Below are 60,948 nucleotides of genomic sequence, written 5' to 3' on the forward strand. Positions count from 1 at the left end.
AGGCAGTTCAGCATCAGTTACCACCTAGAAAGCACCTTATATCTTCCCTCCACCAGGGCTGTGTTCATAATAGGGTTTTACAATTTTTTATGTCATATTGTATTTGCGCAGCGATTTTTCAAACGCAATTTTTTTGAAAAGGATACACAATTTTAATGCCAAAAAACACAATGCATAACCCGATTTTTTTGGAAAATGCAAAAGATGACATTACGTCAAGTAAATAGGCACCAAACAGGTCATTCTAAAATTGCACATGCCCGTGCAACGACGACAAACAACGTAAATTTTACTATCCATAGGCAATGTTTTAAAAGCCATTACAGGTTACCGCTTTTGATTTACAGAGTATTTCTGGTGCTAGAATTGCTGCTCATGATCTGACATTCGCAATGATACCGCACATGTGTGAGACGATCGCAGTTTGAGTGTGTGCGGGACCAAAGCTTGCGTTCCCCTTGTGCGCAAGCATGGGAGGACGAGGGCACTTTTAATTTCTTTTATTTATTTTTACACTGTTTTTTTTCCGAAAAACTGCCGCTGATGGTTTCCGAGTAAACAGGAAGTGATGTCATATCATTGCTTCCGGTTTACAATAACGAACAGCTGATCAAAGCTGAACCCGACTTTGTTTGGCTGTCTGGCTAAGCCGTGGACAAGCCGGCTGGTCGCTTGGGTTTTCCGGTGGGATGGGAGAGCCGCAGATGGCGACGGGGCGACGGGGGGTGGGGGGAGGGGCACATCCCCTCCCACTGTTTGTAGTAGCAGCCAAGTGGCTGGTGAGCCTGCTAGATCACTTCAGGATGGCCGCTTTTGCAGGTATAGCTGTAAAACATTAAAAAATAGGTGCCTATACTGTTTAAAATCCAGTAACACTGTCTCACCTGGCTCTGCACACGCTCAGTTGCTCTCCATTTTTAGGCACCGCTGAGTTTGTAGAGGCCAATCTGCTGACAGCCTTAAAGCAGAATTAAACCCTCCTATACTTTACAGCGAAGAAAGCTGCTTCTGTTTGATCTGAAACTGCTATGATGCTGCAGATGTGATCAGTTATGACATCAGCCATTTGATGGTTTTGACAGTTTGGTTGAGGACACAAGCAAATGTGACAGTTAGCAATCCCGGCATTCCAGGAACGTAGTTGTTTTTTGAAGCCGGTAAATCAATGGGCTTAGTTCTGCTTTATGATTTACTGCTGGGGCACTGGGCTTCAGCAAAATGGCAGCCCCTGGCAAAAACAAAAGACAATTTACATTCATTTTGGTAGAATAATTATTTATATGGAATGTATGTTCCTTGCTAAAGAAAATTATTTTTTATTAAGTTGTTATGGGTAAAGTTCCACTTTAAGCTTTAAAGAGGGCTATAGGCAAAATAAGAAATAAACATATTATAAAGTCTATCAATAGCAATATCAGTTTTGTTTTTCTAAGTCCCCTGTAACTGTCTTTTATACTAGTTCATACAGCCATTGTTTTTCAAGACAAGCTGTCCAGCAAAGCTTTAATTTACAGAGGATGGAAAAAACCTTACAACATTGGCAGGAGTGCTTACAATGACTAGCTTTTCATACGGCTTAAATATTTGTACCAAAATAAAACAAACTGTTGCCGTAACTGCTTAAAAAATGTTAGCTGAGGTTCAGCTTTATTTAGTTTATCTCTTACTTAACCCTTTCACGCCGACTGCTTCCCGGCCCTTAAAAGTTGTAAAAGCTGGGAGACAGAGGTAGGCATTCGAGTCATGTGACCGATGTGATTGGCTGTCACAGCAGTCACATGATCGCAAAGCGCCAAATTACAAGTTTGCATTGGGAGCTTACCGATCCCCGCTGGCTACCATGCTGGGAGTGCCCAAGTACGGTAAGTGGCTTACACAAGGTGGCATTTATGCGGCAGCTCTGCATTAAGGCCCACCCGCCAAGAGGCCGCAAATATGCGCGTGGCTGACGTCAAGGTTAAAGTTTGTTACCCCAATATTTCATATTCCAAACATGTGTCTGTTGTACCATTTACTTATGTTAAAATGTATTTATTTTTCCATTGCTTCCTTTGTGCGGACACTCCCCTCTGTACAGCCATTCACTGGAAAGATTAGTGTATTGCTGTTTCTCTGCCTGACATGCCCCCATGCAGTCTCCACCAGTGTCTTAGGACTAAAATGGCATTTTAGTTATAGTCCGATTTTAGTCTTCTGCAAGTGTTTTAGTTTTAATCATAGTCTTTGACTAAAATACCATTTTAGTTTAGTCCAATTTTTAATAATTCGATTTTAGTAATTTTAGTGGACTAAGATTACACAACCCCCCCCCCCCCACACCCTCTGCATAATACACAGTCCCCCACAATACACAGCCCCCCACCCTCTGCAGAATACACAGTCCTCCACAAAACACAGCTCCCCCACCCTCTGCACAATACACAGTCCCCCACCCTCTGCAAAATACTCAGTCCCCCACAATACACAGCCCCCCACCCTCTGCACAATACACGTCTCCCCACAATACAAAGCCCCCCACCCTCTGCACAATACACAGTCCCCCAACCCCTGCACAATACACAGCCCCCCACCCTCTACACATTACACAGTCTCCCACAATACACAGCCCCCCCCCACCCTCTGCACAATATGCACCCGCCACAATACACAGCCCCCACCCTCTGCACAATACACAGCCCCCCACAATACACAGCCCCCCCACCCTCTGCACAATACACAGTCCCCCACAATACACAGCCCCACCACCCTCTGCACAATACACAGTCCCCCACAATACACAGCCCCACCACCCTCTGCACAATACACAGTCCCCCACAATACACAGCCCCACACCCTCTGCAGAATACACAGTCCCCCACAATACACAGCCCCCCCACCCTCTGCACAATACACAGTCCCCCACAATACACAGCCCCCCACCCTCTGCACAATACACAGTCACCCACAATACACAGCCCCCCCACCCTCTGCACAATACACAGTCCCCCACAATACACAGCCCCTCACCCTCTGCACAATATACAGCCCCCATCCTCTACACAATACACATTTCCCCATAATACACAGCCCCCCACCCTCTGCACAATACACAGCCCCCAGCCCGCTGCACAATATACAGCCCCCAGCCCGCTGCACAATATACAGCCCCCACCCTCTGCACAATACACAGCCCCCCATCCCCTGCACAATACACAGCCCCCCATCCTCTGCACAATACACATCTCCCCATAATACACAGTCTCCCACCCTCTGCATAATACACAGCCACCCACAATACACAGCCCCCACCCTCTGCACAATACACAGCCCCCCCACAATACAAAGCCCCCCTGCACTCCCAGGAGACCCCCAGTCTCCTGGGACAGCACTGCCAGTGTACTCTAAAGTTAAAGTGGAGTTCCGCCCCCAAAAAAATTAAAAGCCAGCAGCTACACATACTGCAGCTGCTGGCTTTTAATAATAGGACACTTATCTGTCCTGGTGTCCATCGATGTCGGCACCGCAGCTGTTTGCATCAGCTGTCGGGTGCTGCTGCCAGCATTGTGGGTAAGGGAACCCGGCAGTTTAGCCTTTTGGCTTCACGCCAGGAACCCTACTGCACATGCACGAGGCCCGCTCCTCTTTCCTACTGGCCCGGCGACAGGTGAAGGAGCAGGGAGCCCCAGCCATGATGTCAATAGCCACGGCTGAGGCTCACAGAAGTGGGAAAGGATACCTGTCAAAGTGGAAACAGTTGAGCGGGAAGTTCCAATTTTGAGTGGAACTCTGCTTTAAGAATATATCACTGCCATGCCTTTCTCATACCCAGCTCCTCCTGTGTCACTCTCATTGTAAATCAAAGTCTCTAAATACCTCAATAGTTCCGTTCTTTTAACTGACCCGGTCACATAACATTTCATAGATGGTCATGTGACCACTCTCCTCCTCCAATCTAAAGCAACACTTGGATGAGGAGGAAGAGCGGGAGGAGGAGACGACAAGAACAGAGCTATTGAGGTATTTAGAAGCTTCGTTTTACAATGAGAGTGTAGGAGAAGGGGCTGGGAGTGATTTTCTCCTAACTTTAGACTATGCTGGCAGTGCTGTCCAGGGGCCAGGAGAGGCGGGGCGGCCAGCCTGACACCCCCCAAATGTGTCCAACCCCCCTGTTGGCAAAAACATATATTGGCATATAACACACACGTACTGTTATATGCCAATAAATACAGTAGTTCATGATGGTAAACGTCCCTCCTTGCCATTTTTGGCCCGTTTTTGTTCCCTAACAAAAACAGATTTTATTTTCGTCATAGTTGGTCAGTGGATGAAAATGTGCTGTACTTTTAGTTTAGTTTTTGCCACTGTAAAAATGCCGCTGACAAAATCTTTGGCGAAAACTTTTTCGTTGATGAAATTAACACCGAAGCCCCCCTTATGCAGCCAAGTACAGAGTTTATGTGATCATCTATAAAAAAGAAAAGAAAAAAGTATTCATAATTTGTGTGTGTGTACTGTATGTATATATACTATATACACACTCACTGGCCACTTTATTAGGTACACCTTGCTAGTACCGGGCTGGACCTGGGTTTGCCTTCAGAACAGCCTTAAAGTGGTTGTAAACCCTTACAAACCACTTTGACCTACAGGTAAGCCTAGATTAAGGCTTACCTGTAGGTCCAAGCAATATCTCCTAAACCTATATGGTTTAGGAGATAGTTGCCCGAAAACGGGCACCGCTGTCTACGGCGCATGCGCCGTAGACAGCAGCGCGCAGGCACACTGAGCGCGGCATTCTCAGCGACGGAGCTGCCGCGCATGTCGGCTCCCGTGCGCATGCGCGGGAGTGACGTCATCGCGGCTTCGCCGAATGACAGCGGCGGAGCTGCGAGACCTCACCAACAAGATGGATGCGGCGGACTACAGGGGACAGCGGCGAGTTCGCTGGCTCCTGTGTCAGGTAAGTGACACATAATGGGCTACTATGCGATGCATAGTAGTCCATTATGCTTTGCCTTTGCAGGGAATGAAAGAGGAAGTAAACTCATCAGGGTTTACTTCCTCTTTAACTCTTCATGGCATAGATTCAACAAGGTGTTGGAAACATTCCTCAGATATTTTGGTCCATATTGACATGATAACATCACACAGTTGCAGAAGATTTGTCGGCTGCACATCCATGGTGCAAATCTCCCATTCCACCACATCCCAAAGGTGCTCTATTGGATGAGATCTGATGACTGTGCCATGTTTAAGAAACCAGTGGTGAGATGATTGGAGCTTTGTGACATGGTGCTTTATTCTGCTGGAAGGAGCCATCAGAAGACGAGTACACTGTAGTCATAAAGGGATGGACATGGTCCGCAACAAACCTCGGGTAGGCTGTGGCATGAATACGATGCTCAATTGGTACTAAAGGGGCCCAAAGTGCGCCAAGAAAATATCCCCCACACCATTACACCACCAGCCTGAACCGTTAATGCAAGGCAGGATGGATCCATGCTTTCATGTTATTTACACCAAATTCTGACCCTACTATCTGAATGTCGCAGCTGAAATCGAGACTCATCAGACCAAGCAACATTTTTCCAAACTTCTGTTGTCCAATTTTGGTGAGCCCATCTGCTTCAAGGTTTGATGTGTTGTGCATTCAGAGATGGTATTCTGCATACTTTGGTTGTAACGAGTGCTTATTTTAGTTATTGTTGCCTTTCTATCATCTCAAACCAGTCTGCCCATTCTCCTCCAACCTCTGACATCAAAAAGGCCATTTCCTCCACCCAACTGCCACTCACTGCATATTTTCTCTTTTTCGAAACCATTCTCTGTAATCCCTAGAGATGGTCGTGTGTGAAAACCCCAGCAAATCAGCAGTTTTTGAAATACTCATGGGACTTGTAGTTTTGCAACAGCTGGAGGGCCGCCAGTTTGAGACCCTTGGATTAAACCCTAGACATTTCACCAAAGCCCTCAATGGGGCTCAAAAAAAACCATGCCACATTCAAAGTCACTTAAATCCCCTTTCTTCCCCTATCTGATGCTCAGTTTAAACTTCAGCAAGTCGTCTTTTCCATGTCTAAATGCGGAAATGCATTGAGTTGCTGCCATGTGATTGGCTGATTAGTAATTTGTGTTACCAAACAATTGAACAGGTGTACCTAATAAAGAGTCTTTGGTGGAGGCAGAGTTTACTAGAAGAGCTTGTTTGGGAGCACTAATGTAGCACTTTATAAAAGGAATGAACTTTATGATTTGAAATATGGTTTTAATGGTTCTTGTGAGTAGTTATATTTTGCCGACTATTCTGAGAATTATGGAATGGCATGTGGAGATTAAGGAAGATGTATACAAGGGGATTTTACACTGATAACAACATCAAGCCTTTTTAGACTTAGCTCAGATCAAGGTCAAATACCTTCTGCAAGTGATTGTAGACAGACACCGGAATGGGGCTCATGCAGTGCAATGAAGTGTTTTTCACAGTGGTGTTATATATATATATATATATATATATATATATATATATATATATATATATATATATATATATATATATATATATATATATAACTTCAATGACACTTGTGGACACAAAATGGAACTAAACTCTCTCAATCAACATTAACTAAGGTAACTAAGGTCAATTATATTTACTTGTTTTAACCACTTTTTGAGATTTGTTGTTTACAAGTTAAAAACATATTTTTTTGCTAGAAAATTACTTATAACCCCCAAACATCATACTTTTTTTTTTTCTAACACCCTAGAGAATAAAATGGCGGTCGCAATACTTTCTGTTGCACTGTATTTGCGCAGCTGTCTTACAAGCACACTTTTTTTGGAAAAGGTACACTATTTTGAATTAAAAAATAAGAGAACAGTAAAGTTAGCCCATTTTTTTACTTATATTGTGAAAGACAATGTTATGCCGAGTAAATTGATACCCGATATGTCACGTTTCAAAATTGCGCCCGCGTGGGCAATGGCAACAAACTTTTACCCTTAAAAATCTCCATAGGCGACGTTTAAAAAATTCTACAGGTTGCATGTTTTGAGTTGCAGGGGAGGTCTAGAATTGTTGCTTTCGCTCTATCGATCGTGGCAATACCTCACATGTGTGGTTTGAACTCGGTTTTCATATGCGGATGCTAGTCACGTATGCGTTCGCTTCTGCGCACAAGCTCGGCGGGATGGGGCGCGTTTAATCATTTTTTTTTTCTTATTTATTTTACCTTTTATTTTTACACTGTTTTAAACATCCCTTGTATTAGAAAAAAACATCACAGGCCCTCTTAAATATGAGATCTGGGGTCAAAAAGTCCTCAGATCTCATATTTACACTAAAGTGCAATAAAAAAAATAAAAAAAATTGTCATTTATAAAAAAAATGCTCTATGCCGTTGGAGGACCGGACCAACGTCTAAAGTCACTTCCTGTTCTTGGGCAGACAGAAAGAATTTTCTTTTTTTTTTTAAAGGCAAAAATTTAATATTTTTTTTTTCTTTTAAAAAGGTAAAATGAGAGATCTTTTAACCCCAGATAACTCAATAAAGAGGACCTGCCATGTTTATTTCTATTACAAGGGATTTACATTTCTTGTAATAGGAATAAAAGTGCTAAAAAAATTAAAAGGGACAGTGTAAAAAACTAAAACGTAAAGTGCCCCATACCTCCGTCCTCGCGCGCACGGAGCTCCAGCGTCTAAATTCCGACACATAATCCTCCACGGGCATGCGACCTTGTTGTAGTGCGTGTAAAGCTGCCTCTGCAGTGGCAGCTAGCTGAGGGTCTTCATACAACCGAGACATAGCTTTAAAGAAGGCATTCAGAGTATCTAGAGATGGATCTTTCCGTTCCAGGAGACGATGGGCCCAGGCCTGGGGTTCGTCTGTCAGCAGAGAAATGACAAACCCCACTTTGGTAGCCTTGAGAGAAAAAGTCCTCGGTTGCAAGGCAATCTTTCCGGAGTAGGGACCTTAGGTTCGGGCGGCATCATTACCACCAAAGGTGGAGCAGAAGATCCGGGGACGGCTGGCGTAGAAGCAGATAGGGCCTGGACACGTTCTTCCAGTCGGCCGTAGCCTTCCTGCAGGTTCTTCACCGCCTGGGTAAGTCCAGCTAAGTGGCGGCAGAGCTCGTCCATAGGGGAGGCTCCCTGCATGGGCTCGGACATGGCTGTCCAGTACTGTCACGTACCTGGTATGAGAGCCCAGAATGCAGGGAGCGGCTTCTCGTAAGCCTCTGGCTCGAGAACCCCTGAAAGTGAGAACAGGAATTCAAGAGTTCAGGGGGCACAAGTGCCAGGCTGGTGTAGGGCAGATCCAGACCAACAGAAGCGAAGGATCCACAGAGACACTGGGTAGTAGACACCCGGTAGGCAGGAACGTGGATGACAGCGGGCACAGGTAGATGGGCTGGAACAGCAGGTGGCAGTCAGCAGATGGCAGCAGGCACAGGCGATCAGACTGGAACAGCAGGTGGCAGTCAGCAGATGGCAGCAGGCACAGGCGATCAGACTGGAACAGCAGGTGGCAGTCAGCAGATGGCAGCAGTCACAGGCGATCAGACTGGAACAGCAGGTGGCAGTCAGCAGAGTCGAGTACAAGCCGGGTCGGTAACAGGCGGGCAACAACGGTACACAGGAAGAGGCAGAGGCGTAGTCAGACGGGCAGGAGGTCGGTGGCAGGCAGCAAGCAAACGTAGTCAGGAACAGGCCGGGTAACAGGAACCAGAAGCAAACAGATAGAAAGTAGCAGAATAACCGGACACGCTGTAGACTGGACAGCAAGGAGGCACAGTGGCAGATTCCTTAAGTAGCCCTTTGGGCGCCAAAAACGGTCGCACAGCGAGTCTGCGCGCCCCCGCGGGTAACCGTGCGCCCGTTCGTGACCCCGCGCACCCGCATGCGTCCGTTCGCACCATCGCGCACCCGCGTGCGCCCGTTCGTAGCATCGCTCACCCGCGTGCGTCTGTTCGCGCTAACGCGCGCCCAAGGATACCGACAAGTTCTCAGCAAGGGGATCCTGCGGGCAGGTCTCCCATGTGCCATTGGACCACCGGGACGACCATGACACTCTATTTTAAACTGGAGAAGTGCGAGTTCCATCATGAAGAGGTTAAATTGCTGGGCTATGTCATTTCCACTGCTTGTTTTTCGATGGACCCAGATAAACTTTCGTCAGTTTTACAGTGGCCCCGACCTGTGGGTTTACGTCCTGTGCAGTGCTTCCTGGGCTTTGCCAACTATTATTGGAAGTTTATTTGTAACTTCTCGTCTCTGGTCAAGCCCCTGACTGATATGACCAGAAAGAACGGTAACCCACAGAGTTGGTCTCCGGAGTCCATTAAGGCCTTTGAAAGTCTTAAGGCTGCCTTTGTTTCTGCTCCTATGTTGACACATCCTCATCCTACGTTACCGTTTATCCTTAAGGTTGATGCTTCCGAGACTGGTGTTGGTGCCCTTCTGTCTCAATGTCCTACCTCTGAGTCTCAATGTCCTACCTGTCTCAATGTCCTACCTCCTTGTGGCTACTTTTCCAAGAAATTGTCACCTGTGGAGTGCAATTATGAGATTGGTGACAGAGAGCTGTTGGCGATAATTTTACCCAGAAAGAATGGAGACATCTCATCAAAGGTACCACTATGTCGGTTCTCATTCTTACTGACCATAAGAATCTCACTTTCTAAAAGTCTCTCTCCCAGAAGGGTGAAATGGGCTCTTTTTTTGTCAAGTTTCAATTACATTGTCTCATTCTTACATTCGTACTTAGAATGTAAAAGCTCACGACAATTTTCCTCCACTTCCAGGATGGAGTCGGTTCCTGTGATTCCTCCTGATCGCATTCTGGCTATGGTTCACACCAGTCTCACTTCTCCTTTGGGTGACAAATTTCTTGCTGCTCAGGTTCATGCTCCTCCTGAGAAACCTTGTGACCGCTGCTTTGTCCCAGAGAGTCTCCATAGTGCCGTGCTCTAGACTTACCATTCTCCCAAGGCTACTGGCCACCCTGGGAAGAATCAAATCTTTTGGGCCATTTCCCAGCAATTCTGGTGGCCTAGTCTATGTGCTGATGTAACTGCCTTTGTACTTAGCTGACTGTTCCATGTTTGCTCAGAGTAAGACTCTACGACACCTTCCAGTGAGCCTCCTACAACCCATACCCAATGGAGAGAGGCCCTGGACCCACCTGTCTATGGATTTCATTGTGGAGTTACCCAACTCCCGGGGCAACACAGTAGTGGTTGACCGGATCTCAAAGATGTGACGTATTCCACTTAAGAAGTTGCCCACTTCTAAGGAACTGGTTTCCATTTTTGCTTGGGAGATCTTTCGTTTACATGGGCTACCAAGATAATTGTCTGAGACAGCGGTAGTCAGTTTGTGTCCCGGTTCTGGCGAGCCTTTTGTGCACAGTTGGGAATTCAGCTTGCTTTTTCCTCTGTGTGTCCCCCGCAGTCTAATGGGGCCGCAGAACGAGCAAATCAGTTCTTGGAGCAATTCCTACATTGCTATATTTCTGACCATCATAACAACTGGTCGGACCTCTTACCATGGGCAGAGTTTGCTCACAATAGTGCCTTGAATTCTGCTTCCCGATTGTCCTTGTTTATGGTGAACTATGGTTTCCAACCTTCCATGTTTCCTGACTCATTTATTCCACAGAGTATTCCTGCGTTAGCGGAGCATCTCTGTGGTCTTCCACTTGGGCACAAGTCCAGGAGGCTTTGCGACATGCTAATGATAAGTATGGACTCCATGCTGACTGCAGACACCTGCCTGCGCCTTCCTACCAGGTTGGGGACAGGGTCTGGCTGTCATCTCGCAACCTCCAAACTCTGTGCAGGTAGCGGTTCTCACAGGGCAACCACCCCCCCAGGCACGCGGTACTCTGACAGCAACCACCCCCCTCCACGGAGCTCACGGTACTCAAAAGGCAACCACCCCGGAGGTCCGGCCCTTCACTTCCCCGGCTGTGTTGTCCTCTCCTCTTGTCTGCTCAAGAGTGTAGGCAGGAGCAGAAGCAAAGGTGTCCATTCCTCCAGTGTGTGCTTTCTCTGCATGTTTCCTCTTCTTAAGCGCTGGGCATCCAATAGGACCGCCCAATGCTTTGGCCAATCGGGAAACAGGTCTCACTGACCTGCCTCCTGATTGGCGGGGAGGTACGGTAGTGTGAAAATAGTGACAATTTATTCGCTATGGTCACACAATTTGGGTGGGATCCAGGCACGTTCTCTGCGCCCCGAGCCCACCTTATTTTGAAGCCTATTAGAGCCTCTGGCTCTAATCGGGTGCTTAAAAAAAAAAGACATCGCCTCCCACCCTGTCATAGCAGTCCATGCATCCGGCATCCTGAAAGGGGCCAGGTGCATGGATAGGGAGGGCGGTGGCAGGGATGGGGGGGCGCCGGTGTGCCCACAATGCACTGGCCTCCATTGTTTACTAGAATACAAAAATAAAATAAATAAAAATTCCAGTATACATACCATAGTTTGTAGACACTATAACATTTGCGCAAACCAGTCAATATACGCTTATTGGGATTTTAAACCAAAAATATGTAGCAGAATACATATTGGCCTAAATTTAAGAAGAAATTTGATTTTTTTTTAATGTTTGGATATATTTCATAGCAGAAAGTAAAAAAATTTAGTTTTTTTTTTATTTTTTTATAATTGTCGGCCTTTTTTTTTGTTTATAGCGCAAAAAATATATAAAACACAGAGGTGATCAAGTACCACCAAAATAAACCCCTATTTGTGGGAAAAAAGGATTATCAATTTAATTTATGTACAGGGTCGTGCATCTGTCAGTTATGCCGCGTACACACGATCAAACAAGCGGGTGGAAAAGTCCGACAAACTCAAGTCCGCCGGACAATCCCCCCGTGTGTAGCCTCCGGCATACTTTTTTGACCCGAAAGTACGGCGGACTTAGAAAGTAGTTTTGCACTCCAATCTTCCCGCCGGACTCGCATTTCGGCGGACAATCCGGCCGTGTGTGTGCCAGTCTGCCGTACTTTTGAAATGAGCGGACTTTTCCCGCCCGGAGAAAAGTCCGCTCATTTCGAGCAGGTCTCCAGGTAGGCGGGGCCCGCGAAGGAGACGTCGCTGGCCCCACCTGGTATGGACTTAAAGGGGAACCCCAACGCCGAAAAAAATCGGGGTGGGGGTCCCCCCAAGTCCACACTACCCGGCCGGCCAGGAAAGGGGGGACGAGCGAGCGCCCCCCCCCCTGAGCCGTACCAGGCCGTGTGCCCTCAACATGGGGGGTGCCTTGTCCCCATGTTGATGAGGACGAGGGCCTCTTCCCGACAACCCTGGCCGTTGGCTGTCGGGGTCTGCGGGCGAGGGGCTTATCAGAATCCGGGAGCCCCCTTTAATAAGGGGGCCCCCGGATACCGGCCCCCCCCACCCTATATGAATGAGTATGGGGTACAATGTACCCCTACCCATTCACCTGTAAAATAAAGTACAAAAAAAACACAACACACAAGATAAAATAGTTTATTGCACAGCTCCGGGGATCTTCCGTCTTCGGGGGTCTTCTCGCCGGACTCCTCCGCTATCTTCAAGGGCAAAGGAGGTAGATTGAAAATTGTAAAAGGTAGGGGAGATGTGATAAAGAGCTCCCTATACCAATTCCAAATTCAATCATACCAAAAGCATGTTGGACTATACCGGTACTTGATTCGATACATAAAACTCAGAAAATATATAATAAAATAGTACAAAATTTTAATACAAGGAAAAAAATTTTTCACAAACAAAAAACAATATATTGATACAGCGAAACATATTATATTTAAAAAGCTAGTGTATCCCAGATTTCTTGTGTACAGTTACTCATAATCGAGTTCCGTTCTAGGAGTACATTTTGGAGATTCCTCGACTAGTTTCGCAGAATTTTATCCGCTTCATCTGGAGGTAGTCTAAGAATTAAAATATACATTAGAGAATTCATACCTATTCATATACTTATACAGTCATGTAGATATATATCGCAAAATAAGCAAAATCAAAAGGAATATACAATTAAATTTACAGAAAAGAAGGGATTGTAGGAGAGTTTGTTACGAAGAACAAAAGGGGAAAAAAAAAAAAAGGAAAGCAGACGTCCGAGTCCCCTCAAATTTTCTCACCCCGGCGGGCATGGGGGATATAGTGCACATGATGGAACATGGTAAAATCGGATATAAAGAAAAAAGAAAAAAAAAAAAAGAAACCACATATAATGTGAAAATTGTATTATATAACCATAAATTAAGAAAATAAAGTTAATCAAGACTATATAGCTGTACCTGACAAGGAAAATGTCTTAATCAAGAAATTGGCAGTGTGTGGATCGCCATCTTGAGGGTTTATGTTATCTGTAATTGCAGGGTATAGAGACTAATATATTCCCCAACTGTGCAAGGTTAGTCAGTGGGGATGAATGCTCCTCAGTTTCAGCAGTTCAAAGGCAGGCAAAATATTCCTGCAATAAGTATAAAAATTAAGTATATTATAAATGGATACATCAAGGAGCCACATACAATATGGATAGGTAGTGAGGTAAACCCTAATAGATCCAATAAGTGATCACATACCTGGTTTGCAGATGTCCTGAATAAAACTGAGGAGTAGCAAATTTCAATCCACCATATAGAGTGCAGACCCATAACTAGCGGTCAATCCAGACCGCTGTTATATGGGATCCCCAACAGGATGTGATGTCAGACAATCAACACCCTGTCAACACCTCCACACTGAACAGGTGGACTCCAGGAAGGCGTCACACAGGAAGTGTGCTAGGGAAGGGCGGAAGACAACAGATGTACTGATGTCTAGCCCTTAGAACCTGCAAGCCAAAAGGGGAAACAAACAACGGTGACTGCCCCTCCTGGCCAGGAGGTGTACATGTCCGCCAGGGGGAGAAAGAGGAAGGAAACGAACGGCTCAAAACCGAGTAAATTACAAAAAAATAAAAAAATAAAAAAAAATAAAATCAGAAGAATACATCAAAAAAGTCTACGTAACAAAGACTCCAATAATACAATTATAATCAAGCAAAAAATATAATAAACAACATAGTAACCATATTGTATATCTCATATACATATATATAATAGATGAAAAAAAAAAGAAGAAAAAAGATTTTACTATGTTCCATCATGTGCACTATATCCCCCATGCCCGCCGGGGTGAGAAAATTTGAGGGGACTCGGACGTCTGCTTTCCTTTTTTTTTTTTTTATTTCCCCCCCCCCCCTTTTGTTCTTCGTAACAAACTCCCCTACAATCCCTTCTTTTCTGTAAATTTAATTGTATATTCCTTTTGATTTTGCTTATTTTGCGATATATATCTACATGACTGTATAAGTATATGAATAGGTATGAATTCTCTAATGTATATTTTAATTCTTAGACTACCTCCAGATGAAGCGGATAAAATTCCGCGAAACTAGTCGAGGAATCTCCAAAATGTACTCCTAGAACGGAACTCGATTATGAGTAACTGTACACAAGAAATCTGGGATACACTAGCTTTTTAAATATAATATGTTTCGCTGTATCAATATATTGTTTTTTTGTTTGTGAAAAAAAAATGTCCTTGTATTAAAATTTTGTACTATTTTATTATATATTTTCTGAGTTTTATGTATCGAATCAAGTACCGGTATAGTCCAACATGCTTTTGGTATGATTGAATTTGGAATTGGTATAGGGAGCTCTTTATCACATCTCCCCTACCTTTACAATTTTCAATCTACCTCCTTTCCCCTTGAATTATTACTGGATGATGGTACTTTCTATATGAATAGTTATTATATGGAGGCTTTACTTCATTATTTTTTTCCTCCGCTATCTTCTTGTAGCTCTTTTACTAGCGGAGGAGTCCGACTTTCTTCGTCGCCGCGGCCTCTTCTTCCGACTTCGGGGGTCTTGTCCCCCCTCTTCGGTTCTTCTGCCGGGCCACCGCGCCTTCTTATAGCTCTTTTACAGGCGGTGGCCCAGTCTTCTGTCGCCGCCGCCTTCCGTTCTTCTTCTTCCTCTTCTTCTTCTCCTTCTCCTGGAGATGTTGACTCGACGTTCTCTCCGGCCGCAATGCCAGGGACACGCTGCGCGGCAAATTATATAGGGACAAGGGGCGGGGTCATCGGTTGATGTCACATGGGTTGATGTCACATGGCGACAGTCCCAGCATCCTCCGGGACTGTGACATCGTAAGGGGGCAGGGTCACCATGTGACATCAACCCATGTGACATCAACCGATGACCCCGCCCCTTGTCCCTATACAAGTCGCCACGCAGCGCATCCCTGGCATTGCGGCCGGAGAGAACGTCGAGTCAACATCTCCAGGAGAAGGAGAAGAAGAAGAAGAAGAAGAACGGAAGGCGGCGGCGGCGACAGAAGAGCTGTAAAAGGGACAAGGGGCGGGGTCATCGGTTGATGTCACATGGGTTGATGTCACATGGTGACCCTGCCCCCTTACGATGTCACAGTCCCGGAGGATGCTGGGACTGTCGCCATGTGACATCAACCCATGTGACATCAACCGATGACCCCGCCCCTTGTCCCTATATAATTTGCCGCGCAGCGTGTCCCTGGCATTGCGGCCGGAGAGAACGTCGAGTCAACATCTCCAGGAGAAGGAGAAGAAGAAGAGGAAGAAGAAGAACGGAAGGCGGCGGCGACAGAAGACTGGGCCACCGCCTGTAAAAGAGCTATAAGAAGGCGCGGTGGCCCGGCAGAAGAACCGAAGAGGGGGACAAGACCCCCGAAGTCGGAAGAAGAGGGGGCGGCGAGGAAGAAAGCCGGGCTCCTCCGCTAGCAAAAGAGCTACAAGAAGATAGCGGAGGAGTCCGGCGAGAAGACCCCCCAAGACGGAAGACCCACGGAGCTGTGCAATAAACTATTTTATCTTGTGTGTTGTGTTTTTTTTTGTACTTTATTTTACAGGTGAATGGGTAGGGGTACATTGTACCCCATACTCATTCATATAGGGTGGGGGGCCGGTATCCGGGGGCCCCCTTATTAAAGGGGGCTCCCGGATTCCGATAAGCCCCTCGTCCGTAGACCCCGACAACCAACGGCTAGGGTTGTCGGGAAGAGGCCCTTGTCCTCATCAACATGGGGACAAGGTGCTTTGGGGTGGGGGGGCGCGCGGCCCCCACTTCCCCAAGGCACCCCCCATGTTGAGGGCAGGCGGCCTGGTACGGCTCAGGAGGGGGGGAGCTGCTCGATCGTCCCCCCTTTCCTGGCCGGCAGGGTAGCGTGCTCGGACAAGGGTCTGATGTGGACCTGGGGGGACCCCCACGCCGATTTTTTTTCCGGCGTTGGGGTTCCCCTTTAAGTCCATACCAGGTGGCGGGGCCAGCGACGTCTCCTTCGCGGGCCCCGCCTACCTTGAGACCCGCTCGAAATGAGCGGACTTTTCTCCGGGCGGGAAAAGTCAGTTCATTTCAAAAGTACGGCGGACTGGCACACACACGGCCGGATTGTCCGCCGAAATGCGAGTCCGGCGGGAAGATTGGAGTGCAAAACTACTTTCTAAGTCCGCCGTACTTTCGGGTCAAAAAAGTATGCCGGAGGCCACACACGGAGGGATTGTCCGGCGGACTTGAGTTTGCCGGACTTTTTCACCGGATTAATGCACGCGTACACGCGATCAAACAATCTTAAAATTACAAATGTTTTCCATTTCAAAACTATTTTGTGTATATCATTAAAGAATATGTAAACAAAACACTTCATATTCCTAATATGTGCCTGCTGTACCATGTACTTGTATGAAAAAGTATCCTGTTCTCTTTTGTGTTGCTTCCTTTGTGTAGAATCCCCGGTGTTCCTTTCAGTCCCTCTGCTTACCCTATTAAAAACTGACCACACTAAGCAGGAGAGCACACCGTGATCATTTCTCTAGCGGTGCTGGGAACTCAGCCTACCCTCCTCCAATGATCAGACTTGTCCTGGCAGGTCCACCATTCCCCCGTCCCACTTTTCACTGGGAAGATCAGTGTATTGCTCTTTCTCCTCCCCTAGCTCTTATGCAGCTGAGAACAGAGGAAATGAGATCACTTATAAAAAAGGGAAAAAAAGGTATTTAGAATTTTTTTTTTACATCTATACACAAATGTTTCGCTTCCATTTTAAACTGAATGGGTTGTTTTAGGCCCCTTTCACACATGCGGATGATATGTCCGTATTTCATCCATCCGTTTGCGGATGAAATACGGACATCCATTCATCCCTATGGGATAGCGGGTGTCTGCGGATGAGCATCCGCAGACACCCGCTATTGTCCGCCTCCGCAAATGTCCGATTCTGCAGACGGAGGAAAATCCTATTTTTCTGTCCGTCTGCAGAGCGGATCGGATGAACACGGACACACGGTCCGTGCTCGTCCGATCCCCATAGAGGAGAGCGGAGAGCTGACAGGGCGGTCCCCGCACAGTGTGCGGAGACCGCCCTGTCCGCAGCCAGCTCAGCGGGGACAACGGAGCGATCCCCGCTGAGCGAGCGGATCATCACGGGGCGGATCATTACTGATCCGCCCCGTGTGAAAGGGGCCTTACAAGGTGATCGTTTACAATCACTTTAGGGCCTCATGCACACTTATAATAACGTTTTGGAAAACGTCAGTAGCTTTGCAGTGAGTTTTTCAACATTTTTCCAATAGTGCTATTTAGCGGTTTTTAGCAGTTTTAAGCATTTTTTTATGAGATCAAAAACAGTAAAAAGAACAACAAAAAAAACGCTTAAAACCGATAACGCTAAATAGCGCTAGTGGAAGAATGTTGAAAAACCCCCTGCAAAGCTACTGCCGTTTTTATCACATTATTACAAGTGTGCACAAGGCCCTAAAGCAATTGTAAACGATCAGCTTGTAAAATAACCCATTCAGTTTGAGCGTTTATCATTGTTTCTTTACGTTAGAGAGTTTTTACAGCTGAAAATCTCCCACTAGTTTTGGGGGTTTTTTTGCAGCCAAAAAAAAAACGCCCCAGCCAAAAACAGTTGATAACAGCCTATGTGTGCATGGACACATAAGATAACATGCTGGAGAGTTTATACATATCCCCCCAAAAAATTATTAAAAAAAAAAAAATGTATTCATCAGTTTTTATAAAACTGCAATGCCCTCAGATGAAGTCAGGAAGTGACGAAACGCATCAGGGAGGTGATCGCTGTGGTTTACCGGAAGTGATGCGTGTGTGTCATGGACAGCTGGAATACTAGCAAGTAGAATCGGACCGCTGGTGCACATAGACGTTCCCTTACTACTACCGGCTGATGGGTGATTTTTGCACAGACACTTTCATTGCTTGAGTTATTTTTATTTTCTGTACATATATATTGTAAGGGGTTGATTGGGGATTATTAAATGCTTATCAACAGTATCACACTATGTGGCCAATTAGTTTTCTCCGCATGGATCTTTACATGATGTGGCTTTAAATCTGGTGGCAGTTCTTTCAGAGCAGTGGCGATTAAGTGATAAGATTTAAGGCGCATTATCTCTGCATATGTGGTGAGTGCATCCCCAAAGGGGAGATCATCTCACGTGGTGAACTGTTTGGTAGAAGGTGTTTCTTCACGATCAATAACTAACATATGATATCACTGAATCGCATTGCGATATTCCATATATGAACATCATATTGAAGCTTGCCATCTTTAAATATATGACAAGAGTGCTGCTGCAATATTATAAGGGTTTCTGTCACTTAAAGTGTTTTTAATACTGTTTTTATTATTCATCAGTTTGAGCCAATATATTTTCTTTTACATATTTTTGGTAAAAACAAATCGCAATATTGATTGGTTTGCGGCGATCTGTGATTTTTAGCGGCACTGCGACATTGCAGCGGACAAATCTGACCCCAAATTACACTTTTTTTGGGGCCAGTGACATTATTACATTGATCAGTGCTTTAAAAATGCAGTGATCAATGTATAAATGAAACTGGCAGGAAAGAGGTTAACACTAGGGGTGATCAAGGTGTTAAGTGTGTTCCCTGTAGGGGGATGAGCTGCCTGGGACATGAGAGAGAACACTGTTCCCGATCACTGGAAACAGAAGATCTTTGTCATGTCACTAGGCAGAACGGGGAAATGCCTTGTTTACATAGACCGTTCCCCATTCTGCCTATTCTCACCGTGATCGTGGACCCCCTATCCTGTACCTGTACAGGTACGTCAGTTTGCGCGGGAGAGCTGACCTGCTGCAGTATATCTGCGTGAGCCAGTCAGCAAGTGGTTAAATTCAATTTAAAAAAAAAAGCTGACAGGCAGGGTCACGTGATCCTCTTTGATAATGAGTAGTGGCTGCAGGAGAGAGGAGAGAACACTCAGCAATAGCTGGAAATTCTTGGAAGCTGGTTTCTATGGCCCATCCACTATTGATGCTCCCTCCTCTCCCCTGCAGCTGCTGCTCACTGACACAGGAGAGCTGGAGCTGCAGCATCATGTGACCAGACTGCAGCAGGCAGAAAATAGATAAGTATAGACATCTTTTTTAAGACAGGTAAGGAAGCACAGGTAGCAGAAGGGAGACATTTTTAACCTCTTGAAGACCAGGCTTTTTCTGGCACTTTTTGTTTACAAGTTTAAATCAGTAATTTTTTGCAAACAAATTACTTATAACCCCCAAACATTATACATTTTTTTTAGCAGAGACACTAGGGCAGGGATATGCAATTAGCGGACCTCTAGCTGTTGCAGAACTACAAGTCCCATGAGGCATAGCAAGACTCTGACAGCCATAAACATGACACCCAGAGGCAGAGGCATGATAGTTTTGCAACAGCTGGAGGTCCGCTAGTTGCATATCCCTGCTCTAAGGAATAAAATGGTGATCCTTGCAATTTTTATGTCACTCTGTATTTACACAGCGTTTTTTCTAATGCAATTTGTTTAAAAAAAATACACTTTAACCTCCTCGCGCCCGCCCTATAGCCGAATTACGGCCGTAGAGCAGGCGCGTTCGTTTGGGCGGTCGTCCCTGGACGGCCTGATGTTTACTTCCGCAATGCGCGCCGCCGCGGGCGCGCATCGCGGAAGTTCTGTGTTCGCCGTGTCCCCCGGGGACAGGCAAACACAGATCGCTGTAAACGGCCAATCACAGCGGCCGTTTACAGCGTGATCGGCGTGTCCAATGGGAGATGATCTCATATGTAAACATATGAGATCATCTCGCAGCGCCGCTCTCCTTCCTCGCACAGACAGTGCGAGAGGGGAGAGATGAACGGCTGCAGCGGCAGCCGTTCTGATTCCGGAAAAAAAAAAAAAAAAAAAAATGAAATAAAAAGTGCCATCCGCCCCCAGCAGTGCCATCCGCCCCCAGCAGTGCCATCCGCCCCCAGCAGTGCTATCTGCCCCAGTGCCATCCACCCCAGTGCTACCTGCCCCCAGTGCCATCCACCCCAGTGCTACCTGCCCCCAGTGCCATCCACCCCAGTGCTACCTGCCCCTAGTGCCATCCACCCCAGTGCTACCTGCCCCCAGTGCCATCCACCCCAGTGCTACCTGCCCCCAGTGCCATCCACCCCAGTGCTACCTGCCCCCAGTGCCATCCACCCCAGTGCTACCTGCCCCCAGTGCCATCCACCCCAGTGCCACCTGCCGTCAGTGCCACCTGCCCCCAGTGCCACCTGCCCCCAGTGCCACCTGCCGTCAGTGCCACCTGCCGTCAGTGCCACCTGCCGTCAGTGCCACCTGCCGTCAGTGCCACATAGTGCCATCTGTCATCAGTGCCACGTATCAGTGCCATTTGTCATCAGTGCCACCTGTCAGTGTCACGTGCCATCTGTTGTCAGTGTCACGTGTCATCAATGCCACTTATCAGTGCCATCTGTCATCAGTGTCACGCGTCATCGGTGGCATGTATTAGTGCCATCTGTCATCGGTGGCACATATTAGTGCCACGTATTAGTGCCATCTGTCATCGGTGCCACGTTTCAGTGCCACGTGTCATCAGTGCCACGTATTAGTGCCACGTGTCATCAGTGCCACGTATAAGTGCCACGCGTCATCAGTGCCACATATTAGTGCCATCTGTCATCAGTGCCACATATTAGTGCCATCTGTCATCAGTGCCACCTGTCATCATTGCCACGTATCAGTGCCATCTGTCATCAGTGTCACGTGTCATTGTCCTGGTGCTTCAAAAGTGTAATAAATAGTCAACAAGTTAGATGTGTAACTTATGTTCCTAGAACACATGATGGCGCTACCTGCATGTTGGGCCTCTCTATGTGGCCAGGCTGTGAAAAAGTCCCACACTTGTGGTATTGTAATACTCAGGAGGAGTAGCAGAATTTTTTGGGGGGTGTCATTTGTGGTATACACATGCCATGTGAGAGAAATAACCTATTACAATGACAATTTTGTGGAGAAAAAAAAAAAAAAATGAAAAATCTTAATTTTGCAAAGAATTGTGGGAAAAAAATGACAACATCAAAAAGCTCACTATACCTCTTACTAAATACCTTGGAATGTCTACTTTCCAAAAAGGGGTCATTTGGGGGGTATTTGTACTTTCCTGACTTGTTCGGGTCACAAGAAGCGAGATAGGTCACCAGTACATCAGATGTGATCAATTTTGTGCGATTCGCACCACAGCTTGTAGACTCTCTAACTTTCACAAAGACCAAATAATATCCACTAATTTGGGTTATTTTTACCAAAGACATGTAGCAGTATAAATTGTGACCAAAATTTATGAAGAAAAATTAATAATTTGCATAATTCTGTCACAGAAACAAAGAAATATGCGTTTTTTTTCAAAATTTTTGGTCTTTTTTCATTTATAGCGCAAAAAATAAAAACCCCAGAGGTGATCAAATACCACCAAAAGAAAGCTCTATTTGTGGGAAAAAAAGGACAAAAAATTCATTTGGGTACAGTGTTGCATGACTGAGTAATTGTCATTCAAAGTGTGAGAGCACCGAAAGCTGAAAATTGGTCTGGGCAGGAAGGTGTTTAAGTGCCCTGTAAGCAAGTGGTTAAAGGAGAAGTTCAGCCTGAGCTTGTTTGGCTGGACTTCTTCTATGGGTGACAGGAGCAGAGGCATAGATAAGGGGGGGGGGGGTGTCAGGGGTGTTCAACCCTCCCCCCCCCCCACGAACATCCTGGCAAAATGCCCAGACAATGTCCCTGCTGTTTAGCCTCAGCATCAACACAGTAGAAGCAATCAGTTTTGGAGTAGAGCAGCCATTCCCTCTTCTATTGTGCCCCATCCCCTCAGTTTAATAAGGGGTCCCCCTGAAAAGCATGAAATTACTGCAAGGTCTCAGATGCCGGTGTTCTGGCAGATAGTGTCCTGCCATCATATAGTGTCCGCCCTGTACTGCGCATGCACAGTACAGGGCAGAAGAAGCTTTGGAAAATCTCCAAAGCTGAACGGTGCCTGTGCCGTGAGTGGAGGTGGTAGCCCCACCATCCAAGCGGACATAGGGTTGTGAAAATTAGAGGGCTCCTCGCGGGCGAGCTTCGCTCGCCACGCTTTGGGCTCGGCCTCGCTGCGCTCGGCTCTTTTATATTCCTACTCTATGTCCACTTGGATGATGGGGATAGAACCTGGACTCACGGCGCAGGCGCCGTTCATCCTCGGCTATTTTCGGAATCTGTGTGTGCTGTGTACTGCACATGCGCAGTACATAGCGGACACTATCCGATGGGGGACAATATATGATAGGACACCGGCAATTGACAGTGCACAGTTGAGGGAACACCTAGACTCCTCCTCATGGTATCATATGACACAGCCGAAGGGAGACTGGGGATGCAGAAGCTTGCCTACCTCTGTGCTGTGCTGAATCTGAGGTCTGGTAAGTGGGGAGGCATCAATTTTCTGTTTTAGGAAGGAGGAAGTAAGAATTCCAGAGTGCGGTCTGAAGTCTGCTCTCTGCTGATGTCACATAGATCAGTCCAGGCACCACGTCATCCCGAGTCTGGGAGTCTGGACTGATGGCCATCCCAGCCTCTCAGCAAGCCGCTGAAACGACCGCTCCCCAACCCTCCACAGCGCAGTGCTTCAATAAGCGTGGAGGAGCAAAGCAGAAAGCTGATGACTGACAGGCAACAGCTCTCCTCTCAGGGAGGTGAGAGAACTGAGCCATTGCAGTGTTCGATTGCTCGGTTCTCAGTGAAGAGGTGGCGGGGGACAGATGCAGCATCGGGCCGATGCTACATCCACCTAGGTAAGTATAAATCTGAAATATACCAGATTCCCTACCTTCTCTTTTAATGTATTAAATACAATAAAAAAAATAAAAAAAAACACAATAGTTACCCCATTTGTGAAAGATGATGTTACGCCAAGTAAATAGATATCTAACATGTCACGCTTTAAAATTGTGGAATGGCAAAAAACTATGGTACTTAAAAATCTCCATAGATGACACGTTAAACACCTCTACAGGTTACCTGTTTAGATTTACAGAGGAGGTCCAGCGCTACAATTATTGCTCAAAGGTTGTGGTAATAGAAATAAGCATGACAGGTCCTCTTTATGGAGAGGTCGGGGTCCCACATTTCTTTTTTACCTTTAAAAGAAAGCAAAGGGTCAAAAAAAAAAAAGTGATCTTTTGCTTTAACTAATTCAGTCCAGGAGCATTTGGCTGGCCAAAGACCAGAGCACTTTTTGCAATTCGCCACTGCGTCGTTTTAACTGACAATTGCGCGGTCGTGCGACGTGGCTCCCAAACAAAATTGACGTCCTTTTTTCCCACACAAATAGAGCTTTCTTTTGGTGGTATTTGATCACCTCTGTGTTTTTTTTTTTGCGATATAAACAAAAAAAATATCGACAATTTTGAAAAAAAATGCATTATTTTTTAATTTTTGCTATATTAAATATCCCCCAAAATTATATAAAAAAACATCTTTTTTTCCCTCAGTTTAGGCCGATAAGTATTCTACATATTTTTGGGAATAAAAAATTGCAATAAGCGTTTATTGATTGGTTAGCCTTTACAAAATAGGGGATAGTTTTATGGCATTTTTATTAATATATTTTTTTTACTATCAATGGTGGCGATCAGTGATTTTTATCGTGACTGCGACATTATGGTGGACACACCGGACACTTTTGGCGCTATTTTGGGACCATTCACATTTATACAGCGATCAGTGAGATTAAAAATGCATTGATTACTGTATAAATGTGACTGGCAGTGAAGGGGTTAACCAGGAGGGGGCGCTGCAGGGGTTAAGTGTGTCCTAGGGAGTGATTCTAACTGTGGGGGGGTGGGCTAGCTGTGACACAACACTGATCACCCCTCCCGACTACAGGGAGCTGTGATCAGTGTCAGTGTCACTAGGCAGAACGGCAAAATGCTTGTTTACATTAGCATCTCCCAGTTCTTCCTCTCCGGGAGACGATTGCAGTTATCCCCGCGGACATCGAGTCCGCAGGACCCGTGGTCGGACTCACAGAGCTCGCTGCCCACTTGCTATCCAATCCTCAAGAGATCACGTACAATAACATGATTTCGCACAGCGGAGCCAACCTGCCACAGTAAAACTGCGGTGGCTTGTCTGCAAGCCGTTAATTAAAAAAATATATATATTTACTTCCAGCCTGGTCTGGAAGTGATGTCATGATGTTGCTCCGGTCCTCCAAGGCCATAGAGGCGATCAAAGAGTATCTACTCTTTGATCACCTATGGGAGCAGCCGGCCGCACTGTCGGGCCATCTCTCAGGTGAACTGGCGGAAATGGTAATCCCAAGAAACACCGGCAAGAGGGGGAGGGAGCCTCCCACCACATCGGAAAGCACTCCAGCGGCTCATGAGCCAAAAAGTCTGCTTTCATGAGAAATTTATGATATTTTACGATATATTTATGATATTTTCAGCCATAACCCTGGTAAACCACTTCAAAGCCGCAACTAATATATATATATATATATACACACACACACACATTTTGTGGTCTTGATGTGGTTAAAGAGGTTTTAAACCTCCATGGGGAAGTTGTACCTATAGGTAAACTTAGAATAATGCTTACCTAAAAGGAAATATCTCCTAAACGTGCGTCGTTTGGGAGTGACATCACGTGGCCTCGACCAGTCACAGAGCCAGAGTCCGCAGCCCTGGTAGGAAGACGGGCGAAGATAGATGCGGCCTGCAGCGGGGATGACACAGGCTTTGTTTACAGGTAAGTGTCACATAATGTGCTAGTATGCGATGTATACTAGCGCATTATGCCTTTACTTTGCATTGAAGGAAGGAATAAAAACCCTTCAGGGTTTACTTCCTCTTTAACCACTTCCGGACCAGCTGCCGCAGTTTTACTGTGGCAGGTTGCCGCAGCTGGGCAAATCGACGTTACCTTAGGTCGCTTTTCCTTTTGGCCACTAGGGGCACGCACGTGCGCCTGCAGCGTGTGCCTGGAGCCGATGCGAGTGCCCAGAGGGCACGATGGCCGCCGAGCACCTGTGATCACATATGACAGAGCGAGAATCGGGATATGTGTGTGTAAACACACAAATCCCAGTTCTTTCAGGGGAGTAGAGACAGATCGTGTGTTAATACTAAGTATGAAAACCAAACTCTCTCTCCTCCTAGTCAGTCCCATCCCCCCTACAGTTAGAAAACACACAGGGAACACAGTTAACTCCTTGATTGCCCCTAGTGTTAACCCCTTCCCTGCCAATGCCCAAAGCCCGGTATAAATCCAAGGGGGATCAGAGATTCGCTGTCCAAGGGCCTCGTCTATGGAATGCTCTACCAATCAACATCCGCCTGGAAGAAAATCACCTGGCTTTTAGGAAAAAACTCAAGACCTTCCTCTTTTAGCAGATGATCAAAGCTCGCCGAAGCGCCTAGAGGCGATTCAGTTCGCATTGTGCGCTATACAAGTATTTCATTCATTCATTCAATGACATTTATACAGTAATCCGTGCATTTTTACTGAACTGATTTCTGTATAATTGTCAATAGTCCCAAAAATGTGTCAAAAGTGTCCGATCTGTCCATCACAGTCCCGATAAAAATCGCAGATTGGGGGAAGGGATCACCGCTCTAGGTGGATGTGTGGAAAAGGCACTCTCCTCAAGGTGGAAGCATCAGGTGCAGGCTAAGCATATAGCAATTAGAAGAGGGAAGGTCTGGACAGCCGCACTCCAATCAAAACACCTTTATGGTTACTGATGCATTTCACACTCACAACAGTGCTTAGTCATACGACTAAGCATTGTTGAGAATATGAAAAGCGTTAGCTTTTTTATCCTGTACCCTGCTGTGGTTTGCACTTTTGTTATTTTGCACAATAAAGGCGTTTTTATTGAGGTGCGGCTGTCCAAAAATCTCAGATCGCCGCCATTACATATGGGAACAGAGGGCAGGGGTGAAGAAACTTAGGCACCTTAAACTGCTAATATCAGAAAGCCTCTAATACCACCCAGAGAGTAGCCACTCGCAGCTGGGCGCTTCAAGGCCTAGCCAGAGATTATGGCAGTCAGCACTTTGATCCAGAACTTGTGAAATCTTTGACCTTGAGTAACTGGTAACTGAAAGTGAACAGGAACCTTTTCCCTCAGTACCTGGAACGTTCTCGGTCTCGTTAGCAGTACTGGAAAAAGCATGGATTCGTCAATGTCCTTCACAACCCAGCAACCAGGCACTTCTCAGGATGCCAGCTTGTTGGCCTTCCTCCGAAGAGTCCTCCCCTGGTCGCTTACACGAGCTGCGGTGCCCCTCCAAGCCGAGAGCGCACCCGAACGCCTTGAATCCTCCCTCAGTTACTGCGCCTCGGACCAGCTGGTTCCGAGACTCGGGAACAGATGGATCCCTACCCCAGACCAGGCGGGTCTATTGGGGTTAGCCAACCGAAGCATGTTGCGGAGCGACGAACGCTCCCATGACCAGGACCCCTCGCGGGGCTACCCCGGTCAAGGAACAGACTGCTATGGCCTCACGAACGAACCCTGAACACGTGATTCAACATCTTAAGTACCCCGCCCCAGACTCCTCAGCGGGGCACGGCACACCCACTGATTGGCTCTGGGAAAGCTGGTACCCAAACCAACCAACCAGGCCTGGTTCTGAGCCTGTCATGTGCACCTCACTGTACACATGACCAGGCAGAACTCTAACACAGCCCAGTCAAACTCAGGCCAAAGTTAACCTACATAATTAACCGTCAGAACCCCACTACTGTTCTGAGGCAAAAACTAAATTTGTACATAGCAGACACTTTGTCCAAAGTGTCATCGCTACACACACACATATATCTATATATATATATATATATATATATATATATACACACACACATATATAATAAAAATGCTATAAATCTATCCCCTATTTTGTAGACGCTCTAACTTTTGCGCAAACCAATCAATATACGCTTATTGCGATTTTTTATTTTTTTTTTACCAAAAACATGTAGAGGAATACATATTACCCTAAACTGAGGAAAAAAAATGTTTGTAAAAAATTTGGGATATGTATTATAGAAAAAATGTAAGGGGGTCAGTAAGGGGCTAGCAAGTAAGTGGTAAGTAGCTAGCAAACCAAAAAAAAAAAAAACAGATGAATGTTCTTCTGAAAATCTCATTGTGTGTATGAGACTTTAGGCAGGAATTGATGCCCTGTACTCCCAGTATGTCCTCAGTCTTCTGGGTGAAATGATAGCAGGTGTTATTGCACCTGGAAGACTGGGGACATCTTGTGGTGAAAAGGTGATACTGCATGGGGCTGCATTGGGGAGTATTGTAGTCTAACTTGTTATGTTTCCTTTTTATGTCTATAGGATATAAAAGAAATCAATATCTAGCATATTAAGTCAGAATGCGCCTCTCCCGCTGTGTTTGTTGTGTGGAACCGTCTAGGTGAGGTGAACATCAAGTGCTGACACGGGACGGGAGGTCGGACGGAACCATTGATCGTGTGCCCCGTTCCTGCAGGGAAGGTGTTGGCGGGCGGACACAGGGCGGAAGCAGCAGCCGAGAAGGCGGAAGTCCCGGCTCCCCGGTCATGGCACCGCTCCTTGTACTGCTCCTAGCCGGGGTGGTGAGTGCTTCCCGCGGGGACCGGGAGCCGGTGTACCGGGAGTGTGTGAGCGCCTGTGAGCAGAGGAACTGTACCGGGATCCGGCTGCTGGACTTCCGGGCGGAGCAGCCCCTCTACATGAGACTGACAGGTGAGGGGGCCCCCTAGTGACAGCTCCGCACAGGTGGATGTGGTGCAGTCAGGGACCCCTGCTGGACGCTTATTCCCGTCATAATGCCCCATCCCCAATGTTTGAAGGCTGCTGGACTCCCTGAGGTTCACCCTCCTCCTGGCTGTACAGGGAAACCTGGAAGGTTTTACCCCCTTAATGACCAGACCATTTTTTACGGTTCGGCACTGCGTCGGTTTAACTGACAATTGTGTGGTCGTGCGACATTGTACCCAAACAAAATTGGCATCCTTTTTTCCCACAAATAGAGCTTTCTTTTGGTGGTATTTGATCATCTCTGCGGTTTTTATTTTTTGCACTATAAACAAACAAAAAAAAGTGTAAATTTTGAAAATATTTAATAATATAATAAATATCCCAAAAAAAGAAAATGTTTTCCTCAATTTAGGCCGACATGTATTCTATATATTTTTTGGTTAAAAAAAAAAAATCACAATAAGCGCATATTGATTGGTTTGCCTAAAAGTTATCGCATCTACAAACTAGTGGATAGATTTTTATAATTTTTATTTTATTTTTTACTAGTAATGGTGGTGATCTGCGATTATTATTATTTTTTTGAGACTGCAGCATTGCAGCGAACACTTTTGACACATTTTTGGGTCCGTTGGCATTTATACAAAGATCAGAGCTAAAAATTGCCACTGATTACTGCAGGGGTTGACAAATTTGCTTTGAATTTAGGAGCCAATTAAAAAAGTTAGGAGCCAGTTTTTTTTTTTGTTTTTTTTTTTATAGAGTGGTATGGATTGTCATTTTCACCCCCTATCCCTAACTCACAATCGAGCACCCAGTCAATAACTCCAATGAAACGCTGTTACATCAGGGTTATGGGCTGACCAGAAAGAGTAAGGCTGGCAACAGATGGAACTGGCTGGCACTGGCAGGTGGCACTGGTTGCCACTGGCAGGCACGTGGAACTGCCAGATAGCACTGGCAGGTGACACTGGTTTGGAATTGGTAGGTGACACTATTGGCACTGGCGCATGGCATTGGTTTGGAAGTGGCAGGTGGCCCTGGTTGGCGGTAGCACTGGTTTGGAAGTGGCAGGTGGCCCTGGTTGGCGGTGGCACTAGTTGTCACTGTCAGATTGCACCGATTGGCGGTGGCACTGGTTGGTGTTGGCAGGTGGCACTGGTTGGCAGTGGCACTAGTTGGCACTGATTGGTGGCACTGATTGGTGGTGGCACTGGTTGTTGGAGGAAGGTGGCACTGGTAGGTGGTGGCAGGTTGCACTGATTGGTAGTGGCAGGTGGCACTGATTAGCGGTAGCACTGGTTGGTGGTGGCACTGATTGACGGTGACACTCGGCACTGGTAGGTGGTGGCAGGTTGCACTGTTAGGTGGTGGCAGGTGGCACTGATTGGCAGTGGCACTGGTTGCCACTGGCAGGCACGTGGAACTGACAGATGGAACTGGCAGGTAACAATGGTTGGCATTGGCAGGTGACACTGGTTTGGAACTGGCGGATGGCACTATTGGCACTGGCGGTGGCACATGGCACTGATTGGCAGGTGGCACTGGTTTGGAAGTGTCAGGTGGCACTGGTTTGGAAGTGTCAGGTGGCCCTGGTTGGTGATGGCAGGTGGCCCTGGTTGGTGATGGCACTGATTGGCGGTGGCACTGGTTGGTGGTGGCAGGTGGCACTGGTTGGTGGTTGACGGTGGCATTGATTGGCGGTGGCACTGGTTGGCACTAGCAGCTGACACTGGCAGGTGGCACTGATTGGCAGAGGCACTGGTAGATGGCACTGGTTGGCGCTGGCAGGTGGCACTGGCAGGTTTTACACGGAGCACTCTGTTACTGAAATGTAAGCCAGCCGGGGTGTGAAACTGACAAGTAACAGAGAAGCGGATCTGTCAGATTTGAGCTTGACGTCAGGGCGGGCGGTGCCCGGCCGGGTGGGCGGGACTCAGCAGCTATCAAACACCAGCCAACGATTGGGCTGCTCAAGAAAAGGGGCGGGGCCACATACACGTAGCGGCCCGCCCAGATCCCGTTGGCTGGTGTTTGATAGCTGCTGGGTCCCGCCTACCCCGGCCAGTCCCGCCCACCCCGACATCAAGCTGAAATCTGACAGATCCTCCTCTCTCTGTTGCTTGTCAGTTTTACACACTTAGCGCTGCGCCGCTGAGTGTGGAGGAGGGAGGAGGACGGCAGTCAGTGTTAATGCGTTGCATGTCTGGGGCATCAATAGTAAGTGGGCTGGTGGCAGCTAGGCGCCAGGTTGCTATTTCTGGTCGCATTGGCGACTTAGTACCTGGGGTTTGTCGAGCTCTGGATTACTGTATATATGACACTAGGGGGAGATCAAGGGGTTAAAGTGACACTAAAATAATTTTTTTTTTTTTTTTTAATAACAAACATATCATGCTTACCTCCACCATGCAGCTCGTTTTGCACAGAGTGGCCCCGACGGGGTTCCCCGGCGGCTCTCCATGGGAGAAGTGCTCTCCGGGGGGGAGTTACATTGTGGGCGTGCTCCCAAGGGCAGCATTCAGCATCCATAGATGCTGAATGCAGGACTGGGCCCCACCCCACCCCCAGCGGCCACGTCATTGGATTTGATTGATAGCAGCAGGAGCCAGTGGCTGCACTGCTATTAATCTATCCAATCAACAGCTGAGAACCCCCTAGCTGAGAGACTTTGCGTCCCTGTGTGACAAGTTCCAGGGTTCAGGCAAGTAAAACGGGGGGCTGGGGGCCGGTCACTCCCAGGTGTTTTTTTATTTTTTTCACCTCAATGCATCTTTACAACCCCTTTAACTGTTTCCTGGGAGGTTTTTCTAACTGTGGGGGGAGTAGAGAGAGATCGCTGTTCCTGATCACTAGGAACAGACAGTCTCTCCTCCCCTGTGAGAACGGGGATCTGTGTGTTTACACTGACAGATCCCCGTTCTGGCTCTCTGTGGAGCGATTGCGGGTAGCCTGCAGATATTGCGTCCACCGGCCAAGCACACCCTATCGCTCTTAAATCGACCGGCATACACCTACAGCGATTTGTCCAGGAGAGTCACCCTGCTTTAAGCTGTTAATACATTCCCTGCAAAAAATATCCCAGTATTTGCAGACCCTTCCCACCCCAATGTACCTGATAGAGATCTGGATCCAGTGGTGTGCCCCTCTGCAGCCGCTCTCTGCTAGTAGGGGCAGCTGTGGGAGTCATTGTCTCCTGCTGTTGTCAATCAATTCCTGTGGGGGGGGGGGTCTGGGGCGAGCCACACTATCCATGTCTATAGACTGGCATGTGCGCCCCCATAAAAAGCAGCTTCCCTATGGTGGTGCATGGAGAAGAGGAGCCAGGAGCGCTGGTGGGTGACTCCAAAAAAAGGAGATTCGGGGCCGCTCTGTGCACTACCATTACACACAGCAGGTAAGTATAAACCTGTTTATTACTTTAACCGCTTGCTGACCCTCCAGAGTACATATACTGCTGCAGCTTGACACATGCAGGCACAATCACATACATCATGTGCCTGCAATGGGTTTAGTGTTGGAGACAGCGGATTGCAGATCCTGGTACTCGTTGGAGTCCGGTGATCGTGTGATCACAATGTCAAAAAAGCTGTTATGAATGTGATCAATCATAACAGCTGTATTGACTAAGCTGTGATTGGCTCACAATTATCACATGGTACCTGGGCCAATCAAAGTACCATGTGATTACCCCCCCCCCCCCCTCCATTGAGTCCCTGATAAGTGACACTGATGGTATTTGATAGGCGGCACTGATAGGGGACACTGATTGGCGGTACTGTTGGGACTGCACTGATAATAAAGACACTAGCTGCACGTTTAATTATTAAAGAATTGAGATTCTACACACAGACCCACACACACCCCAATCTTAAAAAGCATTTCCTTGATTCAGTGCAGAGAGTTTTCTGCTCATGCCGAAATGCTGTAAAAAACAAAACCAAAAACAAACAAACAGCTTGCTAAGTTTCTCACAACATTACTTAGGTAGAGATAAATAGAAACATTGTAACATTTTGTTCTTTTAGATTAAAGGGAGAAACTTCAGTCTGTAGATGAGGGCAGTTTAACCACTTAAAGGTAAAGCCTTTTTCTGACACTTGATGCTTACAATTTTTAAAACCAGTATTTTTTGCTAGAAAATTACTTAGAACCCCTAAACAATATATATATATATATATATATATATATATATATATATATATATATGCGTTTGCTTCTGCACACAAGCTGGGCACGTTTAAATTTTTTTTTGACGTAGCTTCCGCCCCGCAGTGTCATGGAGACCATCTTCCCCCTCACTCGCCCCATGCCCAGCCAGTGAGAGGACCGGATTGCCTCCGCCGCTGCCGAAGGCTCTGGTAAGCAGCGGAGGGCACCGGAGCGAGAGGGGTCCCTCTCCCGCCGGCGATAAAAGTGATCTTGCGGCAAATACGTTTTTTTTTTGTCAGCTATGGCCCATTGGGGAGATCTCCCTTCACTTCTCCTGTAGCCAAAACAGGAAGTGGGAGGAAATCCCTCCAAAGTGAAGGAATTGACAGTTGTCACTAAGGATGAGCTCAAGCATGTTCAGATTCTAGACATTTTTTCTCACCCGACAGCCATGTGTGTACAAGCCCCTTGTACATAAGGGGCGAGGAATGCTTAAGATGCTTTTTATTGGCTCAGTACAGTGACAGCTTCCTGGTGGGATCGCTCAGGTGGGTTTAGACTAGGATTCAGATACAGTGGTGTGAAAAAGTGTTTGCCCCCTTCCTCATTTCCTGTTCCTTTGCATGTTTGTCACACTTAAGTGTTTCGGAACATCAAACCAATTTAAACAATAGTCAAGGACAACACAAGTAAACACAAAATGCAATTTGTAAATGAAGGTGTTTATTATTAAAGGTGAAAAAAAATCCAAACCATCATGGTCCTGTGTGAAAAAGTGATTGCCCCCTAAACCTAATAACTGGTTGGGCCACCCTTAGCAGCAACAACTGCAACCAAGCGTTTGTGATAACGTGCAATGAGGCTTTTACAGCGTCCTGGAGGAATTTTGGCCCACTCATCTTTGCAGAATTGTCCTAATTCAGTTACATTAGAGGGTTTTCAAGCATGAACGGCCTTTTTAAGGTCATACCACAACATCTCAATAGGATTCAGGTCAGGACTTTGGCTAGGCCACTCCAAAGTCTTCATTTTGTTTTTCTTCAGCCATTCGGTGGTGGACTTGCTGGTGTGTTTAGGATCATTGTCCTGCTGCAGAACCCAAGTTCGTTTCAGCTTGAGTACACGAACAGATGGTCGGACATTCTCCTTCAGGATCTCTTGGTAGACAGCAGAATTCATAGTTCCTTTTATCACGGCAAGTCTTCCAGGTCCTGAAGCAGCAAAACAGCCCCAGACCATCACACTACCACCACCATATTTTACTGTTGGTATAATGTTCTTTGTATGAAATGCAGTGTTCCTTCTATGCCAGATATACTTGGACACACACCTTCCAAAGAGTTCCACTTTTGTCTCATCGGTCCACAGAATGTTGTCCCAAAAGTCTTGGGGATCATCAAGATGTGTTGTGGAGAAATTGAGACGAGCTTTGATGTTCTTTTTGCTCAGCAGTGGTTTTCTCCTTGGAACTCTGCCATGCAGGCCATTTTTGCCCAGTCTTTTCCTGATGGTGGAGGCATGAACGCTGACCTTAACTGAGGCAAGTGAGGTCTGCAGTTCCTTGGACGTTGTTGTGGGGTCTTCTGTGACCTCTTGGATGAGTCGTCGCTGCGCTCTTGGGGTAATTTTGGGCGGCCGGCCACTCCTGGGAAGGTTCACCACTGTTCCATGTCTTCGCCATTTGTGGATAATGGCTCTCACTATGGTTCGCTGGATTCCCAAAGCTTTGGAAATGGCTTTATAACCCTTTCCAGACTGATAGATCTCAATTACTTTCTTTCTCAATTGTTCCTGAATTTCTTTGGGTCTCGGCATGATGTGTAGCTTTTAAGGATCTTCTGGTGGACCTTACTGTGTCAAGCAGCTCCTATTTAAGTGATGCCTTGATTGTGAACAGGTGTGGCAATAATCAGGCCTGGGTGTGGCTAGAGAAATTGAACTCAGGTGTGGACAACCACAGTTATAGTATGTTTTAACAAGGGGGGCAATCACTTTTTCACACAGGGCCATGATGGTTTGGATTTTTTTTCACCTTTAATAATAAACACCTTCATTTACAAATTGCATTTTGTGTTTACTTGTGTTGTCCTTGACTATTGTTTAAATTGGTTTGATGTTCCGAAACACTTAAGTGTGACAAACATGCAAAGGAACAGGAAATGAGGAAGGGGGCAAACACTTTTTCACACCACTGTATGCCTGGGCTTATCCCTAGTTGTCATCACAATCAGCAAAACTATTGTCCCCCATTGGAAGATTTCCCCTCTATTCCTGTTCTGTAAACTGGGCAGAGAGGGAGAATCTCCCTAATGGGGACACCAACAGCAATAAAAACCTGACAGGGATTCTCTGCAGTAAAAAAATGTTTTGCCTACTGTAGGGCTCTTCAAACTAGCAGTGCTTTCTGACAAGTGACCTGAGTTTGGATTGCTCTTCAGAAAGCCTTTGACAGTCTCTCACCACCAGTTTTCCAGCGCGCCCCCCGATCCCTTGAATGGGTTGCGTTCAGTGGGCAATGGTGCGTTCCGAACCCAGTATGGGATAACTCCTGCCACGTCCATGAAGCAAAGCATGGTGGCTGCACCATGTGTACACCCCGGCCTTCCCAGCTAAAGGGGAGTGGTTGCGGGGTGACAAAAATACAACGTTCAACTGTAGGACTTTGTTTCTCATTGCTGCATCCCCATTCACCTTTAAAGGACCTTTTCACCTAGCCACTGTACATCTGATCTGCAGAGGAACCCTGAACAGATCCCCTGCTGATTCGGAGCACAACAAATAGATGTCATGTTTGTGTCATCTGCCTCTCTTCAGTCTTTTGTTGCTTGAACTTCCCAGACTTACATTAGATCTATGCATGGTTGGATGTCCTTTTTAGATTTACTACCTCCGATCTGTCACATTTTAGGTTTGAAAAAGCATGCAGATCTTTCCCATTTTCTTTCTGGACCTGGATAGACTCATAGAGGACTGGATGAACATCTGCCTGCCTATAGACTTACATGGAGCTTCTGATCAGGTTCACACATGGATGTCATTTGACCACCTAGGGGAAACTGTACATATTTTGTGCCCCCAGAGCTCTTTCTGTAATGATTCAAGGATGCACAACTTCTTTTGACTAGAGATGTTTCGATTTATTAGGAATCAAAATTCGTACACATTTTTCATTATTTGGATACATCGCGTATTGCAATAGTAACACATTTAAATGAATCCAAAATAACAACAACTAAATTCAGCTGAGATTTGGAAACAAGAATAGAATAAAAAAAGAAATAAAATGGGGGGGGGGGGGGGGTAGTAGAGTATAACAGAATATAAAATAAAAGAATAGCATTATATAGAATAGAAAATAATAGAATCAAATAGAATAGAAAATAAGAGAATAGAGTAAAACATTTAAAAAAAAACAATGGAATAGAATATAAGTGTCTTCCAAAATTCAAATTTCAAATAGAATAGAAAAATCAATAGAATAAAATGGCATACAACCATCTTCCAAAATTCAAATTTAGTATAGAACAAATTTGAATAGATTAGAATAGAAAATAAAAGAATAGAATATAACATTAAAATAGAATACATTAGAATAAATATAACCATCTTCTGAAATTTGAATTTTGAAGGCCAATTCAAATTTGATTAGAATTTTCCAAATTCAGTTGAATTGAATTCAATTTGACCGAATTCGGAAAATTTGAATAAAATTAGAAAATTAATTAAGAAAACAAATTTAACAAATTTAACTTAAATTATTTAAATACCGAATAGAAGTGAAACATTTATTTGTTCTGAATATGTCTACTTATGACAGACTTCCAATACTCTCTCCTCCAACACTGCTGCCCTCTTCTCCCAGTCTTCCAGGTCTGGAGTCTTCCATCCTCTCCACTGGGCATGCACACTAGAGTTGTTGTGTTCCACTACCCAGATCTTACTCTGGGGTTGTACACTAGAAAGATCAGGTAGGGGAAGAGCTTTATGGCAGAAGAGATATAAAAGGTCTTTCCTACCATTAAAAAAAAACTACCTGCTAGACCACCCTTTCTCAACCTTCCTACCACTAAAGCCCCATACACACTATCAGTTTTTCCTTCAGATTTTCCAAAACCATATAATATGAGGTAAAACCTTAGGAGCTTCAATTTGTATGCAATCAGACAGGCCCTTGCACTACATGGTTTTGGTAAACCTGAAGGAAAAACTCAGCAGAAAAACTGATAGTGTGTATGGGGCTTAAGGAGCCCTTGAAATATTTTTCAAGTCTCAGTGGGGCCCCTGCTAAAATTATTAGATTGACAGCCTATGGTACATTTTGTGTAATCTGTAGGTTTCATAGAGTTTTAAGACCCCTTTCACACAGAGCCACCTAGGGCGTCAGCGGTAAAACCTGAAAAACAGACGGTGTGAAAGGGGTCTTAATAAAAGAATAAAGAATGGGTTTAATCGTAAAAAGAATAATAATAATGGCCATAAATGAACCCAGCTTATGAAAATTGTACTGCCCACTTAAGTTAAGCAGGAGGTCCATCTGCCACTGCTCTCCTCTCAAGGGACCCCTAGCAACTTCCAGTTCCGTTTTTGAAAGACAAGAGCCCAGTAAATTCTTCCAAAACCTTCTCTGCCCCAGCATAGCAACGATGGATGGGTAGATCACAAATCACCTTCCCTACTCAAGCCATTTAAAAAAAAAAAAGCCTTTGGTCAGTAAATTCACTTTAAAGCCATAACTTATATTCATAAGAAGTTGTAAGACTGATCCATTAAAACTGAGCACTCCGCACATGATTGTAGTTGCATCCCACAGCGACCAATCAGAATTGTTGTTTGGTTCTTATTAGTCACAACGATGGCTCTTTGCTTATTTTCTAATCTCCGTTTTTGATGCCGCTCCTCTACACTGAAGCCGGTCATGTGACCGGACTAGAGCAGCTTCAGAATAGGTAAGTATAGACATCTTTTCTTTTACAGGGTAGATAGAATAGTGTAAGAATGGGGATGGGAGTGGATTTAGGCTTTGTTGGGGTTTGACTGGAATTACACTTTACGTGTGGACCCTTGTGAGAGTTAAGGGCCCCATCACTGGCAGACTCCTATCTGTACCTCCACTTGTGGGTTTGCTAGTTAGAGCCTTTAACCACTTCAGCCCCGGAAGGATTTACCCCCTTCCTGACCAGAGCACTTTTTGCGATTTGGCACTACGTCACTTTAACTAACAATTACACGGTCGTGCGATGTTGTACCCAAACAAAATTGATGTCTTTTTTAGCCCCACAAATAGAGCTTTATTTTGGTGGTATTTGATCACCTCTGTGATTTTTGCGCTATAAATAAAAAAGCGATAATCTTGAAAAAAATGCATTGCTTTTTACTTTTTGCTATAATATCCCCAAAAAATATATAAAAGAACATTTTTTTTTTTGTTCTTAGTTTAGACCGATATGTATTCTTCTACATATTTTTGTTAAATAAGCGTATATTGATTGGTTTGTGCAAACGTTATAGCGTCTACAAAATAGGGGATAGTTTTTTTTTTTTTTTATAATTATTTTTTTTTTTAATAATAATTTTTTTTTTTTTATCGTGACTGTGACATTATGGCGGACACATTGGACAATTTTTACACATTTTTGGGACAATTGCATTAATACAGCGATCAATGCTATAAAATTGCATTGATTACTGTAAAAATGTCACTGGCAGTGAAGGGGTTAACCACTAGGGGGCGGGGCGGGGTTAAGTGTGTCCTGGGGCATGTTTCTAACTGTCCGGGGGATGGGTTAGCAGTGACACGACACTGATCACTGCTCCCAATGATGGAGCAGATGATTGGTGTCCTGTCACTAGGCAGAATTGGAATAGTTTTTTAAAATTCGTTTTTTTAATAATAAACATGCTATACTTACCTCTTCTGTGCAGTTGATTTTGCACAGAGCAGCCCGGATCCTCCTCTTCTGGGGTCCCTCTTTGCTGCTCCTAGTCCCTCCCTCCTTTGAGTGCCCCTCAGTCAGCAGCTTGCTACAGCAGGGGTCACCCAAGCTTAAGTTAGAGCTCCGTGTATGCATTCAGACATGGAGCCATGACCTGGCCCCACCCTCTCTCTCTCCTGATTGGGTGACTGACATTGATTGACAGCTGTGGGAGCCAATAGCACCACTGCTCTGTCTCAGCCAAGCAGGAGGAATGTACTGGATGGCTGACGGGGATCGTGGACATTGCTGGAGAGAGATGAAGCTCAGGAATGTAATTGGGGGGGGGGGGGGGGACTGCTACACACAGGGTCTTTTTATCTTAATGCATGGGATGCATTAAGATTAAAAAAAAACCTTCTGCCTTTACAACTCCTGTATCCTTTAAATATATTGTATGTCTGCATACTGGTCCATTGCGCTTCCGTTGTGGTGTTAAAAATCTTGCTTGCTGCATTTTTGGTCAGTTAAGCCCTCTTTCACATTGGAGCAAATCGCATGACAAGTCACCATTTAATGGCCGCACTGGTTTGCAAAAGTACTTTCTGCACTACTTTTCGCAGATTTTGGGGGCGACTTCAATAGACATCTGTGCAAGAAGCCGTATAGATGTCTTTCAACTAGCACCTGAAATTGCTCTGACCCTGCTACTTTGAAATCATGCTACTTTGTGTGAAGTAGCACAATTTCAAAGTAGCATCATTGTGAACCACAATGTGCTAATAAAATGCACTTCCCTGTTGAACTGCATTGAAAATGCAGCAAGAACGCATCAGTAACTCACTAGTGTTACGTTTCTGATGCAAGGTTTTGAGTTGCATGACCTATGGAAAAACAAACCATAAGCACGGTAAAATCACTGCGAATTTGAGTCAAATCGTGGTAAAATCACATGTGTTTTTGGCACCATTATTGCCACCTTTTTCACCCAATATGTTTTGGTGGCTGAAATTTCAGTGCATCTCTAAAAGTGCATCCAGCATTGATCACCTCAAAGTAACCACTTAGAGCTGCAGGGGAAACTGCCGCTACAATCGCTGGTGTGAATGTAGCCTGTGTATGTGCTGTGGGGGGGGGGGGGGGGGGGGTTGTCGGTGAGGCAACACAGCACCCCCTTAGATCCGGCCATGCAGCATTTACTTACCTAACCCCTGTATTCCCTGCGTTAGGGCTGTGATGTTTGCAATAGCACCTGGCATCCCTCCAAGTGTGCATTTGCCTGGCTTGTCAATGTAGGCTGTTACAGCTGCTTTGTTTGGACGACATCCAGAAGGGCCTGGGCCGCATGCTAAACTCTCTGGGGCCGTGAGTGGCCCGCTGCTTGGACAACCCTGCTTTAGAACATATATTTTGACCAAAAAAAAGACAGGGTGAACATCCAGTCAGGCTAATTGAGGTACTTCCTCAATATTTGTCTCATGATAGGTCTTTCAAGACATAGGGAGGTGTTTTCTAAATTTTATTCAGTAGAATAAGAACTCCGGTTATATAACTGCTACAAAAAACTCACTACAGTGCAACATAGGTACATTTAAAATTCCTGTGCAAACAGTCTTTGTGAATATTCGGGTTGTATATGACATTGTAATTCTAGTATTACCGTATTTATCGGTGTATAACGCGCATTCCGAGTTTAGGAGGGAATTTTAAGGAAAAAAACTTTTAGGAGGGAAGTTTAAGGGAAAAAAAACCTTACATTTGAATGCCCATCAATGCACCCTTGTCAGTGTCCATCTGCAGCCTTGTCCATCATTGCACCCTTGTCAGTTTCATATGCAGCTTTGTCATGCAGTCTTGTCCATTGTTGCACCCTTGTCGGTGTCATTTGCAACCTTGTCCATCATTTGCAGCCTTGTCAGTTTTTTTTTTTTTTTTTTTTTTTTTCTTTTGCAGCTTTTCCTTTTAAAAATGGCGCCGCTGAGATATAGAGCCGGATGTCCTGTGTATCTCGGCGGCGCTCGGTAGTTCTTGGCGGCTATCGGCCATTCTTGGCAGCTTTCGTACACTTTCAGCCGAACTCGGCCAGTGAGAACGGCTGAAGGCGGCTGAAAGCCACCCAGAGGCTCACAACGGCGGGGAATCGGCGTATAACACGCACCCGTGAATTTCCCCTGATTTTAAGGGGAAAAAAGTACATGTTATAAGCCGATTAAATACAGTAAATTATTTTCTTTATTTTTTATCTTCATTTTTGGATAGTGTGTGGATAGGATTGGAACCAATGATAGATGGTAACTGCTGTCTGTGTTCCTGCTTGAGGGATTTGTCCTGACTTTCTATCCAGCTGGCTATTGTCATTGAACTGTCTCTTCCTTGTCAAAGTTATGTTGAGGTAGCAAATGGTAGGTTGGGTAGCCAATATGGATGTAGGGAGTATTGATCGATAGCGAAGAACAAAGGACTGTTCTCAGTTATTTAGGTGCTTATATAGGCTGAAGGTATAAATGACTGCTGTAGATGGTTCAAAGTATCCCTTTTCCACAACTGTTTATATTGCAATAGATGATATATTTATGACAAATTTTACAAATGTCTGACACATACATCCAGTGGAATGTTTACTAGTATCTTCATCTGTTTTTGAATCTGGCTTCTCTTTCTCCAGGCTGGGTATGCTTGGACGACTGTCGCTACCAGTGTATGTGGGACACAGTTTCCCTTTATATTAAAGAAGGATATTCTGTCCCCCAATTTCATGGCAAGGTAAGTTCTAATACTTGAGTTTCACTCCACTAAGTTATTTTACTTTAGCTGTTTTAATATTTTAAAGATTCTTTTCTGCATGTTGTACATCTATCTGATAAAGCTTGGAAGTTTAAACTTGTATGGAGAGATCATAGACAAGTACTTCCTTATCTTAACCCCTTTTTATTTATTTTTTTATTTTTCATTTTTTTTTTTCCTGTTCTGCCTCGCCTACTTGACCTGTGGCAGTGGCCATTTTCCCGATTCCTGTTCTTTCAAGAGCCAGCATCTGCCTTGGCCTCTTTTCTCAATGGCCTTGCCAACCTAATGATGCTACAGCGTTACCGCGCCTCTGTTCCTGCTTCCTGTCCTATGTACCACACCTGCCTCACCTTTGCCATGGTATGTACAACTTGTCTGTATGTGTGTGTTTTGACCTTTTCTGTTCATATGGATTAACTTCATTTTGACTGGATTGTTCAGGTCTCCATAAATGCCTGGTTCTGGTCCACAATTTTTCACACGAGAGACACGGCGATTACTGAGGTAATAAGTTGAAGAACATGGATTGCTTGCACTTGTTTGTGCATTGCATGTGTGCAGTGTTCTGTCAGTCTGCATCCTGCCACATTTACTGTCTGTCCCTGCAGAAAATGGACTACTTCTGTGCCTCGGCAGTCATTCTGCACTCTATCTACCTGTGCTGTATGAGGTGAGTGAAGAGGAGGGGAAAATCCTTAAACTGGTAATATATTGGCATTTTATAAATGTAGGGAAAAAAAACACCTCATCTGTGTTCAGAAGTGTATTGTTTTTAATATTGCAAGCACTCTCATCGTTGCTCAATCAGGAGCTCGCTGTTGCCTTCCCTATTGTAGTCACCCATCTTTGCCACCCTGTTGTAAGTGCTTTCCCTTGTCTGCCCTGATGCAGGCATTTTCCCCCTTTTTGTCATGCTGCGGGTATTCCCACTACCCCTTTTTACTATTTTGCAGGTACCCCATATGGTAGGCCTCCCCCTTGCCATATAGTTGCTCTCTCCTCAGTTACAACATTGCCAGCACTCTCCCCTCACCTACAGTGTTTTACTGGTACCCTCCCCTTGCCCCCAGCGTCAACACCCTCCCCTTGCTTCTAGTGTTGCATGCTCCCTCCGCTCGCCTCCAGCGTTTCCTGCTCCCTTCCCCCCCCCCCCCCCCCATGCCTCCAGCGTTTCCTGCTCCCTTCCCCCCCCATGCCTCCAGCGTTTCCTGCTCCCTTCCCCCCCATGCCTCCAGCGTTTCCTGCTCCCTATCCCCCTCGCCTCCAGCGTTTCCTGCTCCCTATCCCCCTCGCCTCCAGCGTTTCCTGCTCCCTATCCCCCTCGCCTCCAGCGTTTCCTGCTCCCTATCCCCCTCGCCTCCAGCGTTTCCTGCTCCCTATCCCCCTCGCCTCCAGCGTTTCCTGCTCCCTATCCCCCTCGCCTCCAGCGTTTCCTGCTCCCTATCCCCCTCGCCTCCAGCGTTTCCTGCTCCCTATCCCCCTCGCCTCCAGCGTTTCCTGCTCCCTATCCCCCTCGCCTCCAGCGTTTCCTGCTCCCTATCCCCCTCGCCTCCAGCGTTTCCTGCTCCCTATCCCCCTCGCCTCCAGCGTTTCCTGCTCCCTATCCCCCTCGCCTCCAGCGCTTCCTGCTCCCTATCCCCCTCGCCTCCAGCATTTCCTGCTCCCTATCCCCCTCGCCTCCAGCATTTCCTGCTCCCTATCCCCCTCGCCTCCAGCGTTTCCTGCTCCCTATCCCCCCTCGCCTCCAGCGTTTCCTGCTCCCTTCCCCCCCATGCCTCCAGAGTTTCCTGCTCCCTTCCCCCCCCCCCCATGCCTCCAGAGTTTCCTGCTCCCTTCCCCCCCCCCATGCCTCCAGCGTTTCCTGCTCCCTATCCCCCCTCGCCTCCAGCTTTTCCTGCTCCCTATCCCCCTCGCCTCCAGCGTTTCCTGCTCCCTTCCCCCCTCGCCTCCAGCGTTTCCTGCTCCCTTCCCCCCCTCGCCTCCAGCGTTTCCTGCTCCCTCCCCCCACCCCCTCGCCTCCAGCGTTTCCTGCTCCCTCCCCCCACCCCCTCGCCTCCAGCGTTTCCTGCTCCCTTCCCCCCCCCCCTCGCCTCCAGCGTTTCCTGCTCCCTTCCCCCCCCCTCGCCTCCAGCGTTTCCTGCTCCCTTCCCCCCCCTCACCTCCAGCGTTTCCTGCTCCCTTCCCTCCCCCCCTCGCCTCCAGCGTTTCCTGCTCCCTTCCCTCCCCCCCCCCCTCGCCTCCAGCGTTTCCTGCTCCCTTCCCCCCCCCTCGCCTCCAGCGTTTCCTGCTCCCTTCCCCCCCCCCTCGCCTCCAGCGTTTCCTGCTCCCTTCCCCCCCCCCCCCCTCGCCTCCAGCGTTTCCTGCTCCCTTCCCCCCTCGCCTCCAGTGTTTCCTTCTCCCTTCCCCTCTCGCCTCCAGCGTTTCCTTCTCCCTTCCCCCCCCCCTCGCCTCCAGCGTTTCCTTCTCCCTTCCCCCCCCCTCGCCTCCAGCGTTTCCTTCTCCCTTCCCCCCTCGCCTCCAGTGTTGCCTGCATCCTCCCCTTGCATCTGCTATTGCCAATGGTCTCCCTGTGCCTCCACTTATTGCTGACACATTTCTCTCACGCTTGTTGTTGCTAGTGTCCTCCCCTCACTTACTCTCTCTAACTTTTTTTTTTTTTTATCCTTTAATAAATTATCAACATATTATTCAGTATATTTATTACAATTTAGGACTTTGGGTCTTCGATATCCTTCTTTTGCCACTGCTTTTGGTGCTGTCCTGGTGGTACTCTTTGCATGCCACGTGTCTTACCTAACCCTGGGACGCTTTGACTACAGCTACAACATGCTAGCAAATGCCAGCTTCGGTAAGTCCAACTGCTAGCATTAACGTTCTCTCTGTGTTTTTTTTTATTTTTTTTGTCGTCCTGCCTCTGACCATATCTTTGTTTCTGTTTTGCACTAGGCATGATTAATCTGGGATGGTGGTTGGCATGGTGTTTGAAGAGACGCTCCCACCAGCCATACTTGTGGAAGTGTGTTCTGGTGGTGGTCCTACTACAGAGCCTTGCTTTGCTAGAGCTACTTGATTTCCCACCTGTCTGTTGGGTGCTGGATGCCCATGCCCTCTGGCACTTTAGCACCATCCCTTTGAATGTTCTCTTCTATAGGTGAGTGACCCTTATCAGTCAGTGCAGTGGCCTTAGCTATTATAAGGTATTTACATGTTTGAGTTTCATTTACAACTTCTACAGGCAAGGTTCTACTGAACCCATTTCAAAATGTGCTTAATGCAGGAAAGGGATGCTTACATATTTTATTTCTTGAGATGGTAGTGTGGATGGTGGTCATTTTATAGGGTAATAATGTAGTGGTGGTGTTTTTATTATTATTACTAATCATGATAATATTGTCATCATTATGTTAATTCCTATTTAAAGTGGTAATAAACCCAAAAACAAAAATGTAATATCTTGCAGCTTACCAGTTCTTAGATGTGGTCGTTGCATTGTGTCCTTTTTTTTTTATTTTTTTTGTCTTCTTTCCTTTATTTTCACTAGGTGATCCAGCCAGTAAAGCTGGCCCCAAAGATTGAAATTTGGCCAGTTCAGTAGGGACCAGTCGTATTTTGATCCATTTATAGCTGTCCCCACACTAGAGAAGACGATCTAACAATTGGCTTCTCTTGAATGGGACTGTTAGAAAATTTTCCCTCGATAATTATATGCAGCCAATCGGCTGCAGTGCTGATCATTGTATTCTGACAACCGCTTGTCTAAATCCCCCCCCCCCCCCACCTTCCGCTGCCACATTTGGCACCTTTTGGGGGAAGCAGGTACCTGGTTTCGACAGGTACCCTTTCCCACCTCTGGCTTCACAGAACGCAACGTGGTTCGCGCATGTGCAATAGGAAATTGGCTGTGAAGCCGCAAGGCTTCACTGCCAATTTTCCCTTGGCCTAGATGACGGCGTCAGCACCTGAGAGCCAGTTCAAGAATCGGCTCAGGTGAGAACACCGCTGGCTGCCTGGACAGGCGAGTGACCTAATAGTAAAAGTCAGCAGCTACAATATTTGGGGGAGGGCGGAACTCCTCTTTAAGTCTTAATCATTTACTACGGACAGGTGTGCTTAGAATGATCTCCTTTTTATTTATTCATGTAAAACCTACATCCCAAAAGGAAAGAAAAGTTGCTCTAACTCCTAAAATGTTAGTTGGGGTTTACCTTTTAATCTGTTATCCAAGTCTGTCTAAATCTTCTAGTGAATCTAATAGTACCCTCTCCCCAGTCTGACAATACTTCAAAGATGTCCCCAGACACCCTAATACAGGAAGCGTATTATTAGCTGGATGACCAGGTGGAAAGAAATATAAAGTATAACTAAAGACAAAATGTTTTTAGTTTTGGCTAAAATAGACAGGGATTAGAAAATCTGTCAGTTTTCGTTGCTGTCTATGCCCCTGTTAGGGAGATTCACCCTCTTTGTTTGTCCTGTTTACCATTATGATTGAAAGTAAAAGAAAAGCCCAAATTTTGGGGTTGTCCCCAGAAATGTAATAGAGGAAAAATCTTCCATTGGAGACACTACTTCTTGTGATCTGGGGGTTCCCAAGGTATTCTCCTAATTTTGCAGGTTCCTAAGGAATTCTCTCGCTTCCTGATTGGCTATGGGACAGGAAGTGACAGAAAATCTCCACAGTGGGACCCAGATGGCAAAAAAAATATTCTAACCCTTCCTTGCCCTATCCAAATTAAAGAAAAATCAGTTTTGCCTATTGTTCTACTTTAGAAAGGCTTGAGAGATTTGCTTTGAATCTAGGAGCCAGCTAAAAAAGATTTTTTTTTTTTTTAACTAACAAAGCTTTATTCTCAACGACAAAATCATTACTGTTCTCAGCCTCGCCTCCATTTAAAATGTTTGTAACCCTATAAAAACAAAAAACAAAACAAAAAAAAAAAAACATCCTGTTCCTTTAAAGCATGTACCATATTTTTGCTCCATAAGATGCACCTGACCATAAGACACACCTAGGTTTTAGAGGTTGAAAACAAGAAAAATAAATATTCTGAACCAAATGGTGTACTAAAATATTTTCCAGTGACCATTACCATAGAAAATATTGGCAGGGAATGGCAGGGTATGGCAGAGTATTGAGGGGTGGCTGTGACTGCACTTGTCACAGAGCAGCGCTGTGGGCACTGCAGATGCAGCCCACAGCGCTGCTGGCATCCGATCTCTCCCCTCCACTGTGCAGATCTGTACACAGAGGGGAGAGAGGAACCGGCGTCATCATGACGCCGGTTTGTTTACAAGTGATCGCTCCGTCATTTGATGGAGCGGTCACATTGTAAACGGCCGAAGGGTGCACCAAGATTGCCGCCACTCTGGAGCTAGGCCGAAGCCACGGCCTTTCCTAAGGCCGAGGCCGCGGAGCGCTCCGGATCACGGTGGGGGGTGGTGCCAATCGTATATATCACCTGAAATACATGGCTGATCTTGCCTTGTTCTGCCCCCCCCCCCACCCCCTTATAAACTGACCACGGTTTATCATGGCTACTGAGCCCTGACAACTGGTCAGTTTACGTTTCTTTGTCATCCGCAGCTCTGTTCCCTCTGCCCTTTTCCCCCTCCCTACCTGGCTGCCTGTCATTTCCTGAGTGTAAATCTTTAAACTGTCACTGTCAGCCCCTCGTTTATGTAGCTGTAACACAGCGTGTAAATATTTGTGGAAAATAAAGCCTCTAAATACCGTTTTCAGAGATCTCTCTATTAATTTCTTCAGCTCCCCCATTAATGTTCAATGCCCACCCCCCCCCTCTTCATTAATGTGGTCAGCTCCCCTCATTAATGTCCAAAGCCCCAACTCCATTAATGTCCTCAGCCCCTCTCCATTAGTGTGCTCAGCCCCCCCCCCCCAATTAATGTCCTCAACTCTCCCAACCACGTCGCCCCCTCATTGCTTCCTCCTCCTGTCTTACCTAACACAGTGCAGAGGTACAACACGTCTGGACAGAGGACTGGGCTTTGCAAGCTGGGGATTGGTTGCTAGGACCGCCCTGCAGCCTAACAACCAATCACATGCTTGTTAACATGGGCACCCCCCTGCCCTCCATCCAGAGCCGTCCTACCTTTAGCAGACGGCTGCAAGGGAATGACAGCAGCAGCGGCTCCTAATTGGCGGGACCACGGCTCTCCGTGAGGCCTGGTGTAACGGAGGCCGCCTAGGCCCGGCCCCTGGAACAGGGATGGGGTCGCAACTTCCACCCCCTGATACTACATAGACAAGTGCAACAGTGAATGGGCTAACAAAAGCCCAGGTGCCAGGACGCAATTTCTAGTCACCATGGTGACCTGGGATTTGTCGAGCCCTGACTTAAAGCCTAAAGAAATTGAATGCAGCTACCACATCTAAGAATTGGTAACTTGCAATATATAACATTTTTGTTTTTGGGTTTAATACCGCTTTAACATAGTGGGCTTTCCCACTGCACCACATTATTCTCAGACGATGGTATATTGCAACATAATCTCACCAGACCCTCATATATGCCCAGATATTATCATCGGGCCATGACATATTAGTTGCAGGTTGTAGGAGGGACAGTGTCTCAGAGGTTAGACTGAGACTGGAACAAGCTTACTTAGTGCTCTTCAGCAATGTAATTTTTTTTTCCTCTTTTAATTCTCATGGAACAATCAGATCATTGTCATCTTAGGTCTATGATCATCTTTAGCCACATACATGCATGTATTTAGGAATTGTAGATGATGCCTGTCAGCCAGTAATATCTTTGGTTTTATACCCCTGGCTTCTCAGCAACAGTTAACATTTGAAGTCACACATTTCTGTTTATAAACTCTTTAGATTCACTGAAAGGAGAGATGTTTTGCACAGAGCGGGTAAAGGCTCTTGATCTCTGTGATCCTTACGTGTTTATTGTAAATGCATAGTCCAGTTCCTCTAGAGCAGTGGTTCTCAACTTCTGTCCTTGGGACCCACTAACGACATATGGCAAACCGAGAGCAGGGGTCTGCAGCCCCCCAGATAAGGCTCCTTCGGCATGAAGGGGTGCCCTCACCCGCAGTCCGAGTGGGGGGTGTCTTTGCTGGTTTCTGAGCCCGTGGACCTCTCTGATGAGCGACATATGGGTCCACAAAGTGATTATCTGGTTAGAAGATCTAGTTCCAGTCTTGTCCCCCAAGCAGATTTTTTTTCCATCCAATCTGCGCCTGTCTCCGGACTGCTTGTTAGCCCTGGACCTCAAGGCCCTTGAACCACTTTGTTCGGGTGCGGAAATTCGAGAAGGGAGTCCATTCGCTTTGTGGTGGCATCTCTTCGTCAGGGGGACTTTCTTGCCTCCATCGACATCAAGGATGCCTACCTGCACATTCCGATATGTGCACAACACCAGCGATTCCTCTGCTTTGCTGTGGGAGAGGAGCATTATCAGTTTGTGGTGTTACTCTTTGGTCTCTCCTCTGCTCCTCAGGCCTTCACCAAGGTGTTGGCCCTGGTTCTGGCGCTGCTGCACCAGTGGGGAATTGCTGTTCTGGGCTACCTGGACGACCTTCTGCTGCGAGCAGAGTCCCCAGACACCCAGAGGGGCGACGTGGAGATCGCCATTCAGACTCTGGCAGGTTTTGGGTGGCAGATAAATTACCAAAAGTCTGCGTGATTCCAGTTCAGGATTTGGTTTATCTGGGACTGAATATGGATTCCGCTCTGGCCAGAGTGTTCCTTCCACAGGACAAATTCCAGAAGTTACAGTCAGCAACCCACTTACTGCTGCATGGCAGTGGCCTATGTCAACCACCAGGGAGGAACAAGGAGTGTGCTAGTGGGCCTGGAAGTAGCAGGCATTCTTCGGTGAGCAGAGCGTTTCGCCATGGCCATCTCCGCCGTCCACATTCTGGAGGTAGACAACGGGCAGGCAGATTACCTCAGTCAACAAGTGTTGAACCAAAGATATGTCTGCATTGGGGCTCTCCAGAGGTAGATCTTATGGCATCCCGGGTCAACAGGAAGGTGCAGAGGTATGTGGCCAGGTCTCGGGACCCTCTGGCGCCTCCGTGGGGCTAATATCGTCTGATCTATGCCTTTCCTCCACTTCTGCCTCAGCTGTTATGCAGGATTGAGGCCGAAGGAATTCCGGTTATTCTAGTGGCCCTGGACTGGCCTTGTCAGTCCTGGTACGCCGACCTGGTGTGTCTGGTCACAGACACCCCCTGGCGGCTGCCTCTCGGGGAGGATGTGCTATCTCAAGGGACAATCTTCCACCCTACTTTATCGTCGCTGGCTTTAACGGCCTTGCTGTTTGAAAGCCAGGTGTTGAAGATGGAGGCTTACCTGTGTCAGGGATTCCGACACTACTCAAAGCTTGGAAGTCTACTTCCAGAAGGTATATCGTCGGACGTGGAAGTCGTACATTTCATGGTGTGAGTCAGTGGGGTTTCACCCACGTCCTTTTCGGTGGCTCGGATTTTGACTTTTCTTCAGAGGGGCATTGAAAAGAATTTGCCCTTGAGTACCATCAAGTGCTAGGTGCCGGCTTTGGTGGTTCTCTTTCTACCCCCCCTGGCTTTGCATTCCCTGGTGCATTCTTTCATTCGTGGGGGGCGACATGTGGTTCCACCGGTGCGATCTCCCTTGCCACCATGGGACTTGAATCTGGTGCTTTCAGTTCTGCAGAAGCATCCGTTTGAAAATATTCGAGAAATTCCCCTGCTCACTCTTTCACAGAAGGTGGCCTTCTTGATGGCTGTCACCTCTGCTCTCAGGGTGTCGGAATTGACGTTGCTATCCTGTCGCACACCCTACCTGGTGATTCATAAGGACAAGGTGGTTCTTCATCCTTGTCCTTCGTCCTTCCAAAAGTTGTTTCTGATTTCCATTTAAATGAAGACATTGTGTACCCTTCCTTATGTCCCAGGACGTGGAATTTGCTTGGATGTGGTTCGGGTGATCAGGGTGTATTTGGTGGCCACTGAGTCCTTTCGGAGGTCAGACTCCCTGTTCGTGATCGCGGACAGTCCAAAGAAGGGGCTGTCTACTTCCTCTGTGACCATTTCTAGATGGATCAGGCAGACGGTGCCTATTCTATCAAGGGTTGGGTTCCACCCTTCTTGGCGAAGGTGCACTCTACTCAGGAGCTGAGTGCCTCCTGGGCCTTCCATCATCAGGCGTCAATGACACCTGGTCGTCGGTGCACACTTTCACAAAATTTTACAAAGTGGATGTGCTGGCATCTGCGGATGCCTCCTTTTTGGCCGCAAGGTTGCAGGCTGAGGTCTAGAGGGTTTTTCCCTCATGAAGGGATTTTCTTGCTGTTCAGGTTGGGCTCCAGTTCTCGTTGAGCTCCAGATGTCTGGTTGGCCTGCTTTTTTTGTTTTTTTGCTGCCCCACCCCTCATGTTTGGCACTGCTTTGGGACATCCCTATGGTTCTGAATAAGGAAGTGCTGATTTTTGACTTACCGTTCATTGACAGACACAGCACCCACCCTTCTGGAGTTTTTAATGCTTCTGGCATTGCTTGTGACAAAACTGAAGGCCTATAGCAGAGAGGGGGGTGTATATCGCCTAGGACTGCCCATAGGCATAGCTAAGTCTTATTTCTGCCTAGTGTCCTACTCCTGTAGGGGGCGAAAGAGTGCTGTATCTGTCAATTCAACTCAGAGAAACGGATTTTACGCTAAGTCAAAAATTCTATTTTGGATACAGTGTTGCATGACCATGCAATTGTCATTAAAAGTGTGACAGTGCTGAAAGCTGACAATTAGTTTTGGCAGGAAGAGAGTAGGTTTAGTGGTAGGGGCATGTAAGGCTCCTGTAAATGTCGCAACACTCTTCCCATGAATCTTCTTTCAAGATTATTATATTACAGGACACTTACCCTTGGATATTTTGCAACCAGTCAGCTAAGCACCCAGTGGCCAGCAGGGAGTAGAATTTGCATCTAAAGGGATCCCGTGTATGTGTGTTTTTTTATTTATTTATTTATTTATTTTTTTTCCATATAGTGCTCTTGAAAGAAGATTCGTAGGAGAGTACTGTGGCATTCATAGGGACCTGTCGGCCCCTCCCTCCAAACATGGAGCAAAAATGAAATGATATAATTGAAACATTTTAATTGCATGTTATTTGGGGGAAGAGGGACAAGGGAAGGTAATTATAGGTGTACACTTCAGTTTTAATACTTACCTGTCCCTCCATCCATGCTGCTGATCTTTACTGTCTGGAAGAGCTACAGTGACTGAAGAAGTTTCAACATCTGAAACAATTCTAGATGTGTCAAATGCCTGCTCCCCCAATGAGTGGTTCAGTCCGCCAGTCTCTTCTTCACAGTTATGTCCTATTATGACATAGGGGTTTGCGAAAGAAACCAAAGAGTACAGAGGGGAACCAGGTTTCTTCTAGTTCTGGAAGTGTCAAATGCTGAAGATTCTTCAGCAAGCTTTGCTGTTCAAGAGAAAGCCTGAACAGAGCAGACAGTGGAATAGGTAAATCTTTTCTTTACAGTGACCCCTTTTTTTTATGTTTTATAGGTTTTTATTTTACTGACAGACACACTTTAAAAGCAAGCCTGCATCAAATTCTGCATATATTCACAAAAGGGTGTTTTTTTCCAGTTGCAATATTGTTATGTAACATGCCCATTTTAAATGAAAACACTGCATTGCATATTTTACTTGTGTTTTTTTTTTAATATGATGATTATTATTATTTTTTCAATATAGCTTTCTGAAGGATGACAGCCTGTACCTGCTTAAGGTGAACTCCATTGTATTAAAAGTGGACTAGTCATAGAAGAACTCGTGCCTGGGTGTGGATTTTGCACTGGTTTGCCCTACACTCTGAAGTTTGATGCCCAGGAGGCTTTTATGAACCATATTAATTCCCTCTTGCAGCATGAGGGTCTCCTAAGTGCCTTAGTCTTATTAATATAAGTGACTGTGTACAAAATACCTTCCTGCATTTGGTTGGATCCATACGCTTAGCTTTCTGTATTATACCTTGTGGCTATTATTGGAGCATATATTATACGCTGCTGTAACAGGTCTCAAACCAGTCTCTATGGGACCACTAATGGGTAATGTGCATATGTGTGTGTTGTGTCAGATGGCTTGTGTTTGACACACAAGGTCTTACATTGCCAAATACAAGCAATGTTTAAATATGTTTAGCTATGCGTACACTGTATTAAAGGAGCCATGATATATTGTTAAACCCAGTTATGGGTTGGGCAAAATAATTTTCATGTTCCAGAGCTAGATGGCCTGGTATAGAATCTGGCATGCACTCATAAGTAGCCACAGGAACAAAAAGCCTTTGGTTGGGGGTGGGATAGGGCTAGGAACTGTCTTTTAATCTTTTCAGACACATAGGCTAATTGGCTCTTGAAATGAATCCAGCCCTGTCTATCAGTATTCCTCACAGAAGATATAATCGCCACGGAATTAAAACATAACTGGAATGTTTCATTTTTTTTGGAAAGCTGAAGATTTTATTAGCTTGCATATGATTGCACACACACTTTATATCTTGTCAGCTTGCGATTAGAGCTTACATTTCAGCAGTTGCCCTAATAAAGGCAGGTATAAGTCACTTTTCTTCTGGGGCAGGGGTCTTCAAACTTCCCAAACAAAAGGGAAAATCTACTGTCCTTCAGGCTTTAGGAGGGCCAGACTGCTGCCAATGGAAATAGAAAAATCCCCGGGCCTCGTGGCAGTAAACAATGCCTTATCATTGGTGTCAATGGGAGGAATAGTGCCCCATCATTGGTATCAGCGAGAGGTATAGTGCCCCAAGGATTAAATAAAGGACAAGCAAAGGGCCGAATCTGGCCCCCCGGGCCACAGTTTGGAGACCACTGTTCTAGGGCATGTTTTGCCAATGAGAGCTAGCAGTAATGATACGTTTGCAAAAGGGGCCTGAAATGGAGCTAAAATGTGCTTTGATCTGATGGGATTCAGACAACTTTTTATAATGGAAGGCATTTACACGTCGCCACTTGCATCCCAAACCCAAAAAATATAGGTGTTTTAATCATTTAAGGATACTGGGCAGGTATTCATTTATGCCTTTATGGCTGTGTTTGATAATTTATTGAAATTGAAACATTTCTATGGGGTAGGTAGGGAGACTAATTAAATTATTAGAAGGGTCTCATTGTCAAAGTTTATTTCAGTTTGACTGAAGTGGGTAAGGTTTGATTGAGCCACTATGTATTTTTATTATTCATTGCCCTGATGGGAGAGCCTTAAGCTGGTCATAGACAGTTCGAATCTTGGCTGGTTCAGCAGGAACCAGCTGAGTTGGAACGATGTATGGGCAGGCTGAATGTACCCAAGTTGCTCAACTTGGGTACAACCAACCTGTCGGATTTTACATGTGATTATTGCTATATTATATTTTATAGTTGTTAGAGCCTCTAGCCCTAATCGCTGTGTTCCCCTGTGGATGCAGGAAAGAAAATTAGCTTTGTGTATGGCCTATTACTAGTCTAACTAAGACAGTCGTGGCTCTATTTTGAACTCACTGTTGTTGTTCTCCTCTGATTATATATACCTGTGTGGAATCCAACAGCAGCTTAGTGACCTTCTGCGAGCATTGTTTTACATTTTTGTGTAGTTCACTAAAGCTATGGAAAACGTACTTCAGAGGGGGAACTAAGCAGTGTGGGTCAAGTATTGGGGTCCTTTCACACAGGCTTGTCCGATCAGGTCCACCTGTCAGTTTTTCAGGTGGACCTGACCGGACCTTGCAGTCTCCTCCTGTGGAGCTGCAAATGTCAGCAGACACACGCCACTATCCAATCCGATCCTGCCCGCAAAATCCAGACGGATGGTAGCCCTATTTTCCATCCTTCTGACGGATAGGGTTGGATGAAAATGGACAAGGCGGTCCATTTCCACCCAAATTTCCCATAGAGGAGAGGGGACAGCAGAGCGCACAGGACCTGTCATCCGCCTGCTCAGTGGGAATCAATGGGGCAGTCCCCCCTCTAAGCAAGCGGAATCTGCAACATGGAGGTGCTCATGTGAAATGGACCTTAGCTGTCACATTTAAACAAATAGAATAGTGTAGAGGAGAATTATGGACAACAGAAACCAAATCTTTCACCCATTCCATTGAAAGGTTAAAAAAAAAAACTAATTCATTCCGGTATAGAAATTGTATTGCCAGGAAGCAGTAATAGATTCATAAAATGTAATGTTTAGATGGGAAACAATAGAACATGACTTGCAAAAGGAAAGGCTAGATTTCACTTTGATGTGCCAGTTTTTTTTTACCAGGATTAAAAATTGATAGTAATAAAATAAACCTACTCTGAAGCAGTAGGTAGTCTTAGAACACAGGTATTTTATTTGGAGATGGACTTGAGGTATGCTTCCTGTCAGAGTTCTGCGCCTTCATTTATACTATTCCTTTACTTTTACTTTTTTTTTTTCAAGCAACGTGACTTTCTGTAAGATTTATATTTAAAGCACTCAATAGCCCATCTGCTTTATTGAAAATCAAATATATTCTGATCTGTAAGATACTGTTGTCTCCAGGCTCTTTTGAACATTAACCATTTAGCTGGGAAGGTGAACAGCCTTTTTATGGTGTGGGCCTGATATTTGTTGTAATTTTCCACTGTTTGGGGACCATCCAAGTGTATTTCTCAAAATCCTATCAAATTAATATCACAGATGTACAACACTGGATTGAAGGCCATGTGTTTCCACTACTAGGATTTCACTTTTTAGTGAATGCTGCCATGTTCTAGCACACATTGATAGCTTTTTAAAGATGTCTCTTCTCATTTTTTTTTTTTGTTAGAATTAGCTTTTGAAGTGCCAATCCAACACTGATATTTAGTTATAGGAAGATTCTAGCTGGCTGAATTACTTATTTGTCATATTCTAGGGCTCTGGTGAAGGGGTCTCTGTATGCAGGTTAACTGTTTGGCCATCCACTGGAGTTTTCTGAACACACTGACACAGTGCTTTTAAATTTGTATTGTAATGGGGAATAGATTTAATTTAGTCGTCATTGTTTCTTCGAGCTGGTAGATACCTGAGGACGCTGTTAAAAAAAAATATATATATATATATATATATCTCCAACATTATAAAGCTTTACCTTCTTGGCATTATGTTTCCTCCTGGAAAACCAATTAGAAAAAGTTACATTTAGAATGCATTGCATGTTAAACTGCATTTTTTAACCCCTTTGTGCTGGCCGCCTCCCAGCCCTTTAAGGGTTCTAAACGCTGGGAGGCGGACATTTGGGTCATGTGGCCGCCGTGATTGGCTGTTACATTGGTCACATGATCAGGAAGCTCACGACGGCTAGTATGCATTGGGAGCTTTCCGGTAACCGCTGGCTACCGTGCTGGGAGCGTGCTCTCAGCATAAGTGTTTTAAACAGGGGTGCATATATGTGGCGGCTCGGCGTGAAGGCCCACATGCCGAGAAGCTGCATATGTGCGTTAAAGAGGTTAAAGTGCATGAAGAGGTTAAAGTGGTTGTAAACCCTGTTAATGAAATTTGACCCAGGCACATATATATGTAGTGTTTACTTATCTCTCGCCAAAGCTCTAAGTGTCGTTTCTCTCTTTTGCTCCGTTCCTCTGTTATCAGCATGAGTCACTTCTGACAAGTTCTGGGACACATTAGATAACAGCAGCAAATTTGTGTCGGAGAGTGTGCTTAGAGGAAGATTATCAGGGTCTATTCAGACTACAGCTCTGCATGTTTCTTCGTTCCTCTGCCTATTTGGGGGGGGGGGTGTATTTGCCTTTGCTCCAATCAGCTCTTACACAGTGTAAGTCCAGATTCCATACCACCCCTATGTGCTGCTAAAAGAGGAAGAATGATTTTGAACACAATCCACACTTTCCAAAGAGTGTGGAAAGGGGAAGACCGCAGTTCTACAAGTAAAACTTATGTAGGGAGATGTGTTTAATCTCTGTGTATCATCTGAGGCTACTCACTTCACTGGGTATATGTGAGGATTTACATCCACTTTAAGCCTGAAAAATATTTAAAACATTATATTTTCTCTGAAAGCAGAGAGCCTGTAGAATAAAAAGATGGTAGTTGCTAAATTTGTAGACGTATTTTGCAAACATATTTTCAGGACTGGTTCACACCACAATTTCTGTGTTCCAGATGTGTTTCTGCATGTGCGTTTTTAATGTATTCTGATGGGTATATGATGCATTTTGGTGCAGTTTTTTTCCCCCCTCCTTTTTTTTTTTTTTTTTTTTTATTACCGTTTAGGACATGTGCTTTCCAGTGGGTTTTTGCTGCAATTCAGATGTGTTCCATACAGACAAAATGCAGCATGTTCTACTTTTGACTGCACTGGAACATACTGCACTGGTGTGAACTAAGACCATTGGAATACACGAAAAACACCATGCATGCATTTTTGATACAGATTTAAAAATGCTCTGGACATTATCTGGTGTGAACCAGCCCTCAAACAAAAAAAATACACCAAAATTTGTGCACACAAACACAATATAATACCCATTTTTTGGTTAAATGTAGAAGACCGGGTTTAGTTCAGTAAATGGGTACTACATAAATGTCAAGTTTTAAAATTAGTGAAACATTTAAAAACCTTCACGGCTTATCAGTTTTTAGAAATAACCACCCTAGACTTATTTTTCTCACTCCAATATATGCAGTAATACCCAGTATGTTAATTGATCGCTGTTCACTTACGAATGGCCTAATGAATGGGGAAGGTGAGGGTTTTTTTTTTGTTTTCTACTTTATCTTATTCGATTTGATTTTATATTATTTTTGTATTTTTCACTTTGCTTTATTACTATCGCAAGGAGGTCGAAAAGCCTTCATACGATTAGTGTGTTTTTATGTAACACTCTTTCTATGAAGAAGACATCAGGGGTCTATTAGACTCCTAATGTCTCCTCTGCACTGTTTGCAAACAGAGTACTGAGATTACTCGATTTGTTTACATTCCTGGCCACCGCCAGCAAGAATTTGACAGCTGTGAACTTGGAAGTGCTCAGAATAGAGTGCTTCTGGGTTCACAACAAAGTTGGAGGTTCAACAAAAGTATTTACCAACCTCCCTCCATTTGCCATGCTGAAGAAACCCAATCCAATTTGTGTTACCTTCAGCTTTACTCTGACTCATGTAAAAATAGTTATGCAGGGTAACACTTAGGATTAACCATTTTTACTTGGGCTTGGAATTCTAAGTAATGTTCAATGTTAATGCTAAGGGGGATAAAATGTAATTCCACTTTTGTTGAGAAAAAAAAAACAGTCCTCTAGGCGATCTGTGTACATTGCAAGGAATTTGACAAACTGTGTTGCAGTGTCTTACCTTTTTCTGTTGTGAAGAAATAGTAATTTGTTTAACCATGTCCTTTCCAGACTGGTTCCTTTAATGGGGGGTCTGCGCTCCCATTTTTATCACCTGAGGAAAATCTTGGTGTTTTTACTGAAGAAAATCTTGGTGCTTATCCCTTCAGTAGGTAAGCCTAATGCCCCTTACACGCGACTGGACTTTCCTGCAGAAAATGTCAGACGGAATCATTCCATTGGATATTACGATCGTGTGTGTGGGCTTCATCAGACTTTGTTCTTCAAAAATTCAGATGGACCTTGAAATAGAACATGTTTCAAATCTGTCCAACGGAATCTATTTCTATCCGGAAAACCGTTCGTCTGTATGCTGGTCCGATGGACCAAATACAACGCAAGGGCAGCTATTGGCTACTGGCTATTGAACTTCCATTTCTAGTCCTGTCGTACGTCATCACGTTCAAAACAAACGGACTTTGGTCCATTCGTGTGTGGGCAAAGTCAGTTCGGTCGGAACTCCATCGGGAAGACCGTCTGGCCTTTTCTGACGGAAAGTCCAGTCGTGTGTACGCGGCATTAGGGTTTACACTTGCTTCAAAAAAAGGCATTCGGACAGGCTCTCTGAATGCCAGTCAAAGCTCCTGTCACTAAATAAAATGATTAGCTTACAGTCCTGTTCACACTTTGTATTTGCTTTGCTTTTGGCTTTGCTTCAAAAATTATACCCCATGTCACTTTATTGGTGCTTCAAAGCATCTTCGAAACCTCCATAGACGTCTATGGCAAAGCTCGCTTGAAGTACCTTCAGCTTTTGAGAGGCTTTAATTCAGCTTTATTTTTGCTTTGGAGAAATTGCAGGTATGAGATCTCAACACACATTCGGCATCGGTCAAGCGTCATTAACACTTTAACAAAGCTTCACAGAAGCATCAAAAATGCATTAAAAAGCATGTTGAAATGCTAGGCACTTTAGTGTTGACGTTGAAGCAAGTGTAAATGAGCCTAGGGAGCATCTTGCCAAAAATAAAAACTTCTCTTGCATTGGATGCCAAAATGTTACTTGCCTCTTAGTGCACACTTTTGAGAAAAGCAGTGAGCCAATCACACAAGCAGGCAATTACATTTCTTGGGGGTTTTTGTACACCAGATGTGTGTGTGATTGAAATGGAAAAGTAATTTTTAACAACATTAAATTTATGAAATGGCTTGTGTAAAAAATTTATATACTATAATATTAAAATTCTATATATTTTTTTCTTTTTTTTTTTTTTTCTTCTTTTTTTTTTTTTTAACAAAAATAAGGAGGGCGCAAAAAAAACTTCTGAGAATAATTCAGACTTGACTATTGCTGGAAATGCTGCTCATACTTCTTATCCCAAAGGGAAAAAAATTTCTGTAACTGCTTTAAAAGTGTTAGCTGAAGTTAGGCTTTAATATGTAGGTCATTATGTAAAATCTCATGACAGTGCTGCTATCCAAGAGTGTCTCCATTGCTTCTCTTTTGGTGTGCCACCCTAAGAAAGGAAGTGGACAATTCAGTAGTTTGTATTACATGTGACTTATTTGCATAAATTATCACGTGATAATTTTAAGGGGCAATTTAATTTAAAAAAAAAAAAATATATAATATTGAATATGAAATATCAACAAAGCTTCATTAAAGTCAATTCACTACAAAAAACAAAACCCATGTATCCATGTGAGAATGCAATCTTGATTGCTCAGTGATGTAAATAATTTGTAACACTGAATCAGGGGAAGATTATTCTGTCAATGAAAGCACACTTTATAGAGGTACAGGCCATACACGGAGGAAATTTCTTTCCTGGAACTCAATTCCCCCATTAACACAGACAGTGTTGACATGGAAATCCCTCCCGCCGAGCCATTGTAAATTGTAAAGTGATTATTGCTATTGGCAGGTTTTTTGTACCCAAGTTGATCTATATCAAATTGGTACATTCAGCTTGCCCAACATGGTTCGAATCACAGCTGGTTCCTGCTGAACTTACTGAGATTTGAACAATCTATGGCCAGCATCTGTTGGAATCCACCTGCTCAGTGGGGAATCTGTGCACTGATCCTCTCTGAGCAGGCGGATGGCAGATCCTTGTCCACTTATGCAGAGCAGACACAGCCACTTTCCTCTATGGGCAGTCAGATGTAAAAAGAACTCCTGCCATCCGATTCACCAGATGGATGGGGAACTGATCCTCCTCTGTATGTTTTTAGCAGATAGGATAAGATTGCATGTGTCCATTGACACCCGCCGCTCCATGGAGGAGACCGGGGGGTCCGATTGGGTCTGCTGAAAAACTTGACAGGTGGACCCAATCTGTCACCCATGTAAAAGGACCCTAAGAATGTTTTCATATTTCACAATTCTTAGGCTACTTTCATACTGGGGCATTGCGGGCGCTGGCGATAAAGCTGTGCTGTATTTAGTGCCGCTTTACCGCCGTTTTAGAGGCGCAATGCGGCCGCTAGCGCCCCAAAGATGCGGCTTGCAGGACTTTTTTGATCATCCTGCAAGTGCACCACTCCAATTTGAAAGCCCTCTGGCTTTCACACTGGAGAGACAGCAGCGGCTGTTTCAGGGCACTTTGCAGAATGGCTGAATAACCAGATGAAAATAAAAAACAAATTCCACTACATCTAGAGATTGGTAAGCTGCAGAAAATGAACGCTTTGTTTTTGGTCTTAGATGCACTTTACGTCACTGTATGTGAACAAGTATGCAGATGTGTTCCCTAGGCTAGCTAATAGATAACTGTGTGGGGATATTATAAGATTAAGCAATCCTTGCATAGAAAGATGCTGACTATTCAGTGGACCTTTTTCGTCCTGGTTATGTGGATATTGTTGGTGATTTTGCTGCACATAGTACATTCCATTGTGTGTGTGTGTCCATATACTCTGCTCTTTGCACATGGATTGGTTAGCTTGAAATCCATGTATAAGAACTTATAATGATTTGCACTATTTGTATTATTTTAATAGGCGGTCAGATTGGGCCTTCAAGCTACAAGAAAGTTGTGGGCCCTTCTGCCAAAGGTAGAACTGCTGAAGGGAATAATACTGGGGTTCTGTTCAGGTGCCAGGAGTTTGTTCTTTAAACTTTTGTTCTGATTATTTTCAGGCTTTCAATAAGTACTTTGGTGTGGGGAGGGGGTTGCATGTTGTGCCTTACTGTCTGTCAATCATTTATTCATGCTGCTGTGTAATATAAAATTGCTTATTGTTTAAATTTTGTGTCTTAAGACTCAATTTATTTTCTGTCTTTCTGAAAGGGTTGGGAAAGCCCAAAATAGGAAGACCGTAACACAGTTGCAATCGCCTAATGAACACATTTATTATAATGAAAGCCTGATGTCACTTGAAAAATATTTAGTTTAAATTGAAAACCTGCGTATTGAGAAAGCTTGGGGAATCCCGTACAAAATGTTTTCAGATTGCATCCTGCTTTCACTGCTTCTTCTGTACCACAGTGGTGTGTTCTGTGGAGTTTATTATCTCTTAACAATAACGCATTAAATGGAACCTGTAAACAGGAATATGAAGGTTTCCCTCTCCTTCTGATATTACTCGTTTCCAGCTGTCACAGTAATCTGGTAGCCTCAGTATTTTCCAAGTCACTGATTTAAAAAAAACTCATACA

The 60,948-nt window shown here is 45.3% G+C and overlaps 1 protein-coding gene across 1 annotated transcript; it reads left to right on the forward strand.

The window, feature by feature from the left end:
* The first annotated feature begins 27,889 nt into the window (after nucleotides 1-27,889).
* PGAP3 (post-GPI attachment to proteins phospholipase 3) lies at nucleotides 27,890-60,537 on the forward strand. Its single transcript, XM_077459719.1, has 8 exons — nucleotides 27,890-28,113; nucleotides 40,858-40,955; nucleotides 41,187-41,339; nucleotides 41,421-41,483; nucleotides 41,588-41,649; nucleotides 43,691-43,827; nucleotides 43,926-44,130; nucleotides 51,697-60,537. Exons 1-8 carry the CDS (start codon nucleotides 27,948-27,950, stop codon nucleotides 51,758-51,760), a joined length of 948 nt encoding a protein of 315 aa, XP_077315845.1. The 5' UTR covers nucleotides 27,890-27,947; the 3' UTR covers nucleotides 51,761-60,537.
* Nucleotides 60,538-60,948: the final 411 nt, after the last annotated feature.

The sequence above is a fragment of the Lithobates pipiens genome, unplaced genomic scaffold (assembly GCF_037356315.1).
Source record: "Lithobates pipiens isolate NorthernLeopardFrog02 unplaced genomic scaffold, aLitPip1_a1.2 Scaffold_28, whole genome shotgun sequence".
NCBI lineage: Eukaryota > Metazoa > Chordata > Amphibia > Anura > Ranidae > Lithobates > Lithobates pipiens.

Coding starts and splice junctions, on each gene's coding strand:
- PGAP3 (XM_077459719.1), top strand. CDS start 27,948: ATGGCACCGCTCCTTGTACTGCTCCTAGCCGGGGTGGTGAGTGCTTCC. Junction 43,828..43,925: donor GCTAGCAAATGCCAGCTTCG/GTAAGTCCAACT, acceptor GTTTTGCACTAG/GCATGATTAATCTGGGATGG. Junction 44,131..51,696: donor TTGAATGTTCTCTTCTATAG/GTGAGTGACCCT, acceptor TTTTCAATATAG/CTTTCTGAAGGATGACAGCC.